The sequence below is a fragment of the Apium graveolens genome, chromosome 4 (genome assembly GCF_009905375.1).
Source record: "Apium graveolens cultivar Ventura chromosome 4, ASM990537v1, whole genome shotgun sequence".
Taxonomy (NCBI): Eukaryota; Viridiplantae; Streptophyta; class Magnoliopsida; order Apiales; family Apiaceae; genus Apium; species Apium graveolens.
The window spans coordinates 283,806,559-283,878,647 of NC_133650.1; the positions used below are offsets into that span (position 1 = coordinate 283,806,559).

A 72,089-nucleotide genomic window follows, 5' to 3' on the forward strand; every position below is an offset into this window, starting at 1 on the left:
TAGCAGGATTTTGAGAACAAAGAAGCATTTACATTTCCATGCTCACTTGAAGAAATACAAAGATGTTGGATAGAGAAATGAAGAACCTTGTGATTCGACTTAGACATTTTTGTTTTATTAGTTGTATTTTTCACATGTAACTTGGTGATATATAAACCAAAAGTAGCAAGTAGAAAAATATCGATTGAAAGAACTGAGAAATAGATAAGGCATAATCTGTTAAGAATTTATTAGTTCTAACTTTTATGAATTTACTTGTAAGCAGTTGTGTGCATTCTTGCATCACAGAGTTCTCAATCAATATATATCTCTGGTGGAAAGATCAATCCACCAGAAAGTTTTTAAATCTTTGTGCTTATTAACTTTGTGTTTTGAATACATTCATATTTCATTTCGCGCACTTGCATATTCCAATACTGATATACTTTGTTTAAGTAGTTTTTTAATTTTGAAAAGAAACCTAGAATTACATTAACCTCTCCCCGCCTTCTGTAATTCTATTGTTAGATTGTTTGGGAATAACACTTGGTATCAGAGCAAGCTCTTAACACACAAAGAGTTTAAAGATCAAAACAACTAACAATATGAGCATGAAGGATGTTAGAGTAAAGATCCATTTTCTGGATAAAGACAACTATCACCATTGGAAGGTGAAAATGCACATGCATCTTCTCTCTCAAGATGAAAGGTATGTTGATTGCATTGAGAAAGGCCCTCATGTTCCTCGAAGAGCTACTATAGATGTTGAAGAAGTTGTAGGAAATGAGCAAAGCATTCCAAAGCCACAATCAGAATGAACAAATGAAGACATTGAGCAAGTGTATAAAGATAAAAAGGCTATGAACATTTTGTTCAATGGTCTTGATAGTGACATGTTTGACAATGTTATCAACTGTAAATCTGCTAAGGATATTCGGGATATAATTCAAATCATATGTAATGGAACTGAGCAAGTGAGGGAAAATAAGATGCAACTTCTAATCCAGGAGTATGAGCACTTTTATTTTGAAGATAGTGAATCTTTGAGTGACATCTTTAGTAGATTTCAAAAACTACTAAATGCACTGAAGCTGCATGGAAGAGTCTATCAAACAAAGGATTCAAACCTGAAATTCATTAGATCTCTACCAAAAGAATGGAAGCCTATGACTGTCTTTCTTAGAAATTCTCAAGATTACAAGGAATTTAATTTGGAGATACTATATGGCATTCTAAAAACTCATGAGCTTGCGTTGGAACAAGATGAGCAGATAGAGAAAGGAAGGAAGAATGGAGGATCTATAACTTTGGTAGCTGCAGAAGAGAGAGTGAAAGAGATGAAGGTTGAAGCCGTGGATCTGCACTAAACTCTAGGGTTTGTGAAGGCAAAGGAAAAGGGCTTGTGGCTGAACATGAAGATCATCTCAGTCAGGATGAAATGTATGACATAGATGAACATCTAGCTTTCCTATCAATAAGGTTTGCCAAGCTCAAATTCAAAAAGAATTTCGGAGCAGCCAAGCCAAATAGAAACATGGTGGATAAATCCAAATTCAAATATTTCAAATATGGCTTGAGTGGCCATTTTGCAAGTGAATGTAGAAAGCCTGATTCTGAGAGAAAGAAGTTTGAACCTGTGGATTACAAAAAGAAGTACTCTGAACTGCTCAAACAAAAAGAAAGGGCTTTCCTGACTCAAGAAAATGACTGGGTAGCTGATGGTGTAGATGAAGATGAAGAAACAAGTTATGTCAGTCTAGCTCTAATGGCCAAATCAGATGAAATAGATGTCAGTTCTTCAAGCAATCAGGTAATCACTACTAACCTAGCACACCTTTCTAAAGATGAGTATAATGATGCTATAAATGACATGTCAATGGAATTATATCATTTGTGTGTTACACATAAATCACTCACTAAAGAAAACACACAAAAAAAGATAATAATCTATTTTTAAGTGAGAGAAATACTGTGTTATACACTCAATTTATTGAGTTTGAGAAACTGAAAATAGAGTGTAGAATTTCCAAAGAGGAACTGACTGATTCTTTGAAGAAAGAGGAGATTTTGAGAAAGTAGCTTGAACGCGAGTAAGAGGTAAACAAGGCTTAGAAGTCATCAAGAGATGTAAATACCCAAATTGCTAAAGTTCAAGGTATAGAATCATTCTGTGAAGAAGCTTGAAAAAGGAGAAAGGAGAAACTGGATCATATTTTGGCAGAAGGATTTTCAACGGATATGGATTCAACGGATAATGAAGATTATCCGTCGAAAGATAAAAAGGAACCACATCCGTAGAATGAAAGAAAACCAATTAGCAAAGCCAAGATATCTAAACTCAATGAGAAATATGGATCGATTTTCAAGAACTTTGTTACAGGAGGAACAAGTCAAGTTAAGGAGAACAAAAGAGTTAATGTGGGGTATCTGTCAATGAAGCAACTGAATGACAGATTGGAGAAAATTGAGGTTAAGGCAGAATCCAAAAAGAAAAATAACAGGATTGGGAAAGTAGGAATTAACAAATATAACAAATACACACCTTATAAAAATGTACCTAAAAAAATCTGTGTTAAATGTGGTAGTGTTAATCATTTATCTGCTAAATGTAAATATGTCATGCCTACACTCATGTTTGCACCTCCTTCATTTCCCAATATGCCCACAATGCCTATAAATGTTATGTCTGCACAAAATTTGAATGCACAATTTGCTAATATGCCATTTGCACAAAATATTTAGTATGCTGCATTCAATATGCCTCAAATGCCATTTAGCATATCATACTGGAATAACATATTTGCACATAATATGCCATTTCATGTTAACCAACCTGTGCATGATAATTCTACAATTATGAATGGTTTTCAAAGCTCTACTCTAATGACCAAGGTTGAATCTCAATCACCTAAGTCAAATAAGGATAAGCCTAAGAAAGCTAAAGATAAGGCTAACAAGGCAGGACCCAAGGAAACTTGGGTACCAAAATTAACTTGATTTGATTTTGATGTGTGCAGGGAAACAGAAGGAATCTTTGGTATCTGGATAGTGGTTGCTCAAGGCACATGACTGGATATTCCACCATGCTCACTGAGTTTAAGGAGAGAGTTGGCCCAAGTATTACTTTTGGAGATGACAACAAAGGGTAGACTGTGGGATATGGCTTGATTTCTAAAGACAATGTCATCATTGAAGAAGTTGCTCTAGTGGATGGACTCAAACACAATCTTTTGAGTGTCATCCAGCTATGTGACAAGGGCAACTCAGTAACATTAAATTCAGAAGCCTGTGTTACAAACAAAAAGAAAAACAAAGTGGTTTTCACTGAAGTGAGAAAAGAAAACATTTATCTAGCTGACTTCAACTCATCAAGTGCAAATTATATTACTTGTATTTTTAGCAAAGCAAGTCAAGATAAAAGTTGGCTATGGCACAAGAAACTGTCCCATCTGAACTTCAAGACTATAAATGAATTAGTCAGGAAAGATCTTGTAAGAGGCATTCCCTAAGTTGAGTTCTCAAAGGATGGACTGTATGATGCATGTCATAAAGGAAAACAAATCAAGGCATCATTCAAAAACCACGCCCCCTCTCTTTCTCCGATCATAAAGCCCGCGGATCCTTTTTTTTCATCCCAAGCTTGAATCTACAATTGAAGAACCACTGCAACTATTGCACATGGACTTGTTTGGACCAGTCAATGTGTTGTTAATCTCAAAGAAAAGATATTTCCTAGTGATTGTGGATGATTTCTCAAAGTTCACTTGGACATATTTCCTAAATCTAAAGATGAAGCTAGTGAAATCATTATCAATCATATAAGGCAAGTCAACAATCATCCTAATCTCAAAGTTAAAAGAATCAGGAGTGACAATGGAACTGAGTTCAAGAATTCTGTAATGAGGTTGTTTTGTGAAGAAAATGGGATCATGCATGAGTTTTCAGCAGCAAGGACTCCACAACAAAATGGAGTGGTGGAAAGAAAGAACAGATCTCTTATTGAAGCTGTAAGGACAATGCTAGAAGAATCAAAGTTACCAACTTACTTTTGGGCAGAAGCTGTAAATACTGCATGCGACACTCAAAATATTTCTTTGGTCAATCAAGAAATATGCATAACTCCTTATCAATTGTTCAAGAACAAGAAGCCAACACTAAAATTTCTTCATGTCTTTGGCTTCAAATGCTCTATTCTAAGGAATCAAACTAAGCAGCATGGAAAGTTTGATGCCAAAGCAGATGAAGGTATTTTTGTTGGGTATGCAGTTGGAAAAGCATACAGAGTCTATAATCTCATAACCAACATTGTTATGGAATTTGTACATGTTGTGTTTGATGATAAGAAGATTGATGGACTGCAAGATGAAGATTTCCATGAAAGCCTCAAATTTGACAATGTTGAGATGAACAGTGATGATAGTGATGATGAAAGTGTTAGTGTATACTGAAAATATTTATTTGAAGTATGTACATTTATTTCTGGCCAGTTTATTTCAGAATCATTTGAATATTTACATGTTGTCTAATATTATATATTGTGAACAATCTAGTATCAAATGGGATACAGAATATTAGATTGTTAAATACGGTTATATAATATAATAAGGTTCGCAGCACAGGTGGTGTGGACAATCCACTGGTATGGTTGTAGTATTATTTAGATTAGTTTATATTGACTAATAAATAATACTAGTATACTTTGTGTATATTGAACAGGATCAAATTTAGAATTGTTCCCTTAATACTGATTAAGAAGGAGAACTAAGATTCTATGTTATTATTAATGCTTAGGTTCTTAAATTCGGAAATAGTAATTGACACGTGTATATTATTTACATGCTTTGATTTATATATGAAATAATTCTTTTGAATTATATCATTATATTTTGGGTGATGAAATTATATACATGGTGGATATTATTTATTGAAGGAATTCATGTCCTGATAATATTCGGGATAGTGATGTCCCCTTGAAAGCTCAAAAATATTTAATTATGTGAAACTCTGCAGGTGAAATTTATTCTGGCATAATTAAATAAAGGTTGAGTGGATGATCAAGGATAAAAGATATTAATTAAATAAATTATCAGTAATTTATTTAATTAATGGACATATGATATTTTAAACATGGGGAATTTAATAAGTAAATAATATTAGAACCGAATTAATTAAATTACGGTATTAGGAAAGGTAGTGCAAATATTAAATCTTTAGTGGATTGAATTAATATTTAATTACATTGGGCTAGGTTCAAGATGTAATTAGAAGGCCCAACCTAATTATCCATGGTCCCTATTGTAACCTATATATATTCTTATTCTCTTCTTGTTTGGCAATTGTGTGAAAACATATTGTAGCCACCAAGGAGCAAGAAGAGAGGATAACTTGAGAAGACGGAGGCCACACTTCGCTCAAGGGAATTTGGGAATACAATAGAAGAGCGTGGAATCAACCATTAACAAGGTAATCCTCTTTTCGTAATCTTTATCGTAAAACGTAGTAACACCCTAAGTCCGTGGTTCCCAACAATTGGTATCAAGAGCCTGGTAATGGGTTCTACGTTTTATGATATAATGTTCATGTCGTAATTATATATGCGTGTATATAGTGTTTTGCTTGTATTGGTTTTGATGCAGGTTGTTAATCCACTATTATGGCCATGTATATTTTAATTATGTGTTTGGATCCCACGTGGTTTAATCGTGGTTAATTTTTGTTTTGGTTTCCACGTGGTTTAATCGTGGTTGTAATCTACACGAGGGTTGATCGTGTTAAAATAGATTTTACAAAATTAGTTTTGTATTAGATCTATTTTTTTATAATTGTTCCGGGTATTTTGTAATAGTTATGTGCGATCGGAAACCAATTCCGGTAATTTTTTGTTCCGCTGTGCGATTACAAGGGGCTGTTGTTGATGTTTGGATCGAACAAAATCAAAACAAAACTCACAGAAAAGCAACAGGCGCGCGCTGCGGCCGCTGCGGCAGCTGGGGCTGCTGGGGCCGCTGCGGCAGCTGGGACTGCTGGGGCTGCTGGGGCTGCTGGGGGCGTCGGGGAGCGCTTGGGGCAGATTTTTTTTTAGAGCTGAATTTTTTTTTCAAGGGCCATAATAGTGGAAAATTTATTTTAATTTTTTCCATTAAATTTTAATTATTGCTTTAATTTATTGATTATGTGTGTCGTTAATTATGTGTGTAATTCTTTTAAAATTGCATGTTTAACTTAATTAGGACGACATGGACATAAATTTTATTTATTGCTTTAATTAAATGTTATATGTTGCTAAAATTATGTGTGTATTTTGAATGCATGATTAGACATAATTATAACAACATAGGGTACCGTTTAATTTTAAAATTCCTCAATTTTAATAAAAAAAATTCTAAGTGGGAGAGGGAATTAATATGAAATTAAATCTCATGGTCTTCATTATTGGTTGTAGGTAATTTAACATAAAGACGAATATAAATTATATATACGTCACCCATCGTGGCATGTAATTTATGGTGTCTAGAATGTTATAGAAATTACTAGAACAAACTTCTTAAATTAATAAATTTTGAAAGGAATAAATACGGATTTTCTATATTTCTGATTTGGGGCGATTTTGTCAAAAACGGGTTCATCGAACTTGTAAGGCAGTGGGTTTTAAGCGAGACCGATGTGACTCCTCCACTACCTGGAAATCAAACCATTGATGAATATTGAATTGAAGTATTCTATTCAAGGCAAAATTACGAATATTGGAAGGTATACACGCCACCCATCATGGCGTACCAAGTTCCATAGATTTCAAATAATTTAAGATTTGATGATGGTATACACTTAGCTATGAAAAATAATATAGTCCACCCCAACGTGGCATATTGTTTAGTAATAGGACCGAAGTAACATTTAAACAAAATTAGGTGGTATACATGTCACACATCGTGGCGTACCAGAAGCTTATGGTGTTTATATGTTAGTGCATTAAATTTTAATAATTGTTAGAGGAATCAATAGATCTTAATAATTAATGCACCTTTATTTATGTGATGTTTTTATGCATGATTCTCAGGATAAAATGGGTTTTAATCCACTATTCACCATACTTAAGGATAACAAACTTACTGGACCTAACTATATTGAATGGAAACGAAATTTGGACATTGTGTTGACTGCTAAGGAGTACAAGTTTTGCACTTATGAACCCAAGCCTGAACAGCCTGCTGTTGATGCTCCTGAAGATGAGAAAGAGTATTATACACGGTGGATTAAGGCTGCTGAAATGTCGCGATGTTACATTCTGGCAGCAATGTCGGGTGTTTTGCAGCATCAGCATCAGTCTATGGCCACTGCTTCGGATATGCTCTTTAATCTCAAGGAACTTTTTGGAGATCAGAATAGGGCTGCTAGGCAAGTAGCCATGAAGGCTTTAATGAACACTCAGATGGCTGAAGGCACACCTGTAAGGGATCATGTTCTCAAGATAATGTCTCATCTGAATGAGATAGAGATCCTTGGTGCTGAACTTGACGGGGAAACCCAGATTGACATTATCCTTATGAGCTTGTCCAAGAGTTTTGAGCAGTTCCGCTTGAATTACAACATGAACAAGAGGCAGTATAGTCTCGCGGAACTACTGACAGAACTTCAGGCAGCTGAAGGATTATTTCGGCAGAGTGTTCAAGTGAATGTGACTGAGAAAGGTTCTTCCTCTAAGCCGAAAGGTATTAAGAAGAAGAAAAAGGCTCAGACACAGAAAGCTGTGAAGGAAGTGGGAGTTCAGGGTGGTGTGAAAAAGCCTAAGGGAAAGTGTTTCAGATGCAAACAGTCAGGTCACTGGAAACAGGATTGTCATCTTCCTAAGAAGACAAACAATACTGGTATGTCTCTTTCTCTAGTTACAGAAATATTTATAGTGGCTATATCTACGAGCACTTGGTGTGTAGATACAGGAGCCACTGATCATGTTTATAATTCTATGCAGGGGTTCCAACTATCCAGAATGCTTAGAGATGGTGAGATATACGTGTTCATGGGAGATGCTACGAAAGTAGCAGTAGTTGCAGTAGGAGTTATTCATTTATCTTTTGGTTCTAATAGGATTTTGGTTTTGAACAATTGTCTTTATGTACCTTCTTTTAGAAGGAATTTAATTTCGGTTTTTAAACTTGCTTTGGATGGCTATAATGTTTGTTTGGATCGTAATGTTTCTATTATGATGAATAAACGAATTATATGTTCAGGTACATTACAAGACAATTTGTATATAATTAATCCTAGTCAACCTGCACTGCAACTGCAATTTAGGGAATTGAACAACACATCTTCTAACTCTACTAAAAGAAAGGAACCTTTTAGTTTGAACCAAACATATCTTTGGCACTTGAGATTAGGTCATATTAACTTGAGGAGGATTCAAAGACTGGTAGTAGACGGGCCTTTAAGCTCATTGGCAGTGGAGCCATTTCCAGTTTGTGAATCCTGCTTGGAAGGTGAAATGACTAATAGGCCTTTCAAGGCAAAAGGGAATAGAGCCAAACAACTGTTAGAATTGGTTCACTCTGATTTATATGGACCCATGAATATCCAAGCAAGAGGTGGTTTTGAATATTTCGTCACTTTCATTGATGATTATTCTAGATATGGGTACGTTTATTTGTTGCACCGTAAGTCTGAGTGCTTTGATAAGTTCAAAGAGTACAAAGCTAAAACGGAGAAGCGACTTAATAAAAGTATCAAGTCATTACGATCAGATCATGGTGGCGAATACTTGCTTGGAGAATTTAGGGAATATTTATCAGAAAATGGGATAGAATCCCAGTTAACTGCACCAGGCACACCCCGGCAGAACGGTGTAGCAGAGAGAAGGAACCAGACTCTTTTAGAGAGTGTTAGATCGATGATGAGTTATTCGGATTTACCCAAGTCATTTTGGGGACATGCCTTAGAGACAGCAGCTTATCTTCTGAACTTAGTACCTTCTAAGTCGGTTCCTAAAACCCCCTTAGAATTGTGGACCGGGGATAAACCGAGTCTAAGACATATTCGAATATGGGGTTGTCCAGCACATGTGCTGAACAAGAACGCGACTAAGTTAGAATCTCGTACAGAAGTAAGGTTGTTTGTAGGCTACCCCATGGGAATGAAAGGATATTTATTTTATAGTCCGAAGAATCGGGATGTCATTGTTAGCACCAATGCAAGATTCTTAGAGGAGGAATATATAATGAATCACAAACCCATGTGTAGTGTCATTTTAGAGGAACTAGTGGGAGGGACAAATAATACCCATGAAGCTGTAGTACAAGTAGAACAAGCACAACATAATATACAACCTGTCACTAATACCGCACCAGTGCCTCGTCGTAGTGGGAGGGTTGTTCAACAGCCTGATAGATTCATGTTTTTGGGAGAGTCTTCAAACTTGGTCTCTGGTGAACATGATGATGATCCTCGTACATACGAAGAGGCAGCACAAGACAAAGATGCAGATCTTTGGCAAAAGGCGATGGAATCTGAGATAGAATCAATGTATTCTAATCAGGTCTGGGAGCTCGTGGAACCACCCAAAGGTATAAAACCTATTGGATGTAAGTGGATCTACAAGAAAAAGAGGGGATTAGATAAAAAGGTGAAAGCCTGGAAAGCAAGACTTGTTGCGAAAGGGTATACTCATAAAGAAGGTATCGATTATGAGGAAACCTTTTCACCGGTAGTCATGCTTAAGTCAATCCGTATTCTTTTATCTATAGCAGCTCATCTCGATTATGAGATTTGGCAAATGGATGTCAAGACAGCTTTTCTTAATGGAAGTCTTGAAGAAACCATCTATATGCAGCAACCAAAAGGATTCAATAAGGAAGGCCAGGAGCATCTGGTATGTAAGCTTAAGAGGTCTATTTATGGACTTAAACAAGCTTCTAGAGACTGGAATATTCATTTTGAACAGGCAGTCCAGTCATATGGATTTGATCAAAGTCCAAGTGAATCTTGCGTGTATAAGAGAAGTGAAGGTAATGCAGTGGTTTTTCTAGTACTATATGTAGATGATATTTTACTCATTGGAAACAATGTTGAGATGTTGTCATCAGTAAAGGCATGGTTGTTCAAACAATTTGACATGAAGGACTTAGGTGAAGCGGCATACATCCTTGGGATCAAAGTTATAAGGGATCGCAAGAAAAGGATGTTGGTTTTATCTCAAGAGCCCTACATTGATGAAGTATTAGCTCGTTTTAACATGCAGAACTCCAAGAAAGGTTTTTTACCTTTTAAGCATGGAGTTGCTCTATCTAAGAAGCAGTGTCCTTCGACACCTAAGGATATAGAGAGCATGAAAGCAGTTCCTTATGCTTCAGCATGTGGAAGCTTAATATATGCTATGTTATGTACGAGGCCTGACATCTGCTTTGCTGTAGGCATGGTTAGTAGATATCAGTCGAACCCAGGTCAGGAACATTGGAGTACAGTAAAAACTATACTCAAGTACCTGAGAAGGACTAAGGAGTATATGTTAATTTACAAGGCCTCAGATCTATTTCCTTTGGGATATACTGATTCAGATTTCCAATCAGATAGGGATAAGAGGAAATCAACCTCGGGATATGTTTTTACTTTGGGAGGTGGAGCCGTTATATGGAGGAGTGTAAAGCAGAAATGCATTGCAGACTCCACCATGGAGGCCGAGTACGTGGCGGTCTCTGAGGCTGCCAAGGAGGCTGTATGGTTCAGGAACTTCCTTTTGGACTTAGATGTGGTACCTAATTTGCCTAGGAGCTTGACGGTATATTGTGATAACACTGGTGCTGTGGCAAATTCAAAGGAACCGCGAGACCACAAAGCAGCTAAACATATTGAACGTAAGTATCATCTCATACGAGGAATCGTAAAGCGAGGGGATATAGTTGTGGCTCACATATCATCAGAAGACAACCGAGCAGATCCTTTCACAAAGAGCTTGCCAACCAAGGTTTTTGACAAGCATGTGGAAGCGATAGGAGTCAGATGGATGGACACATAGATTTTTATGTAATAGTGGATTAAATAAACACTGATGTACACATAGAATATTTTGAGTATAAGTGGGAGATTGTTAGTGTATACTGAAAATATTTATTTGAAGTATGTACATTTATTTCTGGCCAGTTTATTTGAGAATCATTTGAATGTTTACATGTTGTCTAATATTATATATTGTGAACAATCTAGTATCAAATAGGATACAGAATATTAGATTGTTAAATACGGTTATATAATATAATAAGGTTCACAGCACAGGTGGTGTTGGACAATCCACTGGTATGGCTGTAGTATTATTTAGATTAGTTTATATTGACTAATAAATAATACTAGTATACTTTGTGTATATTGAACAGGATCAAATTTAGAATTGTTCCCTTAATACTGATTAAGAAGGAGAACTAAGATTCTATGTTATTATTAATGCTTAGGTTCTTAAATCCGGAAATAGTAATTGACACGTGTATATTATTTACATGCTTTGATTTATATATGAAATAATTCTTTTGAATTATATCATTATATTTTGGGTGATGGAATTATATACATGGTGGATATTTTTATTGAAGGAATCCATGTCCTGATAATATTCGGGTTAATGATGTCCCCTTGAAAGCTCAAAAATATTTAATTATGTGAAACCCTGCAGGTGAAATTTATTCTGGCATAATTAAATAAAGGTTGAGTGGATGATCAAGGATAAAAGATATTAATTAAATAAATTATCAGTAATTTATTTAATTAATGGACATATGATATTTTAAACATGGGGAATTTAATAAGCAAATAATATTGGAACCGAATTAATTAAATTACGGTATTAGGAAAGGTAGTGCAAATATTAATTCTTTAGTGGATTGAATTAATATTTAATTACATTGGGCTAGGCTCAAGATGTAATTAGAAGGCCCAACATAATTATCCATGGTCCCTATTATAGCCTATATATATTCTTATTCTCTTCTTGCTTGGCAATTGTGTGAAAATATATTGTAGCCACCAAGGAGCAAGAAGAGAGGATAACTTGAGAAGACGGAGGCCACACTTCGCTCAAGGGAATTTGGGAATACAATAGAAGAGCGTGGAATCAACCATTAACAAGGTAATCATCTTTTTGTAATCTTTATCGTAAAACGTAGTAACATCCTAAGTCCGTGGTTCCCAACAGAAAGTGATCAAGAAATAATATCTAAGAAAAATGCAAAAAAAGTCAGTAATAAATGAAGCACAAAATTCTACATTCATCGAGAGACAAGGTGCATCATCCGTTGAAAGACAAACTGCATCATCCGTCAAAAGGAAAAACTCAACATCCGTTGAACCATCAATAGGAGTTAAAAGTCAATATATATCACACACAGAAAGGACCCCAACTTCAATTCAAAGATCCACAAACTTAGGGGGAGTTTCTTCTAATCGAAACTCAGTCACACATCAAGATAACTTTGAGGCCTCTTCATCTAAAGATAATCTACCATGACAAAGGAAATGGACTAGAGATCACCTATTTGAACTAATTATTGGTGATATATCTTCAAGAGTTCAAACAAGAAAAGTAACTCAAGAAGAATTTTTGTATAGCAGCTTGCTGTCACAGGAAGAGTCAAAGAAGGTAGAAAAAGCTTTGTTGGATCCTAATTGGGTTTTAGCTATGTAGGAAGAGCTAAACATAAAGGCAAGAATCCTATTGACACCAAAAGGGTATTAAGAAATAAGATGGATGAAAATGGAATAGTAGTCAGGAACAAATCTAGATTGGTTGCTAAGGGCTATTACCAACAAGAAGGAATAGATTTTGATGAGACCTTTGCTCTTGTTACAAGACTTGAAGCCGTCAGAATCTTTCTAGCCTATGCAGCCCATGCCAATTTTAAGGTCTATCAAATGGATGTTAAAAGTGCATTTTTGAATGAAGATTTGGAGGAGGAAGTCTATGTCAGTCAGCCTCCTGGTTTTGAAAACCCCAACTTTCCAGATTATGTCTACTATCTTTTGAAAGCACTTTATGAATTGAAGCAAACACCTAGAGCCTGGTATGACACTTTGTCAAAATTCATTTTAGAAAATCATTTCATAAGAGGATTGTTGATAAAAATATTTTCTTTAGAAATTTTAATAGCTCAGGTGTACTTGTTCAAATTTATATAGATGATATTATATTTGGCTCTACATATGAGAAACTATACAAAAAGTTTTGTCAAATTAATGCGAAATAAATATAAAATGAGCATGATGGGAGAACTAACTTACTTTCTTGATTTACAAGTTAAGCAAGGTAGTGATGGAATATTCATTAGTCAAACCAAATATATTTATGATCTTTTAAAGAAGTTTGACTTGATGGATTGCACATTTATAAAAACTCCCATGGCCACTGCCACTAAACTTGAATTGAAAACTACTGAAAAGTCTGTGGATATTTCAAGTTATAGAGGCATGGTTGGCTCACTTTTATATTTAACAGCCAGTAGACCAGATATAATATTTGCTACTTGTCTTTTTGCTAGATTTCAAGCTGATCCTAGAGAATCTCATTTAATAGCTACAAAGAGAATTTTCAGATATCTCAAAAGAACACCAAAATTTGGCATTTGGTATTCTATAGATTCTGGTTTTGATCTTACTGATTATTCAGATGCGGATTATGTAGGTTGTAAAATAGACATAAAAAGTATAACAGGAACATATCAATTTCTAGGAAACAAGCTAGTGTCCTGGTTTAGTAAGAAACAAAATTCAGTTTCACAAATTGGTTGACTAATGGGGATACAAAGTTTGTTCAATTACCACGCATTCCGCTCTCGCGATCTACACACTATCGGTATCCACACGAATGCTTGAACTCAAGGATCAGATGTGTAATAGCACAAAATCGTTTCTTTTTCCTTTCTCCATCTTCTCTCTTGGTGGCTAGGGTTTTTCCTAATCAAATTCTTATATTAAAAAGTCTTATATGATAAATTTTAACTAATAATGAGTTGTTATTAATTCGAAATTCCTATTTGTATAATAATTAAGTCTCACCTAATTATTTAACAACTGAATTTTATAATCAATATTAGTAAATTCGATAATCATTATTTATCTAATTAATAATGTCAAACTTAATTAATATTATATATAATTTGAATTACTTTAATTTAATTTTAATTTAATTTAAATTAAATAATCCTTCAAACATTCATTGTGTGTGACCCTATATGTTATTATTACGTTGGCAACGAATTTTATTTCTAATTTAAAATCATAAAATGAGCGGCATATAATAATACATCATTGATACCCAAGTAATAATAATTAAATCGGTGATCGATTAAACCTTTCGTGAATAAAGTACAATGTAATATAATCCCTTTAACCACATATTATAGATTAAACTAGAGGCATGTTAATGTGTCATCCTCATCAAAGTTTAATCCAGATTTTCTTGATCAGTGAGTAGACTATCGTATCAAATCAACATTTGAGTGTGGCCACACATTTCATAGTCTAGCTTACACAAGAGGCCAATAATATCACTTCAAAAATTAGGAGGGTTAAATTCTTTTAGATCATTCATATTTCTCATATGATTCATAATATACCCGAAATTCACCTTAATCATTACACTGTCAAAGATAACTTTTAATGTAATCAAAGTACATTAATTCTAGTAGAAAAATATATTGATTTCAAGTCTAAGGACCATTACATTATTATCACGGTAATAATTACTTATGACACAACCGACATGTAGAATCTCACATTGGGTCTATCCAGCACCATGTACATTTACATATGCCTGTATTTTTTACATTAGTATCACTATACCTATGATCAATGAGATGTGATCATCAGTCAACAAATACATTAGTCTTAATGTAGTATTATTGTCTCTTAATAATAATACTTGATTAGGGACTTTTAGTCTTAATGTATTATTATTGTCCCTTAATAATAATATAAAATGCATATCATATTCCAAGAACATTTATCAATCCAACATTTATATCGCAGTAAATTAAGACATAATAAATTATAAAAGGAATAATTGATAGAACATAAATATTAATAATCCAAATGTCTTAATCTAAAATATAATAGTATTGTTGATAGGGCACCAACACTAACATGGAGTCTGTTATGACGAAAGAGTAGGAAGATGATGAAGTTGAGGGGAGAGATGAGTACATATCAGTACTTATATTAATATAAAAATAAATACACTGTTGTGTTTTGTGCATTAGGTTTGATATATAAGGCCAACAAGCTGACAACATGTTTACTGGATCAAGGTATACCCCAAAAAGGATATATTAATTTTTTTCTCTTATTATAAATAAGTGGCTTTATTTTTAAATTATTATATATAAGCTTTAACTTCTACTCCCTTCGTCCCACTCATTTCGGTGCATACTTTTTCCTCATATTTGACACGCATTTTAAGATTATTATAAAGTATATTTCTTTAATTTATTTTTAATATTTTCTCTTTTTTGTATAAAAACTGAAACATTATACTTTAATTCAAAAGAAAAAAATGTTTAAAATTATTTTAAAAAACCATACTTTATGGGAGACATAAAATGTGTGTTGATCCCTTGTCTCCCAATGTAAAGAACCTGAAGGGAGTAGTATTTATAAAAAATATATATGATTATGTTGGTTTATATTGGTGTTTCGTTGCATCCTTACACGTAAGGGTGTAAATGAGTCAAACCGCTCGTGAGCTACCCAAACTCGGCTCGTAAAATATTCGAATTTGGTTTGGTAATAATAGAGTTGATCTCGAGATTGAGCTTTTCGAATTATTTACCTAGTCGAGCTCGATTTTCAAATGATTTGATTCGTATAGGTCGCGAGCCTTATCGAGCCTCTATCAATTTTATTTTTTATAATAAATATATGTTTATAAAAATATTTAATATTTTATTTATATTTTATATATTTAATCGAACTGAACTTGACCTTAACCTATCATATTTCGAGTTTTTATTAATAATTGGTGAAATCTATTCGAGCTTTCGAGCTGAACTCGAGCCTATCGAACTTTTTAAGAGCCGAACTTCGAGCTTGAAATTAAAACCTCGATCGAACTCGAGTTTGAACTCAAGCCCGAACTTTTTAATCAAGGCTCATTCAGTCTGACAGTGTTCGACTCGACTCAGCTTGATTAAACCCATACTTAGATGTCACAGCGTGAAAGAATGATATTAACTAAAATGAATAATCTTGGTAAGGTTTCTGTATCGATTGCAATCATGAGGTGTCAAACATGTCCTAAGATGCGTATTTGTTTTATGTCAAAAATAAAAATTTAAAAAAATTTAAATTCAAATAACAATTATAAAATAAAATTATATGTAACACAAACTACTATATTCTATTCTACAATAGTTCAAATAACCACAAATATTTTTATAGTAACCTTCATAGATCGCCCTCAACAGTGATAGAAATAGCACTACATGTGTTGTTTCATCTTAATATCAAATATCGAAGAACATGTCATACACCAACGCCAACACTCCCCGAAAACCACTCATGACATACACAAACAAATAAATCATCCATTCACCGGGCGAGAACATGGATATACATTTAACAATAAGAGCAAAAACAACATCAATTCGAAATAGACTGTAGAACTAGTTATTCTAATATATATTGAAGTCAATACCAATTTAAATTCTAATTTATAATGAACTCTATTTTATTATAACCGATATTAAAGTCAACTTTTCACCAATTTAATTTGTATTTAATTAAATTCTAAAATAATCTTTATTATAAAGACAATTTAATTATTATTTAATTAAACTATAAAAGAGATATCATAATATTTATAATATATATTATATATATAATATAGATATTATATATAATATTAAAAGATAATTTTTTTAATTAGTATAATGATATCGAGATAAAATGAAATAATTTACAATTTTCATCGGGGTTTAAATAAAAATATATCACTGATCCTGGTTAAAATAAAATATAAAGCAAATTAAATATAGTTAGTTATATTTGGTTCGTATAATGTGCCTCGGTTAAAGACAAATTAATAAATATTATTAATTTGGCTAAAAATATTGAAATATTGATACTGAGTTAAAATAAAATAATATTTTATATTCATCCAGACTAAAAATATATTATACAATTGATCCAAATTTAAACAAAATTAAATTCAAAATATAATTTAACCAACTATGACAAAATCATATGTACTATTTATCCAGGTTTAAAGAAAATAATCTTATTGATCTAGGATAAAAAATTTAGAATTAATTAAAAATAATTAACATCATTTGCCCTGTATAACAAGTCTTGCGCTAAAACACATTAACATAAACTCTTGGCCAATGATAAATAAAATTAATATGAGACTAAGTATTAAAAAATATGAACATATATGTGTATTATTATATTTATCATGAAATTATATCATTTAAAAATTCAAAATGAACAAACTTAAGAGTTTAAATAAAATTAATTTTTTTTAAAAATTAGATAATGTTACATTAAAATTTTTGATACGATACCTATTTTTTGGTACACCAATTGCAATTCGGACTAAAATAAAATTAAAAATAAACTAAATACAATTACTTGAATTTAGTTTATATAAGGGGTTTATATAATGAGGGGTTTGTTCAACTTCTATAATATCTATAATATTTAAAATAATATTAAAGACGAAATATTGAAATTTATGTGGATAGTCGTTTAATCATCTATATAATAATATGTATAATAAACTCAGAGAAAAAAAATATATATATTATTCACTCGAGTAAAAAGAGATTATAATATTAAACTGGTCTAAAAGAAAATTAAAATCGAAAGATAGTTCATTTTTAGGTATAATGGTCCAGAAATAAAAGAAAAATAACGTACACCATTTATCTGTGATTAAACAAAATTATTCTATTGTACCGGTTAAAAAAGGTGAATACAGTTTATAGTTAATTGGATTTATGAAAAAAAATACCAACAAACGGAGATCAATTGCCCAAAATGGTGATTGATGATACTGCCCGCCCAGAATACTCGCCGAATACGCATGTCTCACATGCATATTCTTTTTTTAAAAAAAATGTAAAGAATAAAGAATACACATCTTAGAGATGTGTATTTACTCTCTACGGTCAAAGTGACCGGATATGCATCTCTAACGTTCGCATTCGGACATCCGCATTCAGTTAGTGTAGATAATGAATACTCATGTTATAATTACATATTCTTTACATAAATTTTAAAAATAAAATACGCATGTCCACAATACATTCGGTAGGCATTTTGGGCGGAATATACCGTCAATCAGCATTTTGGTAGTTGGATCTGGAAATTAGTATATTTTGAGCATTCTTTATTTGTTGTATCGCCCTAAAATAAAATAATAAATACTAATAAGATAGTTAAAAAAAATTACTATTAAATCGACTAAATAAAATTAGAATTAACAGATAATATGTTTATCGATATATTGACATCGGACAAAAACAAAATAATGTATACTATTCATTCGGACTAAAATAAAATAAAACTCTTAAAATAAAATTTAAAAATAAATTAAATATAATTACTTGAATTTTATTAATATAACGGGTTCGTATAATCATGGGTTTCTTCTATGTCTATATTATTTATATTATTAAACTAATCATGGATCGCACGAATACACTTATTTAGGCGCAAACAAATTAAATTAATAAAATATTAAAATATATAAAATAATATTTTTTAAGACAACCGTGCATCGCACGGATTATAAGCTAATAATAATTATACTGAGTAGCAAAATTCAGTATTTTGATATTTTAAGTACAAACAAAACGTGATTTCGCCTGTTAATAAATAGTACCACCTCCGTCCCCTTTATTCTATTATTTTTTTTATGTGCTTGACACACATTTTAAAACAAGTATAAAGTATAGTTCCGTAATTTATTTTTTAAATTTTCTTTTTTGTATAAAAATTTGAACATTATATTTATATTTAAAAAATATAATTATATTTAATAAGAATATTAAAGTGTATGTCGAGTTCCCATTCCTTAATATAAAAAATTGAGGAAGACGGAGGGGTATAAATCCGCAGTTTTCACGATCTGAGTTCAACCCTGATTAACTCATTTTATCGATTTTGGTTGGAGAGAAGGGCATGGCTGTACTATTCAAGTTTTATAGTATACTAGCTTACAGCTCGGGCGCTGCACGGATCTTTATTAATATTTATATATTTTCATTTCTGTTTTATATAATTTTATTAAAATTCTATATAAGTATTAAAATATTAAATAATAATTATATAATTAGAATTTTATTGTGTAATAATTTCAAATTAATTTTAAATAGTATAAAAAATATATAATTAATGAGATCTTATTCATAAATAATAATGTAAATATTTGTTTTTTCGTGACTTTCGAACCTGAAAACTTATATGTATACTTATAAAAATAATAATATAATTTTTTGTTGTTAACGGGATTCGAAACTGAGAACTTATAACTTATATGTATTTTTATAAATAATAATATAAATGTTTGTTGTTAACGGGATTTGAACCTCAAAACTTGTGGAGTGTATTTTTTTAGTATGTAGATTTAACGGCTCTGATTATTTGATAAAGAAGATCTGACGGTCGTGATGTAAAGGGATAACCAAAACGAGGGGAAAATCAAACTACAAATTATACCTCATTCCGGTTATTATAGTATAGTATAGATGTTTAAAAAAAATCAATTTATTTTTTTCTGATTAAATAATAAATAAAATATGTAGAACTAAAATTTAATCTTTTAACACAACTTATGCTGCATTATACAGCTGATTTTTAAAAATTTGGTGTTTATTAAATTCTACCGGATTTGGTCGAATTTAGCATACTTTTTTTATTAGTTTTGGTCAAATTTATCATACTTTTTTCAATCAGGTTTGGTCGAATTTAGCATATTATTTTTAATCAGATTTGGCCGAATTTAGTATTATTGGGCGGGATTTTTGAATTTTTATATAAAATTTGAAATTTCGTTATAAATTTGGGGATGAGTTTTTTCAACGAATTTCGATCGAATTTAGTGCGGACCATAACTCTTATTTTCAATTAGCCTTTACTCGACCAACCCGTGATTGATCGAAAATAAGTATTTTAGATTAAAATCGGTCAAATATAATAAAATAAATCCATCAAATTTAACCGAATTTTTGTAGCGTGTGCGTTCATAATTTCTTGAATTGTGTTATTTATCAACATTTTGACGCGTGATCACGGTGATGTGCCGTAGTTTATATCTTATGCGCTTGAATAATATTTGATATGTTGGTCCCACTTTTTAGAGAAATATATTCTTGCATTATTGTAGACCTAATTGCTTATCCTAAAATCAGTTGAAAATGCTAGTTTTGTATCAGGTGCACGGTTTTATATTATTTATGATTTTTTTATATTGAAATTATTTGTAAAAAAATTATTTGTAAAAATTATAAAGTAATGTTTATATACAGTTTTTAATATTAATTCTTTTTAATATTTTCATAAAATTTTATATTTTTAAAATTTAAAAATCTTCAAATTTAATATATTCTATTTTAATTACTCTGACTGCATAATATTACATGTAAAACAATTTCATTTTCTTTTAAAATTTGTAAAATAATATATTCGAACCATTTCATTTTGCAAAGTAATTTTCAAATTAATATCATTTTTGAATTGTATTTTATATAAAAAGAACAATTAGTATTCATATATTTTAAAAAAGCTGTATTACTATTACTTGTTCCTAAATTATTCAAATTTCATATATTCCATTTTAGTCGCTCTAACTGTATAATATTACATATATAAAAATTCATTTACTTTTAAAATTTGTAAAATAATATATTTGAACCATTATCATTTTGAAAAATAATTTCAAATTAATAATATTTTTGAATTGTATTTGATATAACTAAAAAGAACTATTATTATTCATACATTTTAAAAAGACTTTATTGCTATTACCTGTTCCTAAATTATTTAATTATCCTAAATAGACAGAGTATATGCATTTTATAATTTTAATACTTTTTTCTTACTCGTGATTTCATCATAAGTTAATGTGTTGTTTTGATCTACCCATCATGCCTTCCACTCTAGTAATTTCCTCCCAATCTATTATTTTTTATTCTTTTTTTCAAAAGTAAATTACTAACTTACTCACAAACAAATCATACCATCAAAACTCCTTTACTCTAATTATATATACTAACTTTATATCCGTGCGATACACGGGCTATTTATTAATTATAAATATAAGTATTTTAATTTTAATTTTAATTTTATTAATATTTAAATAATTTTATTTATCCTAAGATATTATTTTAATTAAATTTAACTTCAGTTAATTTTATAAATTAAAATTAATAAGATATCTCATAATTTACGTATAATATAGTTTATGTTGTGGTTTCAAAATAATATTTATTTATTTATATTTTTAAATCATTTTTTCGATAATTGTATCTCATAAATTTGTTTATCTTTTAATTATTTTATTTTTCCAAAATATTATTCCACTTAAATTTCTTGCATTAAATATTCAATGTGTGTCTTGTTCATTCAAGTTTTTTATTTATTTTATTTTATTAAAATATTATTCTAATTTGTTATACTTTTGAACTTCTAAAATGATATTTAGGTGTTCTTTACATTTGTTTGTTTCTATAGCTTTTTGAGGATTTTTATTTAAAATAATTATATATTATAAATAATTAGAATAAGTTTTATTGAATAAAATACATCTTTATTTGATGAGTTTGTTAGACAAGCTACTATTTAAAAAAAATGAAATGTTTTTTTGTACTTTGAACTTTTTGGTACATTTTTTAATATTTTTTATTTATGTATTTGTTCTTTACATATGTTTGTATTTTTTTATATTTGTTTAGGGTTGTTTAAAATAATTACATATTATGATTGGAATGAGTTTTATTGAACAAATTACATCCTTATTTCATGAATTTATTAGGCAAACTACTTTTATTTTTTTAAAAATAATTATTTTTTTATTGTATTTTAAACCTCACTGCTTCAACTTGAGCCTGTGTGCAAAGATGATGGATGTTTAGTTATGAAATGACCTTATAAATTAAATCTACAAACCAAACCATCTAACCGTATCATTTTAAGTGTCTTACACTAATTATATATAGGAATTATACTAAGAGAGTTTTGATGATACGGTTATATGATTTGATCGTAGATAGGTGGCTTGCACGTGCATAAGGGCATATATAATTAGAGTAAGAGAGTTTTGGTAGGGTTATATGGTTTGGTCGTTAGATGGCTTGCAGGTGCTAAGGTATAGGTAGTAAGGGGTAAGTTATAGGTAGTAAGGGGTATCATATTATTCTACTATAATATCTAATAATCTGTATAACAAACATATATAATTAAGAAATTAAACTATAATTATATATTCTTAAATTATATTAAAAAATATTGAAAGTATTATATTATATATAATACAAGTAATAATTATTTAATAAAAATAAATATAAGTAACAATTAACAAATCATTTATAATCGGGTTAAAGTAGTATTATTTTCTTAAAAAAAATTAATATGACAAGTTAGAAATATAATAATAATCATAATAAATTATTAGAATTTAAAATTGAAATTCAAATCTAATAAAATACATTTAAAGTACCATGAAAACACGTGTGAAAGTGTAGGTATAATAATAATAATAATAATAATAATAATAATAATAATAATAATAATAATAATAAATAATAATATTAAACTATTACAAATTAAAATTGAAATACAAATCCAATAAAATATATTATATACTGTATTTATTTCATCTATTCTAATATTTCATTAAAATACCTAATAATCTTTATATATAGATAATTAATTAAGAAATTAAACTATAATTACACATTTATAAAACATAAAAATTAGGAAGAAATATAATAATAATAAATAAAAAACTATTTTGATCAAACTCCACAATATTGAGAAAAGAAAATAAATAAATAAAATAAAAATAACTACATAGACATATTATGTGAATTATAATTATATTTTCTTAAATGATATAAAATAATATTAAAAGTATTATATTATATATATACAAAAAACAATTTGATTTAAGGGAAAAGTATTCTTTTTGAAAATCATTACTAGAACCAAAAAATTATATAAATATTATTATAAACGTCGCAAGATACAAATCCAAACAACTTTCTAATTTTTTATCAAACTCCGCAAGATTAAAAGAAAAACATATATAAAAATAAAAAAATAATTACGCAAACTTAATATATGATATGATTAGAATATTCTATTTATAAATTTATAATATGAAAAAAATCAAATAATGAAAGAAATTAAATAAATTATAAGATATATGTTATACTTAGGTTATCAATGTAAAATATAATACTAAAATAATAATTAAATATATAAGTACAAAAAGTACAATTTTTTAGAGAAATACATTATTAATGAAGAACATATTTATCTAGGGAATAAAATCATTTTATTAAAAATTAGTTAAATTAAGAATAATACTCAAAAATAATATACAAAAAAATATAATTATCTCGTGCAATCGCACGGGTACAAAGCTAGTAGAATAATCTATATCTATACTATACTATAATAGCCGGAATAGAGATAATTTGGTTCAACGATTTTGTTCAACGATAATTCCCTAATTTTGATTATTACAAAAATTGATAAATAGTGTTATATATCTAATAAACTACTAAATTATTAAACTACTACTAAATATAGTATACTTATCCTACTAAACTACGAATACAACTTATCATATTATTAAAATATATAAATAATAGTGTTATATATCGGCTAAACTACTAAATTGTTAAACTAGTAGAAATAGTTTATTTATTCTACTAAATTACGACCACATATTATTCTATTATTTTTATTATAAATTTATAATCATTATATATTTATATAAATATTTTAAAAATATAATATAACTTGATAAATAAAAATTAAAATATTAATGGGACCCGTGCATTACACGGGATTTATGCTAGTATAATATAATAGGATAGTTCATTCAATAATCTTTCACTAGAAAAACTAATATGAATGTCTACCTCCAATATTAGGCGTGCATTCTCTATTTCCTCATGCCTCATTTTGCTTTTGCAAATAAAGAGATTAAACAGCTAAAGAATCAATGGTGGCACATAATTGGGTAATTCAGATGGCTTAAATCAAGTCATCAATCTTTAAAATGTTCAAACACATTTCTTGTTTTTTTAACCTAAATCAATGACTACTACTATTTATGGTTAAATAGATCTTGTCATTAATCAATGAAAATAAGATACTAATAATATACGTTACAGCTAATGAGAGGAAATAAGATACTAATAATAGAGCAATAGTCTGCAGTGTAGTTCCAAAAACACTGTTAAATTGCTCATGAATCCAGGCAGCAAATGAAAAGTAGTACTAAATTTCTACGCCTTTCACCTTTACATATGTGTTCTGTATCGAATATGAAGACTTTAATCAGTTCTAAAAAAGAAATGTTCCTTTTATGAATATGGAAAGCTGAAAAAAAGATAGAATATCTTGACTTTAGCAATATGGTTAAACTTCTACGTTAGATCTATTGTATATCGTTAAGTCTATGATTCTATTAAGTCTTTCTCTAATAATATCTTAAGATTTTTAAATGAGCCGGTTATTTAACATGTTATCAGAGTTTAGGCTGGGGGAGGACTACGTTAATTCCCAGCCACCCCAACATTCTCACAATTTATTGTGAACACGCAATTAATGCCCCAAAGATGGGTGTCGTTGTTCCACTCTTCAACCCGAGCTTTCCAGATCAAGTGAGGGAAGTGTTAACTATATAATCTTATTGGGATCTTATTCTAATACCTTAAAATTTTAGATGACTGGGTCACTCAATCATATTCTATTGATCTTTGGATTTAATCATGAATATAATTGTTTATTATAATTGTTTATCTTCCCTCTTTAGGGTTATCAGATATAAAAAACGATCCACGCGATAGGTGTTGAAAAAATTGGAAAAGGGGGAGCTACCTTTTCAGCCTAACATAAATAACAATATTCCAAGCTTCATCAGTAGCCAATAAAAACAAACCATAGAAAACTGGGAGAGGGGGTCACTTCTCAGTTTGGAATTTTATATTAAAGTTCAAGAATTATGAACAATATATTTCAAACAAGAAAGACTGGAGGGGCATTTTCCTTGAAAAAATCATCTACAATGGAACTCGCAACAAGAAAATCTCTTTATGCAGTTGAATTTCCCACTTCTCCGAATCCTACTAATTCCCCTGGAGAGGAGAAACTACATCCCAGTCATTCCCAACACCCATTGCTTCAACTCGATACGCCTGAGCTCTTCACCTGCAATGGTTGCAAAGAGCATGGTGCTGGCAAGAGATTTTCGTGCCAGCAATGTGATTTTCAGCTACATGATTTCTGCGCTTTGTCTCCTCCTGCTCTCAAATCTCACCCCCTTCATGCCCAACACCAACTTACTTTCTATACTAAACCTAAACCAGGTCAATATTTTTCAATATATTTGTAATTGTGTTTATTATGTTAAGGCAGCATTATACTAAATATATACTCTCTGTATCGGTATGACAGGTGGGATTTTATGGCCGAGGTGTGATGTTTGTATGAAAGCAACCAAAGGCTTTGCATACCGGTGCAGTGCCTGTCATTTCCAAATGCACCCCTGTTGCGCATTGCTTTCTAATGAAATGAAACTATCAATTCATGAACACAGGCTGAAGCTCCTACCACCTCTCTTAGGTGAACACTCAGGTTTCACTTGTGGTGAATGCAAGAGGCAGAGATCAGGTCGAATGTATCGTTGCATGGTGTGTGATTACCATCTCCATGCAGTCTGTGCGAAGTGTATGGTTAATGGGCTCGAAGATAACGGCATTAAGCTTACGGCCAAGCCCAATATGCTCGGACCAACAGCACGTTTTGCGTCCCAAATTGTCATACATTTTCTTGGGGGTCTAGTCGAGGGAGTCGGGCAAAGCGTTGGACAAGTTCTTGTTCAGGATCTCGGGAAAGGAAGGTGCATGAGTAGAAGGAGACGGCGGCTAAATGATTGAGATCTGGCTCCTTCATGTCCTTGCAACCAAGTCCTTCATCATATTGTCATAAAAAGGAAGTACGACTGCGCATTTCATTAACTTTAAGCTGCAACTAAATTACTATGATTTCTTGTGTACTCTAATGTATAATTAAGTAAATCCTTATTTGTTATTTCAATAAAAACGTCAAGATTCTTCCCGTTGTGCCAACACCCGAGTGGGATTTGATCGAACATTATTGTTGTTAAGAGTATAAGATCATGTTCGGGCATTTATCTGACAACTTAAGTTGATTACTTAACATTGTAACAGAATTCAGTTTAAGGAGTGATTTCGGGTTTGAAACCTGCCATCCTCATTTGTTTAATTTAATAATTGGTATTGGTATTGATTATATATGTTGTCGGGTATGGTTTCGGGTTTGAAACCTGCCACCCTCATTTGTTTAATCTAATAATTGGTATTGATAATGATTATATATGTGATCGGGTAAATTTGTATGAAAAGTATAATACGATTGAGAGAACGTTAAGAGTATCAAATGATGTTCGTACGATTGAGGATAGTGTTAAGAGTATCATATGATGTTGGGGCCTGCAGCTCCAGATTTAAATGCAATCAGTTACTTAACAACCGTTTCCTTTGAGTTTATAGAGACTTGAAAATGGGTGGGGAAAAGAATAAAGAAAAAGCTACTTTTGAAAATGTGGAGATGCCTTATTATTGCCCCTTCACTTGCTTACAGTAAGTACTATCCCCATGCACGTTAATAGATACCATTTCTCCATAATGGATATGAGTTCTATACAGCCTTTCTGTGTGCATTTAGTTGAGAAATTCTGAACTATAGTTTGCATGGTCCAGAGGTTATGGATTTCTCCCATTTGGAAAGCCTAAAGACCAAAATTTATAATTGATTATATTTTAAAACTAAAACAGGGGACTTTGGCGGCTTTGATGAAAAATCGGCATGTTGGCTGAAAATTCCACAATTCATATAAAAATGAAAGTGAAGCGATGAGATCCGCACGTGAAACTTGTCTATCGCCAAATTATACCTACACAACTATTAAATCAAATCTGGATATGAAATTTTTCTTTAACCACGTGAAACATGTCTATCACCTACGTTATACCTATACAACCAGATCCGCATGTAAAACTTGTCTATCACCAACAATATACCTATACGCCTGTCATAAAGTTGGTTGGGATATCTGGCATGGTGTTCTTAAAAATGGGGGATAAGCAATTGGCATGTTGCATAGTGTGACCAGCACTTGCAAACAAGTTTATATTTTCTACAAAAACATTCGAATCTGTAGAGTCCAACGATGATGAATTAATAATAGAAAACGTAATTCTTTGTGTATACATACTCAAGGTGGAAAAAAGTAGTTGGCTGATAGCTATATATGTAAGTATATTATTGTTTCACAAGCTCCTGTAGATTCTTTACAGTTATGTAAAAGTCAGCATGCTGTTTCAAAAACTTAAACAAGTCAGAAAAAGCAACCAACAACAAAATTAAGGTGAAAACTTGCTAAATGCCTTAACAAAACAGTAAACTTTATCTTACACTGCTGCTGATACTAGTTGAACCTTTATCCCAATGCGGCCTCCCCTTCTGCCTCTCTGGTCCATATCATATGATCTTACAATGTCATGCAACACTCGATACTTTAAGAACAACACTACTTGATGTTAATGATATCAATTCAGTCCTTGCCACAAAATTATTCTCAACTCTGTTTTCTCCAAAACCAAAGCTTGAAAACTTTCAGTACATGTGCTATAAACTTTAAGGCATGGCAAATTCCTCAGGCCCCAATATCATGATCAGCTTTATCCTTTTTTTTATTATAATTTTTTTCATTTTACCAATTTCCACAACAATCTTATTGGTCTTGGTGTTTGTATAGTTGTAAAGGACTACACTGCCCCATATCCTAGATTTTCCCACTTGAATGGGGCAACTAGGCCTATATCTGGAGCTCCTCTTAGGAATAGGCATACACAAACACAAACAGCAGCAATGGCAAGCATTGAATGAATATAAGGCCGGTGAAGTAAACCTTGTGCTGCTGAAGCCTTCCTATTGTACCTAGCAGCCCCGACAGCGCACTTTGAACAAGATTTTACCCCTTGTCTGATTTGAAAGCTGGCTTGGTGGCTCCGACCGGCAATTAGTGATGTTTCTTGCATCTCATCGCCTACCGGAACAGAGACTTGACCACTTTTTCTGTCAACAAGCTTTCGACCTACTAGTTCATTGTAAGAGTGATTGTTTCTCATCTGTGCATAAGCAAAAGGAGAGAGGCCGTTTGCATCAAGAAGGGAATCCCAGCCACGCAAACCAATCTACATTTGGACAAACAGAGGCACATATAAAGTTAAAAAAAAAATAAGAAATAAGCAACAGTTTTTGGGAAACTATAATCAATCTTTGAGTATTATGAGGTGCAAAGCATCATGACTAATGATATTTTAAAAATGGATAACTATAAACCGAACAATAATGATGAAGTTGCACACCTCCAATGGGTCGCTTGTCAGAGTGTCAACCATTAAATTTGAATCCGACATGCATGCAGCCAAATGTAGTGGTGTAATACCGCCAGGTCCAACAAGACTTGGGAGGAAGATGTATGTCTTACCGGAATCAGTGGGTACAAAATAATTAATCAGCAACTCTACCATTTTCCTAGACCTCCTTTTCACTGCCCTATTTAAAAGGTGAATCTCTGAGAGCATCTGTAGCGAATCCCTCGACAATTCATTCCTACCCAAACATATTTCAAGAAGAACGTCTAGAAGGGTTTTAACCAAAGCACAAAAGTCATGTTCAACTGAGAAGATAAACAGAAATTTAAAACGTTGAAGCTTATATTCGGGGACCTCAAACATGGACATGTTTCTTTTTCTTTGGAGTACCCATCCAAGCTCATTTAAGAAATGTAAAACATCTTCCCTTGACATGGGTCGTCCAGAATCGAGGAAGGATTCCTCTGAGATAGCATCACGTAGTGCTACACCTTTATCAAATGCAGACTCCAGAAGGTTCAACTCTTTACAGATGGTAGTATTGGCAATTATAATAGGAAAACTGGTGCCCCTAAAACCATTTTCAACCTGTTACATAAATAGTATTATAATCTTGTTTGCAGACATCAGCGTGGTGATGTAATATATTAAATTGCTTTTTAATTTATCAATACCTCAATGAAGCACCTCCCAAGTAAACCAGGTGCTCCCCCAGAAATCTTAAAACTGCGTAAAGTTATCTTCTCGTAGGTAGTATCATCAGAAGCTGATTCAGAAGTTTCCTCAACTTCGAACCCAACAGCATGCGTGCAGAATACTCTAGAATGCCATAAAATCAATTTTAATAAAGTAAAACTAACAAATTTAACAATTGTAATGGTAAGAATAAGCTACTTACTTGGTGTATTGATCACTCAAATTTCTTCCCTTCAGTAATATAGTGGTCTCCTGCCCACCCACAACTGCCAAAGGGGAGACAGAGACTACTTCAGGAAAACTCCATCCTCTTGTAGCTTTACGGGGGTGAGCCATTCCTGTAGATGGATAACATCAACTTAAGCCAAGATAGGTAGTGACTGAATATAAATACATATACACTTGATTCGCTAAGGGAACTATATAAGCTACCAGCACTTGTCTAAAACCTTCAAGAAGTATGATAACTGGAATTGTGATTATAAAAACACTTACCATCTTGATATGATGCAAACTGTCGGCCAGTATTCACTAAGAATCTTCCCTTTCTCCAAAATGGATCTTCCGAGTCCTGAACCAAAGCACTGATGTTTTGAAGCAGATTGTCTTCAAGCTGCAAACACAAGAAAAATACAGCAGTCAATAGACTATCCACAACAAAAAGAAAAATCTTTACGAAACAAGACAGCCGATTTTATCCTCTGAAATATTTAAATTACCTGCTCCCAAACAGAAGATGGCATAGATATATAGATTGATAATACTACACAACCAGGTCTTATGTAACTTTCCATTTCTGAAGGACTTTGACCAAGCCAATTAAAGATCTGAAATCAAAGAGGTAATCATTTCTTGTATGTTTGGATTAATCAAATATATGATAACAGTTGGAGTTCACAAAAATTGTGGGTTACCTGTGTTCTCAGTGTTCCTGGTAACTGACTAGGATCCCTATCAATTAATTTGAAAAATATCCGTCCAGAACGATTCTGAGAGGTATACAGCGTCTTATTTAATTTCAATAATAAGGTAGAGAGATATCAAATTAGATGTCTAAAACAGGACAAGTCTCAATTTTATTTTACCTGAGCATCCGAATTTAAACTTGAAGGTGAATGATCCGAGCCAGAAGACGATGTGTACCCTGCCTGGTATGGAAAACTTTGAACAGAACTACTGTCGACACATTTATTCCTCCCTCCAAAAAGATCAAGAGAAGTTGAGCAGCCTTTAGTTTTGCCAGCCTTAGCACTCCCGTTAACCGTTAGTCTATTTGACATACTCTTGGGATTTACTGCTTCTCTTGAGGAAACTGGGGGAAACAGCTTTTGAACAAAAGGCGGAGAAGATGAAGGTGACCTTTCTTCCATAGGGTTACTGCTACCTGATGAGAAGTATTTCGTGCTTGATGCCAATTTTGGCGGGCTGTCACTTTCAGGAGAGGAACTGAAAAGCTGCAACGGTAATTTGGTACGAATTTCTTGCACCTGGCCATCTGAACATTCTGTAGGAGACTGGTAACTAGTACTACTTCTCTCTCCAACTGAAGCAAACTCGTTGTGGTGTCTGGTTTGAAAATTCATATAGGGGGACCTAGTCTTTTCACCGTCGCTCCCGTGGCCGTGGCTGCTTCTTTGGGAAGGATCTGCAGTGGCATCAGGAGAGGATCCTGCTTGAGTTCCTGAAAGAACAGCGAGCAAGTCCAGAGTTGACGAGGGAGAATTATTTCCATTCAGTTTACTTTCGTTCTCGGACCGAAACGGAACAATGTTACTGGTAACTCCTGAAGGCAATTTTGCAGCAATGTCTGCTGGAAGAGGTAACGAGTTAATCTTCTGAAGGATTTGAATAAGTTGATCTTTATTGGGAATTGATGAGCCATTAGTGCTGCTATCTTCAGTATTCCCTAGTTATTTGTATATATTAGTATTAGGCTTTTATGCTCAGTACAGATGTATGCAAACAATAAATTAGAGAACCGAAAAAAGCAACACAACTAAAAACATTGTACCTTGTGCACGAGCTAGAATTGCTAAAAGATTGACAAGATCTGTGTCTCCGTTACTAACATTCTCACGATTAGTGGGAGGTAACAACTTGGAGGTAACATCATCTGGTTGAGTTTTCCTCCTTCGCCGATTGTGCCCTGCTAGCCTCCGCCTACAACTTCTCTTTCCCTCGTCAAACTCTGAAAGAGGGTGAAACCTGCAAAATAATTGTACAAACAATATTTGCTTAGAAACAAGAGAGAACAGTAAGCCCCTCAATTCACACCATGACAAAAATATTTCACTTTAAATTTTCAATTCACAAATAAAATGAAACATATCCAAAGAATACAAACTAAGTTAATATGAAGTGGTAAGATGAGAAATTAAGCCACAAACCTGCTACACTGCTGACAAAACCTCTGCATCTGCTTTCCAACAATAGCTTTGGTAGCTTTACTGTGGACTTCACACACCTTATGCCGCCTGTGATAGTCTTTAGCAGTTGAAAGATCCTCCTTACAGTCATCAACTTGACATTTAGGATAGTTCCCACCAGCAGGAGATCCAGATCTGACTTTCTTGTTAGGCCTCGAAACATTCTCCTCTAGAGAATTCACACGGTTTCCACCGAGCTTTAAGAGTAGATTTTCATCATCTTCCACTACATGACCCCCCCTCAAACCCACAGAATTCCCTACAACTCCCTCATCACCACGACTTCTCTGTGCCCCAGACTGTACAGACATGGTCGAAGGTCCCCCATGGATTATATCCGATTTCACAGGCTTTGCAAGAAATTTAGCACTGTCCCAATCCCAACCATTAGGGTTCCACTGACCCCTAGATTCTTGAAAACCAGAACCAAACATCGGCTGCTGCTGCTGCTGCTGCGACTGAGGTAGGTGAAAACCGGGGGTTTGAAAAGGCATACTGCGCTTCTTAGCCGCAGCCATAGGGTGGTGTTGGGAGTCAAGAAAACGAGTGGAAAGTGATTGGTGAATATAATGAGAAGAAGCAACTTGAGTACCCACCTCTTCCATAATCTTATATTTCTGACCACACAAACCTATCTGTATTTTTATCAAAAAGACACAAACTTTACTAACAAACAATACCAAACTTAAAACCCATCATCTCATATATCTTAAAAGATAAACAAATTCAATCAAGATTCAAAATTTCAACAAGATCTAGCAAAACAGAACCAAAAATCTCTACAGAACATTAAAATTATCAACAAACTTTAAAAGCTAAGATATATGAGTTACATAAATAATATGTAAAGCTAAACAAACAAAATTCAACTTATGCAATATAAAAAAAGCATAAAGATCATACCTTTGATTGTTTACTTGGAACCCATCTTCAACAACTGATCATTTACATAGGTAAAGGCATGAAAAGTGCAGCTCTTCTTGTAGTTGGTTGTTTGACAAAGGTTAGACTTGTTTAATAAACAACCTAAGCAGAACAAGTGGATTTTCAGACAAGAACCTTGGATTTACAACTACCAGGAGACTTGTACAAATTAATAATAATATGGATCTGAGAAGATAAAAAGGGGTTGAACTTGTAGAAAAGGAGAAAACTTGATGATAAATATGAAATATAATTGTGTCACTTCGCCAACAATATACTTTTGTCTTCTTACTTTTTCTCTTTATTTTGGTTGTGTAGTGTGTACTAGCAGTAGTAGTTCTTTTTTTCTTTGGTACGATGGAGGTTGGGCTAAAAGTGTAAATTATGTAAAGATGCAGGGGCTAAAAATAATTTATCCATGTGAGTGAATGAATGTAGACTTGAGGACACTTGCGTCTACATGACTTGGTTCCCACTAAATTAAATGGAAAATTTGTACTGTCCAGTCAGTTCACACATGTTCAACTATGGGCATAAATTCAGATAAGAGGCGTACGATGGCCTAACAATTACAAAATTGAACATCGGAGATTGTTTCGTCTGGATTTTATTTGGGAAAAATGAGTATTCTGAAATCAGAGAACATGAGGAACAACTAACTAATTGGGTTTAATAAAAATAATGCAGGTTAGATTATTTTGTTTTTCTCTCCGTCTGCGGGAGTTTTGTTTTTTTCTCCATCTCTTTTCCGAGGCTGTGAGAATTTTTTGTGTTTTCCTTATGACAAGAGTGAAAGACATTAATGAACGAATGACACAAATGAATATCGAGGATGTGGAGAATGAGCAACTCATCTTTGATGAGGGTGTTGAATAGCTTTCAAATAAGTTTGATTTGTATCTGGTGAGGCATTTTCTAATCAAAAAAGGGGTTAACAGACATGCAATGAAGTCGAAACTGGCAGATGTGTGGAAACCTGCAAGGGGTATCAATATTAAGGATTTAAAGTCTGGTATCTTCTTATTTCAGTTTTATCATGCAGATGATATGGCCTGGGTTTTGAATAGGGGGCCATGATTCTTTGATGGGGCGTTACTTGGGCTTTGTACAATTCCTAAGGGTGAAGTTCATGTAAACGTGCCTCTTTTTGTTGTGAATTTTGAATACAAATTCATGAATTTCCATCTGGTTTTATGGTTGAGGCGGTAGGCAAGCAGCTAGGAAATTTCTTTGGTACGTTTCCCTTGTATGATCCAAATAATAATACGAGTATATGGAGGGAGAGTATGAGATTAAGAATTCGTGTGGATGTGAGAAAACCATTAAAGAGGAAAAAGAAGATTTGTAGAAGAGATGGTACTGAATGTGTTGTTTAAGTATGAGAGGCTGTGGGATTTTTGTTTCGTGTGTGGACTGTTTTCCCATACGAAACGATTTTGTAGTAAGAAGTTCGACATGCAACATAAAGACAGTGCCAGGGAATAGGGTTCGTGGTTTCGTGATCCGCCACGGAGGGCGGCGGGACAGGAGAAAAGTAGGTGGCTACGGGATGAGAAGGATGAAAATTGGGGCGGTAATTTAGGATCTGATAGCTATCAGAATCAATTTTCGGAGGGACAAGCGTCACAAAAGGATAGAGACGTTTGTATCGACGTGATGTTAGAACAAACATGCATGGGAATGCTAAATTAGCGGGGTCAAGTTTGTTAATTGGAAATTCAAAAATTCAGGCGGCAAAATTAAAAAATAATAGTCTTATTAGGGCCCCAGAGGATGAGTTAGATGGGCTTGGTATTGAGGAAAAGAAAGGGGAAAGGAATGAGCCTCAAGAAGAAGTGTTTTTGATAACGGATGGTGAGACTACTATTGGAAACCCAGATGCCGCTCTTTCTAATATGGATTGTTCGGTGTCTTCTCCTACTCTATTGGCTTAGTCTGCAATGCAGGCCATCCAGCCATTATGAATCTACTAAGCTGGAATTGCCGGGAACTGGGTAATCCTCGAGTAATTCGTATCCTTAGCGACCTGGTAAAGGTATGCAAGCCCGATTTTTGTTTTTATCCGAGACTATCTCAAATGCAAATAAGATTGAAACTCTTCGTATAAAATTTGGTTTTTTCAATGTTTCTCTGTTGATTGTGTTGGCCATAGTGGTGAGTTAGCAGTTTTTTGGAGACATCAAGTAAAATGTGAAATTGTTGGTTACTCGCGAAAATCACATTGATGTTGTTTTTACTGAAAATAATGTAACTTCCTGGCGTCTTTCTTGTTTTTACGGATTTTCTAAGAGGCAAAGACGTAGTAATTCTTGGCAGCTTATTCGTAATTTAGCTGGAGTTTCTCAGTTGCCTTGGTGCATATTTGGTGATTTTAATGATCTTCTCTATTCCTCTAATAAGTTGGAGTTGTCCCTCACCCACAAAATCTGTTGGATGGCTTTAGAATGACTGTTGATGACTGCTTATTATCTGAAATCGATCTTCTAGGTGGTAAGTACACCTGGGAACGAGGCCGAGGTACATACAGGTGGGTTAGAGAGAAGCTTGATAGAGTTTTTGCTACTAGTTCCTGGCTGAGGAAATTTCCATTGTGCAAGCTTACAGTCCACCACGTAACCTACTTTGATCATGATCCAATTAATTTGGATCTGTTTTCTGTACACTGTTTGAGAAAACAGTTTCGGTTTAAGTTTGATATACATGGCTTGAAGAACCTACTTTCAGAAATGATGCTATTGATTATTGGTTGGATATGCCTTCTTTTCATATCCTTCCTAAGCTTATTTATGTTTCATCTTTCATGACGCGTTGGGGTAGGAACTTTTTTCATAAGTTTAGGGATAAGATTAAAAAGCATAAGGAAGCTCTATCAAAGCTGGTTGATCGAACAGATGTAGCTGGTTTGAATCTTTATTTTGCTGAACGAGAGAAGCTTGATGAGTTACTCCGCCATGAAGAGGTTTACTGGAAGCAACGGGCAAAAACTTTTTGGCTAGTAGAGGGGGACACCAATACTAAAAAATTTTCATGCAAATGCTTCTGCGAGGAGGAAAACAAATCGTATCTGCTTCCTTGAGAAAGAGAATGGTGAGAAGGTGGAAATTCATGAGGAGATGTGCCATATAGTCAGAGATTATTTCTCAACTATGTTTCAAGGTGATCAAAGCGATATTAATATGCAGCAGAATATCGGCAACAGTACATGTATTTCAGAGGAGCTAAATAGAAAGTTGGTAGAAGAAGTCTCATTCGAGGAGTTTTCATTGGCCATCAAACAGATGCATCCTGATAAAGCATCAGGGCCTGATGGTTAGAATTCGGCGTTCTTTTAACAGTTTTAGGTTATGCTAGGCAAGGAGGTGTTTAATTGCTGTGAAGAATGGTTGCAAGGTGGCTCGTTTTCTGCATATATAAATGATACAAATGTGGTCTTGATTCCTAAAAAGGAGAATGTGTGTAATATGAAAGATTTATGACCAATCGCTCTATGTAATGTCCTTTATAAAATTTTAGCAAAAGTCGTAGCAAATCAGTTGAAACTGGTTCTTCCTGGTTTGATTTCCGAAAATCAATCCGCCTTTGTTCCCGGGAGAAATATTACTGACAATGTGTTAGTGGCATTCGAGATCATTCACCATATGAACAGGAAATCCAATGGGAGTGAGGGAAAAATAGCTCTAAAGCTTGACATTAGCAAGGCTTATGATAGGGTGGACTGGGTTTTTTTCAAAGAAAGAATGCTTCGAATGGGTTTCTACAATAGATGGATAAATTAAATCATGATATGTTTAATGATGGTATTGTATGATTTTTGTTTTAATGGCTCTTATATTGGACCGATTATTCCATCAAGGGGACTTCGTCAAGGGGACCCATTGTCCCCGTATTTGTTTCTCTTGTGTGTAGAAGGATTATCAGATTCATTGATTAATGCTACGGTTGTAGGAGATATTCACGGCTCTCAAATTTGTCCTTCCGCGCCTACAGTTACTCATCTACTCTTTGCAAATGATAGCTTTCTTTTTTTCCAGGCAAGTAACGAGGAAGCTAATAACATTGTGGATTTGCTTAAAGATTATGAGTATCGCTCAGGATAGTCAGTAAATCTCCAAAAATCGGGGTATTTTTTAGTACAAATGTGGGTCAAGAGAAGAGAGAGGAGTTGTCTATAATTATCGGTGTTTCTAATGATTTAAGGGACAGTAAATATCTGGGTCTGCCATCTTTGGTTGGTTGATCCAAAAAATGAGTTTTCAGCTTTGTGAAGGAAAAGGTTTGGAGGAAAATTTAAGGGTGGAAGTCTAAACCTATCTCTAATGCAGGTAAGACTGTTTTAATCAAAAACGTTGCTCAGTCTATACCGTACTATTGCATGTCTTATTTTTTACTTCCCAAGTCTCTGTGTCAAGAGATCGAAAGGATGCTCAATAAATTCTGGTGGAATTCAGGCTCGACTGAAAGGAGAGGCATAAACTGGTTGTCGTGGGATGGTATGTCCATGTCATATTCGAAGGGAGGGTTAGGTTTCACTAGTTTATATGGTTTTAATATAGCTTTGTTGGGTAATCTGTGTTGGAATCTTCTGAACAAACCTCTATTTCTGGTTGCTCGTCTCAACAAAGCACGTTACTATCATAATGATCATCAGCTAAAAGCTACTGTGAAACCTTGTTCGATTTTTATTTGGACAGGTATTTTATCAGCTAAAAACACACTAGCTGGGGGTTTTAGGTGGGTACTGGGGGATGGGGTTGTTATTGATGTGTGTCAAGACCCTTGGTTGAGAGGTAAATGGGATTTTAAGGTGGATCAAAATCACACTTACGAGGGTGATAATACCTCTATATCGTCTCTGTTTATGGCTGGTGAGAAGGCCTAAGATGTTTCCAAGGTTAGAGGAATGTTTAGTGAAGAGGATGTCATTAGTATATTAAATACTACGATCCCTCAGAATGGTGTCAAGGATAGAATTGCTTGGACAAAAGCTACGAATGGTCACTATAGTGTGAAGACAGGGTACCATTTGTGGCATGAAAGAAATCTGGGTATGAGTAGTGTAACTTAGTCAAGGGGTTGGGGAAAAATTTGGAGGTTGTCAATACCTCACAAGGTCAAAGTGTTTATGCGGCATCTGTGTAGGAATAATTTTTCTGTTCGGTACAGGTTGATCTCTAAGGGTGTTCAACTACCTGTAACGTGTCCAATGTGTGATTCAGATGTTGAAAATGTGATTCACTTATTCTTTGAGTGCCCATTTGCTCGCCAATGTTGGTCCTATGTTGGAGTTAGCTATGATACGCAGTTGGTAGACACCGAGCCAAATTGGATTCTAAATAAAATATGTGAAGGTTTTGGTGATGAGGTGATTAAAATTGCAAAATGTCTCTGGGGTATCTGATTTTTTTGCAACAAAAAGGTGTGGGAGAATAGATCAGTTAATCATGTTACTGCTATGGACATGAGTGCAAAAATGTTCACTGATTGGAAGCTAGCTGTTGGCACAAGGAAGGCAATGCAAGTCAATGTGGTTTCGCTTGTGGTTGCTTCTAATACTAGGTGGTCACCTCCAGAGATTGGCTGCTTAAATCTTAACATTGATGCTTCTATATGGACTGATTCTACATCATTTTTGGTAGGGCTAGTACTACGGGATCATCTTGGAACGTTTGTAGCAAGAAAGGTCGCTTCTTTGTCTGGTTCCTATACGGTTTTGGGAGCTGAAACTCTAGCGATGTGTGAAGGCTTGAAGTGGGTGATGTCGATGCCGTATCAGAAGGTGTCTATTGAGTTTGATTCTCTCCTATCAGTACAAGCAATTCAAAGTCCTTGCGAGAATGTGTTGGAAGTTGGTCACATCTTGGAAAACTGTCGAACTTATTTGCGATCTAGATTAGGCTTTTCAATTTTTTCTGTCAAATGGCAAGCAAACAAAGCAGCCCATGAAATGACTAAAATTCTTTGTTTGTTTAATTGTCAAAGAGTGTTCACTACTCCTCCATCTAGTATGCAAAATATGTTTTTGTATGATTTACCTGATTATTGAAAGTCCTCATTTTTATTCAAAAAAAATATATTGGGTTTAATTTTTATTAATTTTTTTTTCTCTTTTGTAGTTATATATTAATTAAAATAAAAACTAATGAATAAAACTAATAGATTAATAATGCGACACAGTTCAAATATAAATTATAAGTTTGACTAATTTTTTGACAGAACAATCAAATATAAGTTTTAATAATAAATCACATATTATTTCTAATAATTGTTAATACTTTAGGAAAAAAAATAGGCAATTTAAATATTTACAGTACAATTTATTCATATTTACAAAATAAATTTTGCTAAAAAAATTGTATTACCTATAACTTTAGCAAATAAGATAAATTGAATGAAACACCAAAAAAAGTTAAAAATGAAGTTTGAGATATATAATAACCTTTTGCCGTTAATCAAATCATGTTTACAAAAATTATACTTATGTATTTATCCTTGATATAATAGCTGTAAAAATGGTAGCCCAATAAAATCATAAAATCATTTAATTTAATTATACAACACGAAATTTTTAATAACAATATAACATATAAAAAATAATATTGATACATTTATATATTTATTCAAATACAAATAATACAAATACTATTTTATAAAATTGTGGTGCATTTTGATGAACACTCTTAAGTTTTTAGAGAAATGAACCAAAATGTCAAAAATTTATTAAAAATATTCAAAATGTTATTTTTGAAAATTATGACCCAAAATGTACACATCGCGCTACACTATGTAGCGTTAAGGTATTCAACTATTTTTTTAATTTTTTTTATTGTGTGTGGTTTTGAGACCGAAAACACCACTTAAATTTACATTTTTAACGAAAGATATAAAATTAATATTTTTAAATTTAATGATTTACCATAATTTAACAATTTTTAATTTTTAAGGTTCAGTAATCCCCTTTTAGATTTTAGAAATATTAAAAAATTGAATAAAACAGACATCTAATTTAACAATTTTTAACATTTTAGGATTTCCCATTTTGGGTTTTAAAAATATTAAAAACATAAATTAATAAAAGTTATACTGATTTAGGGTTTACAGCCTTGCCGTAAACCTAACCTAAACCCTTATTTAATCTAGGGTTTACGCCCTAAACCACATAATCCAAATGTAAATTTTAAATTAAACAAATTTTAAATTTAAATGTGTGATTTAATTTAATAATTTTTAATATTTTAGATTTTATCAATTCACTTTTGGGTATTAGCAAAAATTTAAAATAATTTAATATTATTTTAGGGTTTAACCATTTATATATGGGTTTAAAAATAATTTTTTAGAAAAAATAATTTGTGTGAAACGCTAAATAAAGTAGTATTATAGGTATATATAGTTACAGAGTAGGGTTTTGTTAAATAAGTTAACAAATCAAAAAACGACCACGACATAGAGCAAAATCATATTTTGCCAAAACGCTGAGCAAAGTAACGATTTTGAGCCATTATTTCGTGATATTTTGGACCATTTTTCACACCTGAAATTCACATTTAAGGCTACTGCCCAAGTTTTTGTATATTAAGATTAAGACATACTAACTTATAACTAGTGCGATGCACACTTTATCCAATTTTATTATTTTTTTTTGTAAATAAATTATTTTGAATTGAGTTCTTAAATTTGTTCACTAAATTTTTTTAAAATAATATTATTTCATAATAAATATATAAATATATATATATATGCTCATGATTTTTTAATTAGAGGTATCTTAAAAAGATAATTTAGCTAAATAAATGACATAGTTTTATTCATATTTTTATGTGTGTTCATAAAAAAATATTATGCTTTAATTAAAAGTGAAATTTTAATTTAGATCAATAGTATACAAATTATGATTAGTCTTATATTAATTTCATTTTATCCCCGCAATAGTTTACATTATTGTCTTTTATCCCAGATCGATAATTTACATTATTTTATTTTATCCCGGATCAATAATTTATATTATTTTATTTTATCCCGCAATATCTATGTATATGGATCATCAACAACAACACGTTAAGAAATTAGTTATTAACAAAATAAATTATCTTTTTATAGGATAAACATGTTTGCATAGTCATGACTCTTTTCTTTGTAAATTCTTGTGTATATATACAGGTGTACCATTAGATTTTAATCAATAGTTCAATCAAATGTTATCTTTATTTACAGTTCTCTGGTATTCAATCACCTTCAGAAGATGGGTCCTGTTCCCTGACAATCATGTGTCAGGGGCCCTTAACCAACACACTATCTCCTGGCCGTTGGATCGTGGATCCAACGGCTAGGATAAAAAAAATCGTCTATCCGCGCTTTTTTTCGCAGAAAGCTTCCCTTCCGCGCTTTTTTTTCGCGGAACATCTTTCCCTTCCGCAGATAATATTAACGGAATGTCTGTACTTGTAGTTTATAACCCTAAAACGATCACACTTTCCTTTTTGTGCAGCATTTGTCAAATTGGAGAGCAAATTTGGGGGAATTCTTGGTTTTGTTCATCCTTATTGACTAATTACATTTGGTAAACTCAATTTCTTGCTTTTTTCTTGTTGTAGTTATGGATAAGATGTTTGCTCGGTTTCAAGGTAGAAAAGCTTCGAGAAAAAATGATAATGTTGTAAATAGTGAGGTTGTTGATATTAGTGGTAGTTGTTTACGTAATGATAATGTAAATTATGTTAACATTGTTGATGATTGTGATGAAGATATTTATGTTAGTGAACATAGATTTGAAAATGAAGATTTGCATGAAAATAGTGAGTTTGTGCATGAGAGTAGTGAGAGTAGGGATAAGAGTGTTGTTGGGGAAGAAGATATTGTAATTCCTTTATTGAGTCAAAATTTCCCTAATTTGGTAGCCGCCGAAAATGTAATTAGGGCCTATGCTTTGAAAAATGGGTTTGCAATTAAAATCCAAAATACACAAAGGCGTGTGAACAAAACAATATATGCCCGTACTTATGTTTGTAATTTAGCGGGAGAAAACCGCGATAAAGAACCCGTAGAGGATGAAGAAGTTTGATAGGAAGTGTCGGTAGTGAGAAGAAGAAAAGGCGTAGAGATAAACTTCCTAGAAGTGGATGTAAGTTTAGGACCTATATGATTAATAGGCAAAATACAAGGCATTGGGAGATAACATCGTTGGATTTAAATTACAATCACGATGTTGTGTCACCTTCTGAGATGAGTTTGATCAAAAGGGAGCAACATGTAACCGCCGCCCAAAAGAATTTAATTAAGAGTTTACATGTTTCGGGTATTGCGCCTATACAACAAATGAATATATTTGGAAAAATGCATGGAGGAGAGGAGCAAGTAGGGTTTCTTGCCCAACACTTGAGAAATGTCGTGCGAGATTTTAGAAAAGATAATTTGGGTGTGAATCATGCGCAAGCGGGATTGGATTTGTTACATATGTTAGAAGAGGAAAGTGGAGGAAATTTTTTTATTCGGACTATAATTGATGAAGAAGGAAGATTGAAGTGTCTTTTCTGGGTTGACCCTCGGTCGTTGTTGGACTACAAAAGTTTTGGTGATGTGGTTGCATTTGATACAACATATCGAACAAATAGGTATGATATGCCGTTTGTGCCGTTCACCGGGGTGAATCATCACTATCAATCGGTTCTCTTTGGTTTTACACTAATGCGTGATGAATTGAAGACTACATTTGAGTGGGTTTTGGGTACTTGGTTAGAGGCCGTTGAAGGAAAAGTACCTTTGGCTATTATCACCGATCAAGATCAAGCGATGGAGGAATTTAAAGGTGACTTCAACAATTGCATATATCACTCCTTGACCGAAGAAATTTTCGAGGATAGGTGGAAAGTATTGATCTTGAAGTACAAGTTGGAGGATAATACATGGTTGTAAGGCTTGTATAATTTGAAGCATAAGTGGATTGATGCGTATACACGTAACATTCTTTCCGCGGGTAAAAAACAACTTCAAGAAGCGAAGGAATGAATGTCTTTTTTGATGCTTATGTAGGGTCTTGCACGGGGTTGAAAGAATTTGTTGAGGGTGCACAAAAGGTGTTAGAAAGACAATTTATGTATGAGAAAGAAGAGGATTATAATATACATCATAAAATTCGTTGCATGCGACTGAACACCTCCTTGGAGCAACATGCCGCTTCCATTTATACGAAAGATATGTTCAAAAAATTTCAAGAGCAATTGGTTGAGGCCGCAAAGTACTTTGTGGAGAAGGATAGAGACCGTTCCTTAGAAGATGTGGAGGATACGTACTACAAATGTTATCGACCATTAATGGTTGAGTATAAGAGAACCACGTATCTCGTTACCTTCAACAAGTTGTCATTTCGGGGTTCTTGCATATGTAGAATGTTTGAGCATTCGGGCATGTCGTGTCGTCATATTATTGTCATGTTGACAAAGAGGTGTGTTGCTGAATTACCCGAACATTTTGTAAAACAGAAGTGGACTAGGGATGCCAATAGAGTTGATGGTGTGTTGCCATATCACATGCCCGGAGATGATGCCTCATCCCATGATTTGACTCCAACGGAAAGATTTAATCACATGACTTTACTTACTATGGGGTTTAGTCATAGTTGCATGGCGTCGAAGGAACGTTATGAGTATGCCGTGAGAGTTATTAATCGAGAGACCGAAATTATTAAGAAAATGCCCGTTCATGGGGTGGAAGGTGTTGGAAGTGAATTTGATACCAAAATTTCTCAAGAAAGTGGAGAGAAGTTACATGGAACTATTCTTGACCCCGTTGTTTCAAAAACCAAAGGACGCAACAAAGAGCACTGAATTAAAAGTCCCGTTGAGGAACTTGCAAAGAAAAAAAGAAAATGCGGACATTGCAACATTGAGGGACATGATGCTAGAAAATGTTTAGTGAAATTGGAAGAATTGAGAAAAAGTCAAAGTGGTCAATTGTAATTCAAATTTTATATAACAATCTCTTATATATTGTTTTATCGTCCTTTACACTTATATTGATTTTAGTAGTTTCACCTCATTTTGGTAACATGCATTTGTTCTTGTTATATGTAGGTGAAATGACCAATACTTCGGATGACGAGTCGGTGTCTCATGTTAGCAACACATTCTCGGACTCGGACTCCGAATTCGAGGATTGTATGTCACCAACATTTAGCGAGTTGGATGTAATCGCTCGTGAATGGAGCGAGGAACTAGAACGGTTAAACAAATGACTTCCCCTAGTGGAGGAAGAAGGCCCGGAGTTGCACCCTCTAGAAGAAGAGGCATATCGTTCAAGGGTTTGGGCCGAAGCATGCCAATGGTTAACCCTTCCTTGCATGTTTGTAAGACTTTGGAGCAATGTGCCGCCTTACTTTCTCCCGTTTTTGAAATTGGGTAAGGACTCCCCCGATGGCCCTTGGAGACTGTCCGAATGGGATGGCGGTAAAATTGTGAAATGTGATAGGATCGCGGACATACGTAAGTTGAAGTCTCATGAGGGTGCCACCCGGGACCAAGTACACATTGATCACGTCAAGGGTTGGGTGTCCCACTTATGTGGTGACGATACCAACGCATGGGCTTGGAGGCGTGCACCATGGTGCAAATTCACTCTGTACGACGAGTCAAACACCATTCCCATTACAATATGAAATGATCACGAGACCCATAGAGAAGTCACTGAAGGTGTGCTCCGTGAAGGATGTGTTGTTGTGCTCTATTGGGTTACATGCATTGTCAGGGCCGACGCCCCCCCGGGTCTCAATGCATCGACTATCGGGCGGCTTCTCTAACTTTTTAGAGATATTTAGTTAGTTAGGGTAGCTCGTACGAGAATTCCCTTTATTTAAGTATTTTTTTGTATTTCGATGTAATTTTGTCAAACTAGACAAGTTAAGCACTTATTTGGATTTGAATTGCGACAATTATGTAATTTCTAATTTATCATTGATCCATTACTTGAAAACTTATTATGTCGAAACACAACTCTTTTAATGTAATATGAAATAGAAATCAACTTTATTTTGTAATACTTATGCTTGTCATGCCTGGGAATTTACATGCAAAGTTGGCAAAATGACCATATGCTAGTCATTATAGTCAAGTAATTCTTAAATTTTGGAAGTCATAAGAAACGATATTCTAATCAATATTTTATTGCATAATCCAGTTCATATAGTTGAAATACATCATTATTTTACAGATTTCACATAAAATAGGGGATAAAATTTCAAGAATCTGGTCTGTCCTTTCCGCGGAAAATAACCGCGGAAGGCATTAACCCTTCCGCGCTTATTTTCCGCGGAAAGAGCAGAAAGTTTTTTGGAAATGTTCCTTCTGGAAAGGCACCATCCCACCTGTTTTACAGGATACCGACCAAATAAGCAACAGTCTATGCACAATCAAACAACAACAACCTGCAAAATATAAAAAAGCCAAATTTAAGTACCCCTCCAAATATGGGCCAAATCGCCAAAAATTTACAAAACCTAAAATTTTGAAATTTCTCCAAACCTTTTAAAATTTGCGCACAAATGTATGGGGGCCATTATATATACAAATCAATAAAAAATAGAAACAAAAAACTAAAAAGGGGACGGGAAAGGGACACGGTCGATAAACGACCGATATAAACGAAACAAGTGTCAATTGTCATTAAACCAAATAAAGGGGATGCGATGATGTTCAAATGTAACGAAACAAGTTCAACTACACTACACAAGAATAAGATTAAGTCACAAGTTCAACTAAACTACACAACTAGACGAATGACCTAACTACTACTCTTTCCGGCTACCCTCTCCATCATTTGCCTCATGCGATGTGTTGGTATGGGTTTAGCCATCCCTCTTTGAAGCTCCTTCGCAATCCTATAATGAAAGATCTCCACGTCCGAGGCATCCCAACGCACTTTATCCAGGTAATATCCCTGCAAGGTGTAGTCCATATATTTGTACACGTACACACCGCAATCTGAGTAGTTATCTTGTTTAAGCATTGCATCCCAAACATGAACTAAAGGCTCTTCATCTGGGACATTTCTATTCTTTCCAACATAACGAAACATTCCTCCAACAACTCCAACCTAACACACAACAAAAAATAACATCAGTTCACGAAAGTAATAAGGAAAGATTTAGAAATTATAATATAAGGTGTCGTCGAGGAACTATTACCACACACTCTTCCTCTTTAGGATATTGAGCGTTGTAGTTTATAGGATCAAGTACCATCACGCCCCATTCCTTCACAGAAAATACCATGAGAATCCAATGGTTCTGGTTCACGGTCGCGGAAAGAAATATGTAGTCCACCTGGTTAATTGGTGGACCTACCCCATAACTCGCCCAATTAACAAAGAAATGCATGGTCCTCGCAGAATAGGGACGTGAGTAGTCCACTTTTTTCGCCGACTCCATAAAAAGTGGATCCATGAAGTAGTATGAAGGAATCCTCGGATACACCCCCGCGGCAGCTATGGCCTCCTCACGATCATGCAACCACCACTGTAAGAAACATGTTATACGATAAATGAAACAAAAAGAAGAACATAAATGAAAGAAGTTCAAAGATTATACCATGTAGGCATATATGATCCTATCATCTAGCCATCCTTTGGGTTCCAAACTCTGCATAACACTTGTGTCCAAGGTCCACTTAAGATCGTGTTTAATAGGACCACTCCCGGGCAAACCACCCCATCTCCAATCCCTCATAATAGCATCCATCCTCTCCCACTTTAGTCTCTTATTTATATCCCATTTCTCTTCCACAGGGCGGCGGATATCCATCTTTTCAGCCCTGGAAGATGAGCTTGCTGCAAATACAGATGCATGTGTCGGGGCCTGTGACACCTGCTGAGACGGCTGTGTCATGTCAATTACATCGGCCTCTCGAGTCTCTCCAACTTTAGGCCTCATCGCCTCGGGAGAAAGATAAACATGCTGGAACACTTGAGCCATATATGCCGGACCTCTAACATCCTGCATGAATCGACAGTACGGCTCAAGAAACATAGGGGCAATCCTCCCAAACTCCTGCTCATACTCAGGGTAAATGCTACTATCCATAGCTTGCAGACATGCCAACCCCTTTTGTATCTGCAAAATACATTTGTGGCATATAATCATATATTACTATAATGCAAAGGAGGAAACAATTCTAAAAAATATCGGGGAAATAATTATTAACAAACTTACAAGGTCAAATGTCTGCGAGTTGTTAAACAACTCCCGGGTGTTATACTGTGGCTCTGGAAATGGTTGTGGCTTCCCAACACGCATCCGTGCAATGTCTGAGTACCATTGCATGTAGCATGTGTCATCCACTGCATCTGAATGATGAGCAACTACAACCTCGGGGTGCTGACTAAAATGGGTCCACTCACCAATCTCAGCAAACCATATACCTCACCAGTCATGGGGATTAAACGGAATCATAGGCTTCCTATACTCTGTCATGTTAACAGGTGACCGTGGGATACCCTGTTTGAACCCGAACTGTCTCATCACCCTGTCTGAATGCTGATACTCTATAACATCATAGCATAGCACTGGAATCCTGGCAAGACCAAAGTAATGAGCCTCCCAATCCTCAGCCGATATGTCATGATCCCAATCTGAATCCTCCTCCACCTCGTGAAAGTGGGCATATGGCGTCCAAGACACAATATCAGCTGCTACTCCATCAAACTCGCCTCTATAATGTGGCAAACTATGATGAGGCGCCAATCTACTATCACGCCTACCTATAGCCCGTTTTCTCTTAACAACAATCCCAGTCCCAGGAACATCCTCATCCATAGGATCATCATGAACAACATCAGCCTGCACCTTACCATTCCCTTTCCTTCCCCTACCCTTACCCCTAACCTCCTTCACCTTCGTCACCGTCTTCCCCCTAACCTCCTTCCCCTGTTTCCCTTTCACCTCCTTCCCCTTCTTCCCCTTAGGCTCCTCCTCCGCCTCCTCCTCCTCCGCCTCCGCCTCCTCCTCCTCAATTACCACCCCATCTACCGGCCTAGCCCAGAACTCAGCTACTGGATATGAATCCCTGATAGGATCAGGAAGAGGTCTCCCAAGGTCTCCCAATCAAGAACCGTTCATATGCCCACAACTGCAACAACCACGTACAAAAGGCAATCCTCTTGGCCCCTTTCTGTGCTGCATGCTCGAGCCCCCTATATAGATATGAAAGAACCGCAGAATCCCAAGACCAACTCTGCACACCCGTAAGATAGCGGAGGTGTCCAATGTACTTCGGGTGCACCACATTCTTACTACTGATAGGAAATAGAACAGAACCAGCGACCATGAGCAGGTATGTCTGTGTGTGGATAGCAATCCTCCTCAGATCAGGACCCGGATCAGCCCTCCCATATCTCTGATACAACCATGTGTACTTTATGCTGGCTCTGGCCCATCCTGCCTTCACCTCCTCCTCATCCAACGACTCAAACCACTGTCTCGAAAAATATGCCAAACCACTGTCCAGACCGTCTCCAACTAACGCATGACCAGCAACCGGTAAACCCAAAATATAGCCAACATCCTCCAAAGTCACTGTCATTTCCCCCTGTCTCATGAAGAAGGTGTTGGTCTCGGGACGCCACCTCTCCACAAGTGTCGTGACAAGCCTCGCATCATTCTGCAAAACCACACCCGGATTTGCAAACACACCAAAACCAATGCTATGCAACAAGTCCTTCTGTGTATCAGATAAAACCCACCTACGCATGTTCCTGTTCCAACAATAACACTCCAAAGGACCCCGCTCTTGTCCCTCCCAAACATCCGAACTCACATGATAGGAGTTATCAAAGATAATGTCATGACTAACTGGACCCGGAAATATGTTATCCATCTTGAAACAATAAACACACAATTTAACATTAGTTACTTCCACATTTAAAATTGACCGTATAATCACATCCACATGTACCAGAAGCAGAATGTAACAAAATTTAGGCCTTATTAATTCAAATCTCAACCAACACATTTCAATCAATCAACAACATTACAGAACATTGCAACTTCCCTCAACATAAAATTTGTAAAGACTATTGTGTCATGGTATTGATGTTTCTAAAGATTCAATGCATGTTTGGCTTATGGTAGTAGGTCTATTATTAGGCTCCTCGTATTAGAACTGTTTGAGTTCATACTGATTTTCCCAGAGTTCACAAGGCAAATGTATATCGATTTCGTTCTGCAGTCATTTCAATTAATTTGTCGAAAATTAATTTATTTATAACTAGCAATCTAGAATGAACTGATAACTCGATAATAACTGTCCAACACATATATAATTCCAGATACTCGGTCATAATTCATAAATATAAGAAAACAAACACCTCTCCTGGCCTATCGAAAAATCGAGGTTTCAGCATGGCCACATTACTAGACTAGTAACTTAGAAATCAAAATAAGACAAGTACAAAGCAACATGTCTAGGATCGCGGAAACAGTTCCTGATGAACTAGCTTACATATACATAATCATAATCCTATAATCAACAATCGGGTTCAACAAAAACACAATCGGGTTCAAAACAAAAACACAATCAATGGGGTCGAATTACATATACACACATACTTACATATACATACAGAATTATAACCCAATCAATTCGAAGCAAACAAAGAACAAAGAACAATAATTCGATTTCAAAATCCTAAACCTAAGAACAGACTAATACAAAGAACAATTGAGAGAATCAAACCTTTGGGTAGAAAACGATTGTTGCTTGGTTGTTGTTTTGGTTGAAATTGTCAGAAAAGCCAGAAAATTGCCAGAGAAGGAGGAAGTATATGATTTTAGTGTTTGTGTATATAACTGAAGTCGGGCTGTTATTAGTTTCTACACGTTCCGCTAATATTATCCGCGGAAGGGAAAGATGTTCCGCGGAAAAAAGCGCGGAAGGGAAGCTTTCCGCGGAATAAAAGCGCGAACAAGATTTTTTTTTTTAATCCTGGCCGTTGGATTCACGATCCAACGGCCAAGAGATAGTGTGTTGGCTAACTGTTCCCTGACACACGATTGTCAGGGAACAGGACCCTCAGAGGATATACAATTTAACACAGTCTACACCCTTAAGTTCATATCTTTTATAGCCGGGTTATTAGTTTCAACTAGCTCCTAAACCCGTGCAAGGCACAGACAATTCTTATCTATTAATTTTTAAATATTTTAATATTTATTAAATATATATTATAAATATTTATAGCTGAAAAATATGAGTATATTTATAAAAAAATATGTAAAAACGTGTAATATTCAAAGTGATTGTAGTATTAGGGAAAACATTATTTTAATTTTCTTTATCGAATATTTTACCCTTTGAAATAAATGATTTGAATTAACTACGCAATAAGAATTGATCCAAATCATTGAAATAGAGCATGATTATTATTAATGATGGTAGCTAAACATTTCATACCGAGATGTTTTTAGTTTTTAAGAGTAATAAAAATTTTAAAATTATCGTGAAATGGGCGATGATCGTTATGTGCGTTGTTTTAAGAGATTTTTTTTTATCTTCTTACCATGTTCAAATATCAGCGGTATTAATTAATTCCCCCATGCAATTCATGGGCATACTTACGTCACATATTATGTGCTTACGGGGGTATAGATTGATTCTAAATTATTTATTCATAAATATGATTTTATGTTCATAATTTTTAACTAATTATCGATTCATAGAGAATGATCCCCTACTCTTATTATAAGATCGTAAATGGATATACATATATTTTGGTAAAGAGAAAAATCTTCTTCTTTAAATATTTTCGTCTCAATTCTATTTCTTTACGACCTCCTTCCATTAGAATGACTAAAAAAAGTACTGAGTTATTTGTGTACCGGCCTATCCCCTTGTCATTTTGCTCATGTTGGGATAAACATGATTATTTGATTGTTTTGTAAGACATATATAAATTATATGTCAATTTTAATGGTAAAAAAGTAATCAACCAAATTACCAAAGTAATGAAAATGAAGGGTAATCAACTGACTTGTGAATTACAGATGTGTTGAAAATTTGTGAAGGGTTTGTTATTCCTAGTGAACTAACAATGAGGTTTACAAAAGGGGGGTTGAATGTAAATCTCAAAACTTTTTCAAGTTTTGAGCAGTTTCAAAGGCTGTGTGTTTAAGATAAACAAGTGTGTGAATTGCTTTAAGCTAATACAGACAGATATATATTCAAACACAAAAGTACAGAACACAACAGACCTTAAAAACTTTTCTGGTGGATTTGTTGTTCCACCAGAGATGGTATTTCAGAAAATCTGTGATTCAAGAAGTTGATCACAGCTGCATCCTAGTACAAACTAGATAATTTTTCTCTCAAGATTTTTCTAAACAGCTCTTGAAAAACTCTTTTCTAATTACTAGCTGCTACTTGGTTTATATAACACCAAGTTTACAAGTGAAGACAAAGATAAAAAGTACAATAATAAAATAAGTTCTCCACTTGTTTCTTCTCCATTTTACTCCAGTGCATTGTTGACTATTGCCTCTTTATACTAGAGTAGAACGGCTGCTTTTTCTGATGTTCCTGAAATAGGCTACCACATCTCAGTTGTCTCTGTCAACCCATGTGCCTCTGTTTGTAGGTACAACTACCACTTGTCAACTGCTATTTAACAGAACATTCGTTGAAGCCTTCATCCGTTGATGGCTTTATCCGTTGATGGGTTAGCAGTTGAAGCTCTATCCGTTGATGCACTCATCCATTGAAGGATGTTATCCGTTGAAGCTTTAGAGACATCCGTTGAAGCTTTGTTTCTCATCCGATGAAGGTCTTTAAGTTATCCGTTGACACCATTTCATTTATACAAAATTACAAGGCATGAGATATTTACAATTGGCCTTCCTATCTGCATATCCTTTAGTAGTCAACATGACTTATAATTTCCCTCAACATTTAAGAATTATATCTCAAATTCAGAGACTGAAATGTGCTACAACACTAGACTTATTTCTAAGTAAAGCTACACCATCAACGGATAGCCAAAGTGGTCTTATCCGTTGAGGCTACAAACACTAGATTTCTACTTAAGTGTTTTGTTAAACATATCATCAAACTAATGCACATATATTCCTAACAATCTCCCCCTATTTATGTCTATAAGAATTGTAGACATAAATTCAAGGTTAACTTGATGATAACAAAACACTTAACAAATATATGAACTGAAACTAAGTAGAAATTTAAAAGTGCTGCAAAAGTGTATGTACTAGAAGGTAATTGAAGATTTACAGTGTTTCCAAGGGTGCTCCTCTAGCCTGAGCAAATCATCTTTTTCTTCTTTGATCCCCGGTTTTCTTTCCTAGCCCTTTGTCATTTTCCTCAATTTGGAGTTGGAGTTGTCTGAAGAATTCAGCTTCATCTTCATCACTGATATCCAACTTAGATTGCATTTCTTTGAGAGTTTCATTGCTGGCAATCTTGAGTTGGTCTTCAAGTCTGAAAAATCTTCTGACTCCTTTATCATCTCTGAATTCCATCAACCAATGAGGTGATTTATGAATTGTAGTTCCCCTTTCTTGAATGAGTAAGGTTCTGGGCAAAGCATTGGGCTCCCTCCAAGTTTTTCTTATGTTGGCAATCTTGTTGAGAATTTCAGTCTTGGCAGTCCTGGTAAAGCCAGAATCCTTTTGTATGGCTGAAAAGACTCTGATCAAGGTAGAGTAGCCTTCATTCAGAATCCTGTAGAGAGGCCATGTTCTTTCCCTAGCTCCTTTGTATCTGAACACCAATCTCTCTGGTAGCTGTCTGTAAGCAGCAATTCCCCTTACATCCTCCAGCTCATCCAGATAGAGTTCAATGTCTGAAATTTCTTTTATGTCACAGATGTGAACATAATCATCTTTAGAAATGGGTGGCTTAGGGTTAGGTTTATGTTTTTGAGTGAATTTCTTAGAGTTTAGGGGAGGTGTAGATTTGGATTTTCTTTTCTGTTTCTTTGGTAGTGGAAGAGTGGTTAAAAAGGTAGGCAAATTGATGGTGTCCCAATCAATATGTTCCTCTTTTGGGATGATTGGTTCACCATGGATGTTTATAGTGGGATCAACAACAAAGGGTTCAGGTATGGAAGGTAGAGATTTAGTTTCTTCAGTGTTGCCTTCACTCCTTTTATGTGCCTTGGCCTTTCTTCTGTTTCCCTTCTGCCATTCCTCTTTTTCCTCCATGCTTTCACCAAATATACTCCCAAAAACCTCATCTAAGTTTGCAATCTTGTCTTCACCCCTGACTTCAATTCCTTTCTCATTTTCAACTAGACTTGACTTTAGCTTTTGTTCAAGCTTTGCTTGTGCTCTTTTGTCAGCCTTGAGTTTTTTAGCTTCTTTCTTTAACCTTTTGGTTTCTTCCCTCTTGGCTATTGAGAATTTGGGATGTCCTTGCATCACACATATGCTCTTTCCCTCTCTAAAGATAATAGCCATGTTTCTCCTTACTGCCTCATCCATGGTCTCCTTGTGTTTTATGATGCTTGTACCCAAAACTTTGTCTTCATCAGGCTTTGGAAGAGGAAAGTCCACTTCTTCCATCTGAGCAAAGTCTAGAGGGTTCTTTGTGGAGTCCTTGCTGGATCTGGTGTTGGGCTTGAGAACCATAGGTTTTAGATTCTTGAAAGAAGTCTCTCCAACCTTATTTCTCCTTTCTGGCTTGTGCTCCATATTGATTGGTTCAACCTTTGTGCTATGTTTCACAGATATTGATTTATCTTGTGTTGAGCCAAACAGCTGTTGCATCCTTTCATCAATTCTCCTCCTTTGCTCTTTCACTTGAATTTCAGCTGCTGCTAGCTGGATTAAATCAATTCCATCAGGCTTTCCTTTGATTTGAATGATTGGAGAAGTAGTGATGGCAGGAACTAACACTTTAGATATTTGGATTTTTGTAGTTGGCTCTCCTTCCCCTTCCCTTTTACTCTCCCCCTTTTTGTTATCATCAAGGAGAGGGGTCAAGCCCTGTGCTTTTGCCAGCTGCATAAGTAGATTTGTTTGAGATTGTTGGTTGTGAAGAATGGTGGCCACAGAATCTTCAATAACTTGAACTCTGTCTTCCAATTTGGCCAGCCTCTTTTCAGTATGTGATTCCTTTTTCAATCTCAACAAAATGTCCTGCATTGTACCAAAGGGCATGACTGAATCCAATTTTTCAGAATTGTAGGATTTCAAGTCAGCAATATCCTTTCTGAGCTCATCCACACTCAGATTCTGTCTTACTTGCTGCAACTTCATGAGATGCAGTGAGTCCAAGTGAGCTGTAAGGATAGCCTTTGTACCAGCATGAGAAATTTTCTGAATGGCCTGTTTGATAGTACTGATTTGTTTGACTAAGGAGACATTGAATTGCCCTGTTGTAGACTCCTTTGTGAAGGCCCATTCAGGTAGATTTGGAATAGAACTAGGGCCTCCATCTCCCCCTAAGTTCATGCTTCCATCAGAAGAAACAAAGTCATCATCATCAGAATTTACTTCAAATTCTTCAAATGACTCACCAGCTGTTGAAGGCATCTTGTTAATAGCAGTTTTGTCCCTTTGAAGAGATGCTGTTGTATGTACTAGATGTAGTGTCTTTTCTGCCTCCACATTGCCCTGTGCAGCCAATACTTGATAGGCTGAAACAGGATGAGTAAAAGTGTCAGCATCCAAGGAAATGTTATCAATTACAGCTTTGTAATGTTGCTGAAATTGTCTTTCCTTTTCAGCATCATTCACAATCATTGACTCACTAGCTATGGCTGGATCCATCCTTATATCTGCTGTACCTGCCTTTCTCTCATTTTCTCTATGTTCTTGCATCAGGGGCTCCCCCTGGCTCACACAACTCACTCCCTCACCTTCACCTACTAAGGTGGTACTCCTCTCACTTACTTTTGCCATGCTGGAAGAAATAGCATGCATTTTTGAGCTCTCAATCTCTCCTTTTGCCTGGGAGCAACCCAGCCTCTCACTCAAATTGTCACTCCCTTCCCTCAGTCCTAGAAGTGATTGTACAGTAATCAAGTCTTCTACACTTGGAATTGTTTCAGTTGTGTGTGTAGAGACTATCAACGGATGAGGAATAGCCGTTGAAGGTGAAACTGATGGTATCAACGGATAACTGCTGTTAAGCTTATCCGTTGAAGAACAACCACTTGTCAACGGATGAGTGATATCCGTTGAAGAAGGAAAAGAAGTAGAAATTGAAAGTGATATAACTGTTGAATCTGTGTAGATTGATATGAGTTTTGGTGACACAGATCCTTCAATTACATCTGAAAGAATTTGCGGGTGATCCAACAAATCATCTAAAAGATGATGATCACCTGTATTTGAGTGGGTCTCCTCCCTGAGTTGTAAAGAGGGAGAATCAGGAATTGATGGGAATAACATATCCACATCTAGAGATGGTGAGGAAGTGTGTGGTGATTGATGTGTGTTAATTGTGAGAGAATGGGGCTGTGACTCCATATTTGTTGGAGCCACATCAAACTGAGTTTGAGAAGGCATAGATACAGATGGATGTATCTGTGCAGTGTGTGCACCCTGTGTAGAAGATTGGGTTTTAGCTCTCTTTCTTCTAATAAAGGCTTTTGTTGGTGAGTGTTTGGCTTTAGTGTCCCTCCCTCATTTGTGTGTTCCTGGTTGGGAACTATTTTCAATAGTTACATCCTTTTGGGAGGATGCAGCTAGGGATATGCTAGTAACCTTTTCAACCACCACAGCTTTTTGAGAAACTGTGGCTTGGCTAGCTTGGGAAGCACTTTTCTCTCCTTCCTTATCCTGGGGGTTTCTTTGATGTTCACCCCTCCCCTCACCACTCACACCCTGTTCACTCCCCTCAGGGTTAATGGTAGGTGTTACAACTGTTGTCTTTTGAGAAACAACAAAGGTGGTTTTCTTTGTCTTTGATTTTGAAAGTTTAGTTTTGGTGACCTTGGTAGGAATCTGTTGGGGCATTGTCACAGATTCCATGGCCACACTAGAAGATAAAGAAATAGAGGGGTTGGAAGAAGTAGGAGTTGTAGAAGCAATTACCTCACCTACCTGAGGTGCATTCATGATTGGTAAATATACCAATGGCACACTGTTGTTGAGATCCATTCTCAATAAATCTGCAAGAACTCTTTTCTCTTGTGCCCAGCACTTGAGTTTATTATTCTCATTCGTTATGACCAAACCTTCAGCAACATGGTTAGCCAATAACATAAAGAATCTAGCATAATAGATGTTATTAGGTCTATTAGCTTTGTTACCTAATCTAGTACCCAATTCTAGCATAACATAGTTGCTAAAATTAAAATACCTATCAGAAACAAGCATATAGAGCATATTAACAAGAGATGAAGTTATGGCATCAAAATTGCTAATTTTCCCAGAGAAAACCTTGATAAAGGCATCCCCAAGAAAACTCCATTCTTTCCTAAGGCCTTTTCTTTTAATACTCCCTAAACTAGCAGAGTTAAGAGAATAACCTATGGAATCTAACATGCTGGATACATCATTATCAGTGTGTGGTGTCATGGCATTGTTCTCAGGTAATTTAAAACATGCTAGTAAGTCATCACAGTTAACACAGTGATTTTTACCTTTGAGAGTGAAGGAGATAGTCATATCTATGGAGTTGAACTCAGCAGTTGTCCAAATCTCCTCAACTACTTCACAGTAAATCGTTGGGGCTTCCAGTATTGCATAGCTAAGTTTACAGTTTTTGATGAAGTCCATCATTTTGTGATAATCTGAGTGGGCTTCATTCTTTTCTACCAAAGCTATGAAATTGTTCTTCTCATAGATGAACCCAGATTGAGACATAATCTTTACTACTGGTGCCATTGTTGTGAGTAGAAATTGCAGAGAATAACTTGAAGGTTTTGCAGAGAGAAAATGGTAAAAGCTTTGAAATTTCAAGAAAGCATAAAGTAAAAATGAAAATCAGAAGGGCTTATATACTTTCTCAAATTAAAAAGCATAAATAAGAGATTTAACAATAAATATATGTAAGTGAATTTCAGCCGTTTAAGAATAAACTGTAAGTATTCTAAAAACTACCTTTAAAACAAATACATACAGCTGTATGTATGAGTATCAACGGTTAAGACAATAGAATCAACGGCTGTGAAACACTTGAATCGACTGATGTGATATTTCAACGGATAAGGTAAACTGTCATCCGTTGAAGAGCACTTCAGTTTTATCCGTTGACGAATAAAAATTCCAGAAATATATATGACTTTCAACGGATAATGAACATCCGTTGACAGAACAATTTTGACTTTCAACGGATAGGGAATATCCGTTGATGGAATAATCTGTGTTAAAAATCAAATTTGTTCTTGCAGCTGATACATTTCAGGCTTCAATTCAAATTGCAATAAGGACATGAATTTTAAGAGTAATTAAGCATACCTAGCTCACTTACCAATCTTGTGAATGTTGATTCATCAAGTGGCTTGGTAAATATGTCTGCAATTTGTTGTTCACTTGGAACAAAATGAAGTTCCACTGTATCTTTCATCACATGTTCCCTAATGAAGTGGTACTTGATATCAATGCGCTTGGTCCTTGAGTGCTGCACAGGATTCTCTGTTATGGCTATGACACTTGTGTTGTCACATAAAATAGGAATTCTATCAACATGTAGTCCATAATCAAGGAGTTGATTCCTCATCCATAACACTTGAGAGCAGCAACTTCCAGCAGCAATGTATTCAGCCTCAGCTGTAGAAGTAGAGACTGAATTTTGCTTTTTGCTAAACCATGATACAAGCTTGTTTCCCAGGAATTGGCAGGAGCCTGTTGTACTTTTCCTGTCTATTTTGCAACCTGCATAGTCTGCATCTGAGTAGCCAATTAGATTAAAACCAGACTCTCTAGGGTACCAAATTCCTAGATTTGGAGTCCCCTTGAGATATCTGAAAATTCTTTTAATAGCTACTAAGTGAGATTCTTTAGGGTCAGCTTGAAATCTAGCACAGAGACATGTAGAAAACATTATATCTGGTCTACTGGCAGTTAAATATAAAAGTGAACCAACCATGCCTCTATAACTTGTAATGTCCACAGACCTTTCAGTCTTATTTAATTCAAGTTTGGTGGCAGTGGCCATGGGAGTTTTTGCAGATGAACATTCTATTAAGTCAAACTTCTTTAAAAGATCATAAATATATTTAGTTTGACTAATGAAAATTCCATCACTAACTTGTTTAACTTGTAAACCAAGAAAATAGGTTAGTTCTCCCATCAGGCTCATTTCATAATTACTTTGCATTAGCTTAGCAAACTTTTTACAAAGCTTATCATCTGTAGATCCAAATATTATGTCATCTACATAAATTTGAACAAGTATACTAGAGCCATTAACATTCCTAAAGAAGAGAGTTTTATCAACAGTACCTCTAGTGAAGTGATTCTCCAAAAGGAATTTTGATAAGGTTTCATACCAGGCTCTAGGTGCTTGCTTCAGTCCATAGAGTGCTTTCAACAGATAATACACATAGTCTGGAAAATTTGGATCTTCAAACCCTGGAGGTTGACTTACATAAACTTCTTCCTCCAATTTCCCATTTAGAAATGCACTCTTGACATCCATTTGATAGACTTTGAAATTGGCATGGGCTGCATAGGCTAGAAAAATTCTGATGGCTTCAAGTCTTGCAACAGGAGCATATATCTCATCAAAATCTATTCCCTCTTGTTGAGAATAGCCTTTAGCAACCAATCTGGCTTTATTCCTTATGACAATGCCATTTTCATCCATCTTGTTTCTGAATACCCATTTTGTGTCAATAGGACTCTTGTTCTTTGGTTTGGGTACCAGCTTCCAAACTTTGTTTCTCTCAAATTGGTTCAGCTCTTCCTGCATAGCTAATATCCAATCTGGATCCAATAAAGCTTCTTCCACTTTCTTAGGTTCCTCCTGAGATAGAAAACTACTATACAGACATTCATCTTGAGTAGCTTTTCTTGTTTGCACTTTAGATGATGCATCACCAATGATCAGTTCAAATGGATGATTCTTGGTCCATTTCCTTTGAGGTGGAAGATATACTCTAGATGAGGTGGCCTCAGTATTGTCATGATGTGAGACAGAGTGTTGATTAGTTAAAACTCCCCCTGAGTTGTTGGTCCTTTGCAGGGAACTTGGAGTTCTATCAACTGATGATGTAAATCGATTATCCGTTGATGAACTATGATCAACGGATGCTTCATTTTGTACTTCAACGGATGATGCACTATGTCTTTCAACGGATACTGCATTGCCTCTATCAACTGATGCAAAATTTTGTGCATTATCCAAGGGCATGTTTTGAATCCCTTTTGAAGTGTCATCTCCATCAGTCTCCTCTTCACTATCATCACAATATATCTCAATGTTGTCAAATTTGAGTCTCTCATTGTGTCCCTCATCTGTTAGTCCATCAATCTTTTTATCATCAAACACAACATGCACAGATTCCATAACAATGTTGGTTCTTAGATTGTAGACCCTATAAGATTTTCCAGCTGAGTAACCAACAAATATCCCTTCATCAGCCTTTGCATCAAACTTCCCTTTATGGTCAGATTGATTTCTCAGTATAAAGCATTTACATCCAAAGACATGAAGAAAGTTTAGAGTTGGTTTTCTTCTCTTGAACAACTGATAAGGAGTCATGCCTTTAGCTTGATTGATCAAAGAAATATTCTGAGTGTAGCAGGCACAATTAACAGCTTCAGCCCAGAAATATGTTGGTAACTTTGATTCTTCAAGCATTGTTCTAGCAGCCTCAATTAAAGATCTGTTCTTTCTTTCTACTACCCCATTTTGCTGAGGTGTTCTTGGAGCTGAGAACTCATGCATGATTCCATTTTCTTCACAGAACAGCCTCATTGTCAAATTCTTGAACTCAGTTCTATTGTCACTCCTGATATTCCTAACCTTCAAGTCAGGATGATTATTGACTTGCCTGATGTGATTGATAATGATTTCACTTGCTTCATCCTTTGATCCAAGAAAATAGACCCATGAAAACTTTGAGAAATCATCTACAATCACTAAGCAATATCTTTTTCTTGCAATTGACAATACATTGACTGGTCCAAACAAATCCATATGTAGCAGCTGTAATGGTTCATCAATTGTTGTTTCAAGCTTCTTTTTGAATGATGATTTCCTTTGTTTGCCTTTCTGACAAGCATCACACAAACCATCCCTTGAGAATTCAACAAGAGGAATTCCTCTAACTAAGTCCTTTTTGACTAGATCATTCATTGTCTTGAAATTCAAATGGGATAGCTTCTTGTGCCATAGCCAACTTTCAACTGGACTTGCTTTGCTGAAGAGACAAGTAATAGATTCTGCATCAGTAGAGTTGAAGTCAGCTAAGTACACATTTCCTTTTCTAACTCCAGTTAGAACCACTTTGTTGTCTTTCTTACTGGTGACAACACAGGCTTCAGAATTGAAGGAAATTGTATTCCCTCTATCACATAGTTGACTGATGCTCAGTAAGTTGTGCTTGAGACCATCAACTAATGCAACTTCATCAATGATGACATTCCTTGTTGAAATCAAGCCATATCCCATAGTAAACCCTTTGCTGTCATCTCCAAAGGTTATGCTAGGGCCAGCTATCTCCTTAAACTCTGTGAGCAGGGAGAAATCTCCTGTCATGTGTCTTGAACAGCCACTGTCCAAGTACCATAGATTTCTTCTGTTTCCCTGCACACCATAAAATCAATCAAGTTGATTTTGGTACCCAAGTTTCCTTGGGTCCATTCATGTTAGCCTTTCTCCTAGACTTCATTCCTCCTGCATCTTTAGACTTAGGTAACTTTGAGTCAACCTTGATCTTAGATGTAGTTGGTTGAGGTGTAGGGTTAGTCACAGAATCATTTAGCATATTTGGAATTTGATAAGGCATGGATTGTGCAAACATGTTATTCCACATAGGCATATTGTATGGCATTTGAGGCATACTAAATGCAGCAAGATAAGGATTGTTAAAATATGGCATGTTTGCAAAATGTGCATAAGGATTCTGTTGAGACATAACAGGCATAGCATGCAGAGGTGATGCAGACATATTAGGCATGGAAGAGGGCACAGGTATGGGAGTTTTCTTAATAGATTTGCAATTAGCAGATAGATGATTAACACTACTACAATGCACACAGCTTTTTCTAGGAGCATACTTATCAGGTGTGTAATTGTTATGTTTGTTAACCCCTACCTTCCCATTTCTATTAGATTTCCTTTTAGTTTCCTTTTTATCCTCAACCACTTTGAGCCTATTCTTTAACTATTCTAAGGTCATGTGTCCTATATTCACCTTACTGAAATCTTTGGATGTGCTTGCTTCTTCTTTGACAAAGTTCTTGGAAGTTGAACCAAACTTTTTGTTGAGTTTCTTTAGATTTTCACTTTTAGAAACATCTGCCTGTTTTAATTGAGGAACCTTCAACGGATGCTCCTTTTCTTCCTTCAACGGATAATTTTTATCATCCGTTGATTCCACATCCGTTGACAGCCCATCAATTAATTCCATTTTCTTTTTGTCTTTATCCCAGGCAGTCTCACAAAATGATTCAATTCCTTGGACCTTGACAATTTGAGCACTAACATCCCTAGATGTCTTCCAGGCTTTAATCACCTCTTGCTCTCTCTCTAATTGATTAGAAAGTATTTCTACTTTCTTAACAGATTCAGCTAGTTCATTTTCAACAGATATACAATGTAGCTTAGTTTTCTCTAGGTCAATCAACTTATCTTCTAACACAGCATTTCTATTACTTAAAAACAGATTGTTCTCTTTAATCCTACTATTTTCTTTAGCAAGAGATTTAAGAGACACACGCAAGTGATACAACTCAGTAGACATGTCATTAAAAGCATCATTGCACTCTTCTTTAGTAAGCTGTGTTAAATCAGTTGTGATTACCTGGTTGCTTGATAAACTAACTTCATTTTCCTCAGAATCAGCCATGAGAGCCAAGTTGACATATTCCACATCTTCATCCTCTTCTTCTCCATTAGCTGCCCAGTCTTTTTCTTGAGTAATGAAAGCCCTCTCCTTTTGCTTGAGCAGATCAAAATATTTCTTTTTGTAATCTACTTGGTCAAATTTCTTCTTTTCAGAAGTTGGCTTTCTGCACTCACTTGCAAAGTGTCCACTTATACCACAATTGAAACACTTGAACTTGGATTTGTCCACCATGTTCTTATGAGGTTTAGTGGCTCTAGTGTTTTTCTTAAATTTCATCTTTGCAAATCTTCTGGACAGAAATGCAAGATGCTCATCAATACCATCAGAGTCATCTTGGCTGGAGTTGTCTTCATTCTCAGCAACTTGTTCCTTACCCTTGCTTGATTCTGATTTGCTTGTGCCATCTTTGGAGTTTAATGTTGATCTCACAGTTTCTTGTCTGCATTCTTTCTCATTTTCAGCTACCAAGGCAACTGAACCTCCTTTCTTTCTTCCCTTCTCCAATACCTCATCCTGTTCCAGCTCTAGTTCATAAGTCTTCAAGATTCCATATAATCTTTCAAGAGTGAAGTCCTTATAATCTTGAGAGTTTATCAAGGAGACAGTCATGGGTTTCCATTCCTTTGGCAAGGATCTTAAAAATTTCAGATTTGAATCCTTCACCTGGTACACTCTACCATACAGCTTCAGTCCATTCAACAGCTTTTGGAATCTATTGAATGTGTCATTTAAAGATTCATTTTCTTCAAAATGAAAATACTCATATTGTTGAATGAGAAGCTGCATTTTGTTTTCTTTTACTTGTTATGTACCTTCACACAGTAGCTGAACTGTGTCCCAAACCTCTTTGGCAGTTGTGCAATTTATCACATTATCAAACATATCCTTGTCAAGACCATTAAACAAAATGTTCATAGCCTTCTTATCCTTGTGGACTTCTTCTGTGTCTTCCATTGTCCATTCTGCTCTAGGTTTTGGAATGGATTGACCAACAACTGTAGCAACTGTGGCTACTTTGTGGGGAATGTGAGGACCATTCTCAATGCAGTTTACATAACCTTCATCTTGGGAGAGTAGATGAAGGTGCATTTTCACCTTCCAATGGTGATAACTGTCTTTGTCAAGAACTGGGATTTTTACTCCAATATCCTTCTTACTCATCTTTGTTAGTTTCCAAGAACTTTAAACTCTTTGTGTGTCAAGAGCCCGCTCTGATGCCAATTGTTATTCCTAGTGAACTAACAATGAGATTTACAGAAGGGGGGTTGAATGTAAATCTCAAAACTTTTTCAAGTTTTGAGCAGTTTCAAAGGCTGTGTGTTTAAGATAAACAAGTGTGTGAATTGCTTTAAGCTAATACAGACAGATATATATTCAAACACAAAAGTACAGAACACAACAAATCTTAAAAACTTTTCTGGTGGATTTGTTGTTCCACCAGAGATGGTATTTCAGAAAATCTGTGATTCAAGAAGTTGATCACAGCTGCATCCTAGTACAAACTAGATAATTTTTCTCTCAAGATTTTTCTAAACAGCTCTTGAAAAACTCTTTTCTAATTACTAGCTGCTACATGGTTTATATAACACCAAGTTTACAAGTGAAGACAAAGATAAAAAGTACAATAATAAAATAAGTTCTCCACTTGTTTCTTCTCCATTTTACTCCAGTGCATTGTTGACTATTGCCTCTTTATACTAGAGTAGAACGGCTGCTTTTTCTGATGTTCCTGAAATAGGCTACCACATCTCAGTTGTCTCTGTCAACCCATGTGCCTCTGTTTGTAGGTACAACTACCACTTGTCAACTGCTATTTAACAGAACATTCGTTGAAGCCTTCATCCGTTGATGGCTTTATCCGTTGATGGGTTAGCAGTTGAAGCTCTATCCGTTGATGCACTCATCCGTTGAAGGATGTTATCCGTTGAAGCTTTAGAGACATCCGTTGAAGTTTTGTTTCTCATCCGATGAAGGTCTTTAAGTTATCCGTTGACACCATTTCATTTATACAAAATTACAAGGCATGAGATATTTACAATTGGCCTTCCTATCTGCATATCCTTTAGTATTCAACATGACTTATAATTTCCCTCAACATTTAAGAATTATATCTCAAATTCAGAGACTGAAATGTGCTACAACACTAGACTTATTTCTAAGTAAAGCTACACCATCAACGGATAGCCAAAGTGGTCTTATCCGTTGAGGCTACAAACACTAGATTTCTACTTAAGTGTTTTGTTAAACATATCATCAAACTAATGCACATATATTCCTAACAGGGTTTGGTTCAGTCGGTTTGTATTTGGTTTAAAAAATATTAAAACCAAATCGCAACCATATTATCAGATCGGTTTTTATTCGGTTTGGTTATTAATTGGTTCGGTTTTTCATGGTGCGGTTTGGTTTAGTTTTGTTCGGTCTTGGTTTCGGTTTCAATTTTTGGTTCGGGTTTGCTCATCCCTAGAACAATCACAAACATGTATAATAAAATCTCGATGAATGAATACATTCGGGAATGTAATTTTTTTATTTACCGAGATTATTAATTTATTTGATGAGTTTATTTTTTTATCGAATGTTCGTCTATCGATACTGTATTTTATGCTTATGAATATTCTACATTATTCTTTTATAAATTTAGTATAAAGAGGCTAACATGGTTCGATGGTTACAGAGAAAAATATATTTTTAAAATTACTATGATTAGAAGATCATGCTTCGGTTCGTTGATTAGAATAAGTTAGCTATGTTACACAAGAAATTTGGGTTTAAAACGAATTTTTTTATTTAATTTGTCTATGAACTCTAAATTTAATTATAAATAAAAAAGTTGTACAATTAAAATATATATACTCTTGTTGTTTTGCCCTAGTATAAAGCTAGTATATAGAAATGAGTTAATTAATCAAGACTCAAATCGTTATATTTTATAGATATATCAAAATAAATATAGAGTAAAACACAATATAAATAAATAACCTCTACATCAACTTAATGTTATCAAGAGTTTCACAAATGTGTCTCTCGCTCAAGTGGTTGATATACTAAATTTATAAATAGTTGACGTGGGTTTGATTTCCATCCAAAATAACAATTTTTAACATTTAATAAAATATAGAGGTAAAATAGTAATTACGAATAAAATATTTCCCAAAAAACTTGATGTAAAAAAATTTAACATGCAATAGCTCAACTATATATCTTTTCCTGGGTGTTTCCTGTTGACATTTTTACCAGAGATCATCTTTGGATAACAATTAAAGCCTTTGTGTCAATAGTTGCCCCTTGCTTTACATTATTTACACCAGGGGTCACACATTATATATAAAATATTATTTTATATTAATAATAAAATATAAGATAATTTCTGTAAGCTACATAAAAAATTAAGCTTTTTCAGAAGAGACTTCAGTCTCGACTTTTTTACTAGATGTCAGTAATTTCTAAATGCCGGTGTACGTTGCGAGGAGGCAAGAGTGCAAATTTAATTTATTAATCTTAGACTAATTATCAATCACGAGAGTAAAATCATCTCCAACAAACTCTTTATCCGAGATCTTTAATTCAAAAATAGAGTGTGATCCTAAAATTTAAGCTTTAAGAGACTTTCAGAGCCCTTTAAAAGTTTAAGAGAATCATCTCTCTCCTCAATTCCAAGAGTCTCTACCTAATTCTTAACTTACATTTTACATTAAAATAATCTCTCCACTTTTTTTCTCTCTCCCTCTTCTTTTGTCCTTTTATAACTTCAATGTACTTTTAACTGCAATGTACTTTTAATTATAAAATAATATATAAAGAATGAGTTTAAAAATTATTATTGGAGATGAATCTACAATATCTTATTAGGAGCTAATTTTTTATATTATTTTTAAAGAATGAGTTAAGATTCTCTTGAAAATACTCTAAGAGTATAAATTGTGAGGTTTATTTCAACTCGTATTTTATTAACTTCATACACCGAAGATAAAAATATGTCTCTGACCCATTCATTTATATACTGGTTACTTTTTAATATTTCTCATTCAATTTTATACATTTCAACAATTACCAAAAATAATAAAAAAATTATAATATAAAAATTAATTACACCCGCTTACATCCACTACTTTCTTTCACTGCACTAACTTTATATATTAAATATTAATTGAATTTTACCCATTTTTTTTACTTTTTCTCATAACATTCCAGTTTTTATTATCAAAATCAAATGTATATGGGACAGGGAGTTGTTAGGAGTTGTCTCACATCGTTTGCAGCCAGATAACTCCAATCAGTATGAGGCCTTTTGGGAGGTGCCCAAAAACAAATCCGTGCGGATTCGGCCAAAAGCGGACAATATCATACTAATGTGGAGTTAGGCTTGCTCAGCAAGCCCAACAAGTGGTATCAGAGCTTCAGGTTATAAACGGTCCATAACAATCTCAGATGGGCTCCAGAAGTGACCTAGGAAGAGGCAGATGGACTTGCCCCAGAATGGGCTCAAGGAAAAGGCAGACTGGTCTTCCAGTATAGGCTTAGGTGTCGGGTTAAGCAGCCAGATAACTCCAATTAGTATGAGACATTTTGAGAGGTGCCCAAAAACAAATCCGTGCGGGCTCGGCCCAAAGCGGACAATATCATACTAATGTGGAGTTAGGCCTGCTCAGCAAGCCCAAACTCCACATTAGTATGATATTGTCCGCTTTGGGCCGAGCCCTCACGGTTTTGATTTTGGGCACCTCCCAAAAGGCCTCATACTCATTGGAGTTAACGATGTGGAGTTGTACCTAATCTTATATTTCTGCAACAGGGTTTTCTTACGCTCAGGTCCGAGATTACTCATTAGCTTTATCACTCATTTGAGTCATGAGGCCGGAAGCGATTCATATTTTATTATATTATGTGATGATATTTCAACAAGCTTTAGAATAATGTACAACACTGCAGTTCATTATTCTTTCAGAAATGTCTCTTATATGCAAATTCCCATCTTGCTCTGGAAGTACATTTGAGGCACATTGTCCTAATCACAGTCACGCAATTAGCAGATGATACGAATCAATCAGTGTCTGTGCAATGCTCGGTAGTTTAATCATGTGTCTGATGTGATTTTTTGAAAACCTTTTTCTCATATTTGTCAACTAAAATATTTAGCATTTTCCAAATATCAACTGGTTGGCTTATTTTCACTCGTGTCATCTTGCTTTGTAAAGACATCCAAATATCTCCACCGGGATTCAACACACACAAAAATGAAATGATATTCACTAACTTCTCTAATTTATCTCAAAATCCAGGCAAAGTGAGCTGCAATTACAAAGCAGCTTAGATATCGTACAACATTATATAATGATGATGTATTAAAGGTAGTTCACAGCTTAGCTATATATAAGTATACTATTGTTTCATAACATCCTGTAGATTCTTTACAGTACTGTATAGTGAGCATGATTTTTCAAAAACATAAACGAGTCAAAAGAAAAAACAACCCACAACAAAATTAACGTAAAAAAAGTAAATGGCTTCACAGAACAGTTAACTAAATCTTACACTGCTGCAGATACTAGTTGAGCCTTTATTGCTCCTTGCTGGAAATGCAGCCTCACCTTGTGCCTCTCCGTTCCATATCATATGATCTTACAATGTCATGCAACACTCGAGGCTTTGAGAAAAGCACTACTCCATGTTAATGATATCAATTTAGTCCTTGCCACAAAATTACTCAACTCTGATTTCTCCAAAACCAAAGCTTGAAAACTTTTAGTATCTGTGCTAATACTAATTTAAAGCATAGCAAATACCTCCTCAGGCCAACAATATCATGATCAGATTTATCCTTCCTTTTCTTTCATTATAATTGTTTTTCAGTTTATCAATTTCCACAACAATCTTACTGGTCTGCGTACGATAAACGGTGTATATATAGTTGTAAAGGACTACACTGCACCATATCCTAGATTTTCCCACTTGAACGGGGCAACTAGGCCTATATCTGGAGCTCCTCTTAAGAATAGGCATACACAAACACAAACAGCAGCAATGGCAAGCATTGAATGAATATAGGGTCGGTGAAGCAAACCTTGTGACGCTGAAGTCTTCCTATTGTACCTAGCAGCCCCAATGGCGCACTTTGAACAAGATTTCTCCCCTTGTCTGATTTGAAAGCTAGCTTGGTGGCTCCGTCCCGCAATTATTGATTGTTCTAGTATCTCATCACCTACCGAAACAGAGACTTGACCATTTTTTCTGTCGACAAGCTTTCGAGCTACTAGTTCATTGTAAGAGTGATTGTTTCTCATCTGAGCATAAGCATAGGGAGAGAGGCCATTTGCATCAAGAAGGGAATCCCAGTCACGCAAACCAATCTACATTTGGACAAACAGAGGCGCGTATAAAGTAAAAAAATTAGGAAACAATCAATAGTTTTTGGGAAACTTAAATCAATCTTTGAGTATTAAGGTGCAAAGCATCATGACCAACAAGATTTGGGATGAAGTTACAAACCTCCAACGGGTCCGCTGTCAAAGTGTCAACCATAAATTTTGAATCCGACATGCATGCAGCCAAATGTAGAGGTGTAATACCCCCAGGTCCAACAAGATTTGGGAGGAAGATGTATGTCTTGCCAGAATCAGTGGGTACAACATAATTAATCAGCAATTCTGCCATTTTTCTAGACCTCCTTTTAACTGCCCTATTTAAAAGATGAATTTCTGACAGCATCTGTAGCGACACCCTCGACAATTCATCCCTACCCAAACATATTTCAAGAAGAACGTCTAGGAGGGTTTTAACCAAAGCACAAAAGTCATGTTCAACTGAGAAGATAAAAAGAAATTTGAAACGGTGAAGCTTATATTCGGGGACCTCAAACATGGACATGTTTCTTTTTCTTTGGAGTACCCACCCAAGCTCATTTAAGAAATGTAAAACATCTTCCTTTAACAAGGGTCGTCCAGAATCAAGTCCGGATTCCTCTGAGATACCGTCACATAGTGCTGCTTCTTTATCAAATTCAGACTCCAGAAGGTTCAACTCTTGACAGATGGTAGCATTGGCAATTATTATAGGAAAGCTGGTGCCCCAAAAACCATTTTCAACCTGTTCATAAAAGTAGTATTATAATCTTGGTTGCAGATATCTGTGTGCTGATGTAATATATTACATTGCTTTTTAGTTAATCAATACCTCAATAAAGCACCTCCCAAGTACACCAGGTGCTCCACCAGTAATCGTAAAATTGCGTAAAGTTAACTTATCATATGTAGTATCATCGGAAACTGATCCAGAAGTTTCAAGTTTGTACCCAACAGCGTGCGTGCAGAATACTCTAGAATACCATCAATTCAATTTTTTATACAGTAAAACAACAAACTTAACAATTGTAATGGCAAGAATAAGCTACTTACTTGGTGTATTGATCACTCAAATTTGTCCCCTTCAGTAATATAGTGGTCTCCTGCCCACCCACAACTGCCAAAGGGGAGACAGAGACTACTTCAGGAAAACTCCATGCTCTTGTAGCTTTACGGAGGTGAGCCATTCCTGTAGATGGATAACATCAACTTAGGCCAAAGATAGGTAGTGACTGAATATAAATACATATGCACTCGATTCCTTTAAGGAACTATGTAAGCTACCAGCACGTGTTTAAAACCTTCAAGAAGTATGATTACTGGAATTGTGATCATAAAACACTCACCATCTTGATATGATGCCAACTTTCTGCCAGTATTAACTAAGAATCTTCCCCTTCTCCAAAATGGATCTTCCGAATTTTGAACCAAAGCAGTGATGTTTTGAAGCAGATTGTCTTCAAGCTGCAAACACCATAAAACTACAGCAGTCTAGAGACTACTAAAACGACAAAAAGAATAATCTTTACGCAAAACAAGACAGCCGATTTTGTCCTCCAAATATTTAATTTACCTGTTCCCACGCAGAAGATGGCATAGATATGTAGATTGATAATACTACACAACCAGGTTTTATGTAACTTTCCATTTCCGATGGACTTTGACCAAGCCAATTAAAGATCTGGAATCAAAGAGGTAATCATTTATCGTATGGTTGGATAAATCAAATATATAATAAGAGCTGGAGGTTACAAAGATCATGGATTACCTGTGTTTTCAGTGTTCCTGGTAACTGACTAGGATCCCTATCGATTAATTTGAAAAATATCCGTCCAGAACGATTCTGAGAGGTATACAGCGTCTTATTAGATTTCAATAATAAGATAGCAAATTAAGTGTCTAAAACAGGACAAGTCTCTAATTTATGTTACCTTAGCATCCGAATTTAAATTTGAAGGTGAATGATCCGAGCCAGAAGACGAAGTGTACCCTGCCTGGAATGGAAAACTTTGAACAGAACTATTGTCGACACATTTGTTCGTCCCTCCAAAAAGATCAAGAGACTTGGAGAAGCCTTTATCCTTACCAGCTTTAGCACTCCCAATAACCTCAAGTCTATCTGACATACTCTTGGGATTTACTACTACTCTCGAGGAAACTGTGGGAAACAGCTTTTGCACAAAAGGCGGAGAAGATGAAGGTGACCTTTCTTCCATAGGATTACTGCTACCTGATGAGAAGTATTTCGTGCTTGATGCCAATTTTGGTGGGCTGTCACTTTCAGGAGAGGAACTGAAAAGCTGCAACGGTAAATTAGTACGAATTTCCTGCATTTGACCATCTGAACATTCTGTATGAGACTGGTAACTAGTACTACTTCTCTCTCCAACTGAAGCAAATTCATTGTGGTGTCTGGTTTGCAGATTGATACATGGAGACCTAGTCTTTTCACTGTCGCTCCCGTGGCTGCTTCTTTGGGAAGGAACAGCAGTGGCATCAGGAGAGGATCCTGCTTGATTTCCTGAAAGAACAGCGAGCAAGTCCAGAGTTGATGAGGGAGAATTATTTCCATTCAGTTTGTTTTCGTTCTCTGACCGAAATGGAACAATGTTACTAGTAATTCCTGAAGGAGGCAACTTTGCAGCATCCGCTGGCAAAGGTACCGAGTTAATCTTTTGAAGGATTTGAATAAGTTGGTCTTTATTGGGAATCGGTGAGCCATTAGTGCTGCTATCTTCAGTATTCCCTAGTAATTTGTATACATTAGTATTAGGGTTTTATGCTCAGTACAGATGTCTGCAAACAACAAATTAGAGAACCGACCAAAGAACACAACTAAAAAATTGTACCTTGTGCACGAGCTAGAATTGCTAAAAGATTGACAAGATCCGCATCTCCATTACTAACATTCCCACGATTAGTGGGAGGTAACAAATTGGAGGTAACATCATCTGGTTGAGTTTTCCTCCTACGCCGATTGTGCCCTGCTAGCCTCCGCCTACAACTTCGCTTTCCCTCATCAAACTCTGAAAGAGGGTGAAACCTGCAAAAAAATGTACAAATAAAATTTGCTTAGAAACAACAAAGAACGGCAAGCCCCTCCCAGTCACACCGTGACAAAAAGAATCCCTTTAACTTTTCAATTCACAAATAAAATGGAAAATAGACAAAGAATACAAAGTTACAAACTAAGTTAACATGAAGTGGTAAGACAAGAAATGAAGCCACGAACCTGCTACACTGCTGACAAAACCGTTGCATCTGCTTTCCTACAATAGCCTTGGTAGCTTTACTGTGGACTTCACACACCTTATGCCGCCTGTGATAGTCTTTAGCAGTTGAAAGATCCTCCTTACAGTCATCAACTTGACATTTAGGATAGTTCCCACCAGCAGGAGATCCAGATCTGACTTTCTTGTTCGGCCTCAAAACGTTCTCCTCCACAGAATTCGCACGGCTTCCACCAAGCTTTAAAAGTAGATTCTCATCATCTTCGACTACATGATTCCCCCTCAAACCCACAGAATTCCCCACAACTCCCTCATCACCACGACTTCTCTGAGTTCCAGAGTGTACAGACATCGTTGAAGGTCCCCCACAGACTATATCCGGTCCCACTGGTTTTGCAATAAATTTAGCACTGTCCCAATCCCAACCATTAGGGTTCCACTGACCCCGAGTTTCTTGAAATCCAGAACCAAACATAGGCTGCTGCTGCTGCTGAGGTAGGTGAAAACCGGGGGGTTGAAAAGGCATACTACGCTTCTTAGCCGCAGCCATGGGGTGGTGTTGTGAGTCAAGAAAACGAGTGGAAAGTGATTGGTGAATATAATGAGAAGAAGCAACTTGAGTACCGACCTCTTCCATAATCTTATATTTCTGACCACACAAGCCTATCTGTATTTTTATCAAAAAGACACAAACTTTACTAACAAACAATACCAAACTCAAAACCCATCATCTCATATATCTTAAAAGATAAAAAAATTCCATCAAGTTTCAAACTTTTAACAAGATCTAGCTAAATAAAACCAAAAACCATGCAGAACATAAAATTAACAACAAAATTCCAAAAATCCTGCAGAACATAAAATTAACAA

The 72,089-nt window shown here is 34.9% G+C and overlaps 6 protein-coding genes across 9 annotated transcripts in view; 4 read left to right on the plus strand and 2 right to left on the minus strand.

The window, feature by feature from the left end:
• The first annotated feature begins 25,091 nt into the window (after positions 1-25,091).
• Positions 25,092-26,371, plus strand: LOC141717190 (protein VACUOLELESS GAMETOPHYTES-like). Its single transcript, XM_074519291.1, has 2 exons — positions 25,092-25,550; positions 25,639-26,371. Exons 1-2 carry the CDS (start codon positions 25,187-25,189, stop codon positions 26,118-26,120), a joined length of 846 nt encoding a protein of 281 aa, XP_074375392.1. The 5' UTR covers positions 25,092-25,186; the 3' UTR covers positions 26,121-26,371.
• Positions 26,372-27,487: 1,116 nt separating this feature from the next.
• On the minus strand, positions 27,488-33,024 carry LOC141721107 (squamosa promoter-binding-like protein 14). 3 transcript variants are annotated; one of them, XM_074523865.1, is made up of 11 exons: positions 32,672-33,024; positions 31,730-32,403; positions 31,354-31,547; positions 30,428-31,149; positions 30,257-30,331; positions 30,062-30,169; positions 29,838-29,955; positions 29,545-29,680; positions 29,321-29,465; positions 28,638-29,234; positions 27,488-28,463 (listed from the first exon to the last, which is right to left on the minus strand). In XM_074523865.1, exons 2-11 carry the CDS (start codon positions 32,371-32,373, stop codon positions 28,035-28,037), a joined length of 3,168 nt encoding a protein of 1,055 aa, XP_074379966.1. In that variant the 5' UTR covers positions 32,374-32,403; positions 32,672-33,024; the 3' UTR covers positions 27,488-28,034. The 3 variants fall into 3 exon arrangements, with proteins under 3 accessions (XP_074379966.1, XP_074379965.1, XP_074379964.1); XM_074523864.1 differs by having other exon boundaries at positions 30,428-31,236; XM_074523863.1 differs by having other exon boundaries at positions 30,428-31,248; positions 32,672-33,023.
• A 4,088-nt stretch (positions 33,025-37,112) lies between these two features.
• LOC141719749 (putative mitochondrial protein AtMg00310) lies at positions 37,113-37,571 on the plus strand. The gene has a single exon (XM_074522124.1). It carries the CDS (start codon positions 37,113-37,115, stop codon positions 37,569-37,571), a length of 459 nt encoding a protein of 152 aa, XP_074378225.1.
• A 21-nt stretch (positions 37,572-37,592) lies between these two features.
• LOC141719750 (uncharacterized) lies at positions 37,593-38,735 on the plus strand. Its single transcript, XM_074522125.1, has 3 exons — positions 37,593-37,708; positions 37,856-38,054; positions 38,109-38,735. Exons 1-3 carry the CDS (start codon positions 37,593-37,595, stop codon positions 38,733-38,735), a joined length of 942 nt encoding a protein of 313 aa, XP_074378226.1.
• Positions 38,736-41,827: 3,092 nt separating this feature from the next.
• On the plus strand, positions 41,828-42,601 carry LOC141719752 (protein FAR1-RELATED SEQUENCE 5-like). Its single transcript, XM_074522126.1, has one exon. The coding sequence runs from the start codon at positions 41,828-41,830 to the stop codon at positions 42,599-42,601; it is 774 nt and encodes a 257-aa protein (XP_074378227.1).
• Positions 42,602-66,965: 24,364 nt separating this feature from the next.
• Positions 66,966-72,089, minus strand: part of LOC141721108 (squamosa promoter-binding-like protein 14) — a 5,605-nt gene continuing 481 nt past the window's right edge. Inside the window, exons 2-11 of one of the 2 annotated variants that reach the window (XM_074523867.1) lie at positions 71,222-71,886; positions 70,839-71,032; positions 69,921-70,723; positions 69,758-69,832; positions 69,563-69,670; positions 69,336-69,453; positions 69,043-69,178; positions 68,822-68,963; positions 68,138-68,734; positions 66,966-67,998 (exon numbers count right to left, since the gene is read on the minus strand). In XM_074523867.1, coding sequence (XP_074379968.1) covers positions 67,570-67,998; positions 68,138-68,734; positions 68,822-68,963; positions 69,043-69,178; positions 69,336-69,453; positions 69,563-69,670; positions 69,758-69,832; positions 69,921-70,723; positions 70,839-71,032; positions 71,222-71,856 — 3,237 coding nt within the window. In that variant the 5' untranslated portion in view covers positions 71,857-71,886 and the 3' untranslated portion in view covers positions 66,966-67,569. Of the gene's footprint in view, positions 67,999-68,137; positions 68,735-68,821; positions 68,964-69,042; positions 69,179-69,335; positions 69,454-69,562; positions 69,671-69,757; positions 69,833-69,920; positions 70,736-70,838; positions 71,033-71,221; positions 71,887-72,089 lie in introns of both variants that reach the window. The other variant, XM_074523866.1, reaches the window with a different exon arrangement.

Bases quoted from the DNA above. Each gene is read 5' to 3' on its own strand.
- LOC141721107 (XM_074523863.1), bottom strand. From the start codon at position 32,373: ATGGAAGAGGTGGGTACTCAAGTTGCTTCTTCTCATTATATTCACCAA. The intron at 31,548-31,729 runs GTTTGTGGCTTA...ATTATTTTGCAG, and splicing joins TTTTGTCAGCAGTGTAGCAG to GTTTCACCCTCTTTCAGAGT. The intron at 30,332-30,427 runs GTAAAATAAAAT...TATACCTCTCAG, and splicing joins GTTTAAATTCGGATGCTCAG to AATCGTTCTGGACGGATATT.
- LOC141719752 (XM_074522126.1), top strand. From the start codon at position 41,828: ATGATTAATAGGCAAAATACAAGGCATTGGGAGATAACATCGTTGGAT.
- LOC141719749 (XM_074522124.1), top strand. From the start codon at position 37,113: ATGCTCAATAAATTCTGGTGGAATTCAGGCTCGACTGAAAGGAGAGGC.
- LOC141719750 (XM_074522125.1), top strand. From the start codon at position 37,593: ATGTTTAGTGAAGAGGATGTCATTAGTATATTAAATACTACGATCCCT. The intron at 37,709-37,855 runs GTACCATTTGTG...TGTTCGGTACAG, and splicing joins CACTATAGTGTGAAGACAGG to GTTGATCTCTAAGGGTGTTC. The intron at 38,055-38,108 runs GTGATTAAAATT...TGCAACAAAAAG, and splicing joins GTGAAGGTTTTGGTGATGAG to GTGTGGGAGAATAGATCAGT.
- LOC141717190 (XM_074519291.1), top strand. From the start codon at position 25,187: ATGAACAATATATTTCAAACAAGAAAGACTGGAGGGGCATTTTCCTTG. The intron at 25,551-25,638 runs GTCAATATTTTT...TCGGTATGACAG, and splicing joins CTATACTAAACCTAAACCAG to GTGGGATTTTATGGCCGAGG.